Source organism: Eutrema salsugineum, unplaced genomic scaffold (genome assembly GCF_000478725.1).
Source record: "Eutrema salsugineum unplaced genomic scaffold, Eutsalg1_0 scaffold_24, whole genome shotgun sequence".
Classification (NCBI taxonomy): Eukaryota; Viridiplantae; Streptophyta; class Magnoliopsida; order Brassicales; family Brassicaceae; genus Eutrema; species Eutrema salsugineum.
In genome coordinates, this window is record NW_006256797.1 from 1,540,930 (window position 1) to 1,613,018 (window position 72,089).

Sequence of the window (72,089 nt, forward strand, 5' to 3'; positions counted from 1 at the left end):
CAGGACTGTTTGCTGAGGTCAAGGCAGGTCTAACAAAGGCAATACTTGATAAGGACCCAGATGGTATTCAGGAGCTGGTAAACAAAGGCCTCAAGATGGGACATCAAGGACAAGGGTCTAATGGTTATCAAAGGCAGCCAACCTCAGCTTTTATGCTCAAGACCATTGAGATGCTAAAGAGCATCAGTGCTTCTCCTCACCCCAACTATCCACCTGATAAAAGCTTAATGAATGTGAAAGAGTTGAGAGAGAGAAGAACTTGTGGAGATTCCTTGCTGAGTTGACATATATCTGAGTATGGCTTTGCATTGCATAATTGAGCATGAACTTGAATTCTCATTGTGATCACTTCTCTCAAAAAGAAAATGTGAACTCCCATTGCATACAACCTCTTTCTCTCATTTGCTCTTTTTGCTTGAGGACAAGCAAAGGACAAGTGTGGGGGAGTTGATATGTTCATAATTTGCATCATTTAGGTTGCATAAATCATTCCAAATCATGTTCTATTTCATGTATTTTAGGTCCTTAGGGTTTGTTTTAGAACTTAGGAGATGCATTAGGTCCCAATGAGTCTTTGCATGTTTTGAGTGTCTATCAGGTGATTATGGAGCTGAAAAGATGAATCCAGGAGGTGGAATGGTGAGCAGGGCTTGAAAAAGTGGAAAACTTGAGTCTATGGAGGTTATCGGCCATTCTCGCTGGCCAGGAAAGTTTTACCGGCCATTTTCATGTACCGCGGGAAGCTTTACCGGCCATTTTCACGTACCGCGAATTAAGTATATCGGCCAAAATCTCCGGGTGCGAACGAGTCTCAGAAATCACCTGTCCGGGGAGCCTTCCGGTCCGATTCAGATGGCGGGTCCTTCATAGAAGTTGGAGAGCATTGAAGCACGGTCTCATAGCAATTGGAATCGTAGAATTCGGACGCGTGAGCAGAGAGATAAGCTCGTCGGAAGAAACCCCTGTCTCGCAGGTATTCCGGACCGAGCAGATCAGTTCTGAAGGATGCGAAGGACGGTGCACTTCCAGGCCGATTCAGCTTCCGGGTCCTTCATGAGAATCAGAGACATTTGAGTCTTCTTTCCAGAACGTCCAAGATCATTCAATTCGGATCTATGAGCAGGAAGATACGGCCTCCGGAATGGACACATGTCTAGACGCCTCTCTCTGGTCGTATACATGCACTGCAAAGATGTGCCCTCCAGGAAGCCTTCCACCTCCCAAGCACTGAAACTTCCTTCACAAAAGTTGGAGATAAATGAGTCCTCTGTCTTCTGCAACCGAAATCATTCAATTCGGACAAGTATCACAGGAGTTACACTCTCCGGAATGCGAAGTGATCTAAGCTGCTCTGGATGCTGCGAGATGGTCTTGCGACTTGGTTAACCCGCAGGCCTGAAGATGAACGCCTGAATGCTGATGCTGCGAGTTGAAATGTGCGGGTAAACTATCACTGGAAGAGGTCTGGAGCTCCCGAGCAAGAGAAATGCTAAGTCCACAATCGTGCGACTTAGGCATGCGAGTCATCCGCGCCTGGATCTAGGCCGCACGATCACTCGGAATTCACTCCGACTTGAGCCTGCGACCTAAATGCAATAGAGACCAACCCGCACAGTTTCTACATCCCCCAGAAACCGGCTCAGCCCTGCGAGTTGGAGAGGAAGGAGACCATGCCGCAGAAACACTCGCAATTTACTCCTAGATAGGCGTGCGGCTCCGACAAGGCGATTCAAGCCTCACAAGACAAGTCTTCATCTACTGCGACTTAGGTGTGCGGCCTGGGACATACTGAACCGACCCGCAGCTTTTCCCACTTTATCCATTAAAGCCGGGTCAGGACCCGGTTTGTTCCGGGCTGACCCGGTTCGTTTTTAAGAAGGTATAAATACTTTTTAGGGTTTTTTGGGGGAAGAACTAAGTTTTATTCCCTTTGTCTCTTGCCTCTTTGGTGAAAAGACTCCATTAAGAAGAGAAATATCTATTTTTTTTGAGTGTTTAATCAAGAGAGTTTTAAGAGATCTGGGTGTTTAAAGCTGTTTTCTTTTGAATCTATCATCTCCATCTCCATTTCTCATCATTAATCATGCTAATCTTCTCAACTTGCAAAGGTTTAAGAGAGATTAGTATGATTAGTGAGTAAAATCCCATATTAAGGTCTTAGATATGTAGATTAGGGTGCTTAAGTGGTAGATTAGTGAGCTTAGGGGTTAGATCATGCATATTCCATTCTCTACAACTTGTTCTCTATGCTAGATCCATACAAATCATATGTGGTCTAGATTCTGGGCATTTCATGCACCAAAAGTGTTTGATGAAATGTCTGAACCAAAGTTGTTAGAGGTTTAAGTGTTATTCATCATGGGAATGATTGTTTATATGCTTAAATGACAGATTAAACTGATTCTTAATGCTTGTTAACTCATGTTTCACTGATGATGATTGGGTTTGAAACTGATTTAGCATAGGAGTTAATGCCTTCATGAGAGGATTAGCTTAGTTAGAGATGTTTATGTTAAATGGCTTGCTTGATCATATGATTCATTAGCTCATTAGTTTATCACTGAAGGCACCCTAATCCACTATCATGTCTAAGGCCTTTCTTATCATCATTCATACATTCTCATCATTTGTCATTGTTTAGTTCTTGTTTAAGCATTTCATTAATCCTTAATCCTGTTTAAGTTTGTAGTTGTCTCTAGATTAATCAAAACCCACTCTTGTTTGCTTGAATTAAGAACTTGATCATAAAGCTTAGTGTCTAACACCACATCTGGATTGATAAACCTCTTTGTGCTACATTGACAAGGGGATTGATAGCCCTGAGACCATGAAAAGCCTTGTCTATCACAAAGGCTGGAGAGGATGGAGGGGAGGGAGAGCTAGAGAGATAGAGTGTTTGTAGAGAGAGAGAGAGAAGTGCGGAAAGAGCGACAAAAGAGGAAAACTCGTGTCCCTTATATAGATTTTGTGATCGTCGTAAAACTGTCGTAACATTACGACGGTTTTACGACGTTTTGGTTGTAAAACCAACATACCAGTGCATGACACGACACGTGGCCTGCTCACAGCATTTGAGCATTACGACGATTTTAGGACGATTGTTCATCAAACCATCGTAAAACCGTCGTAATACGCTGACATTTATACCCTCGTACCTCGGACCTAGAGCCAATCCGGCGGCTGTCAGATGTATGATCGTCATTAACGTTACGACAGTTTCACGACGGTTTGATAAACAATCATCGTAAAAACGTCGTAAATTTACGACGCTTGTACGACGGTTGTACGATGGTGTTTAAAAAAGTTATCAAACCCTAAATCTTTCAAAAGGCTTATTGCATTAAGGACAACGCAAAGCTGATTTTAAACTAACATATTACAATAGGTTCATCACTTTACATGTATGACTGATTTGGTAAATGAGATAACAAATATTTCAATCATCTTATCTAATATATAACCTTTTACTTAACATTTACAAAAACTTGCATGAACTTGTAAATATGTATGAGCTTTTTCAAATTTCTGATTTTTATCAGAATGAATACTTTTCATATAAAATAAGATAATCTATCAAAAACATTTGTGAAATAGTTAAAAACCAATCAGATATAAAAGATTCAAAATCTTGGATTTGAAATTTATGACGATTTTACGACGGTTTTGGCAGTTCATCGTAAAATCGTCGTAATAATACGATGAATTTACGACTGATGGTCGTAAAGTCGTCGTAATACTCATATACTATTCATTCAGGGTATAAGACCTAAACTTGGAGTTTAGGGTTTACAAAAATCATCGTAAAACCGTCGTAAAACCGTCGTAAGGGTTATAGTTATCATTATAAAAATATTCAAACAAATATAATTACAAATTACATTATAACAAATATTCCCTAAAAACATGCATGAAAATCAATCAGATTCATCTTCTTCTAGTTCTTCGTCACCATCAGCGTCGTCTTCCGCCAAATTGTCATCATCATCCTCGGTTTCATCAAACTCATCACCTTCTTCTTCTGTATCATCAGGGAGATCTTCAACTTGCCTGTTCTGAGGGTCAATTAAGAAAATCTCCTCATCAACATCTGGTTCAGTCAGATCTACGCAAGTGTCCTGTTGAAGTGAAACATCCTCAACCCCTACAATCTTGCCCCTCGGAGCCACTTTAAATACTGTTAACCATGAGATTCCTGTTGCTCGAACTCGGGGGTATGGCAGAAATGTGACATGTTCCGCTTGAGAAGCTAATATAAATGGCTCAAACCTGTTGTACCGTCGTGATTTATTCACGTCAACAACTCCAAACTTGTTTAGTCGTACCCCTCTTCCAACAGTTAGATCAAACCAGTCACATTTGAAGAGAACAATTTTCAGCCTTAACAATCTAGGATACTCCACTTCAATTATTTCTTGCAGAACTCCATAAAAATCTCACCCCTCACACAAAATCCATAGTTAGTTGTCGCCCACTTTGCACCGTGACTGTATGTGTGAAAAACATAGCCCCGAGTGAAATACATGGAGGCTGTCGTTATTTTTGCCATCGGACCTAGGAGTAACTCATGGAACCATGTTGAAAATTCATCCGGATCATTCGGGTCCACCTAATCAGAAAAAATCTTGCTTGAATTTCTTAATTTTGCAAATATGCATGCAACCATGTCGGATATCAAAGTCTTTTAATTTATATTTTATAAGTACTTGCACTTTTAACCACTGGGCATAGTGTTGATTTTTACGATCATTGATTTCAGTTTCAGAAACCCCAAAGATGCATTCTTTAACCTCGTCAACGAATGTGCTGCAAAAACAACTAATAATTAAGACCGACTGATTTATATATATATATATATATATAGTGGAAAAAATATACCTCTCATACGATGATAACTCTTCGCAGTTTAGCAGGATATACGTATGTGCACTGTGATAATCTTTTTCATTGGACCACGAAACTTCCTTCAGTTTTCCACTAAGACGTCCGATCGGTGAGAATATGTCAGGTACACCCTCAACGACGATTTTACGTTGATTGTGCGATAAAAATTTTCATCGACATTAGTTAGGTGAACATGTTTTAAATGTTCTTCACATACCTTCTTTGTCGACGTAAAATCGTTGTAACTGTACATCAGATTTTTTTCGTCGTATATTCGTCGTAAAGTTGCATCCATTTTACGACGATTTTTCATTAAATATCAAATCTCTCTTTATCGATGTATAATCATCGTAAAGCGTCGTAAATTATACGTCGATGTTACAACGATTTTTTTTTACGACGTTTTTTTTTCTTGTAAAATCATCGTAAAATCGTTGCATTTTTGCGACGATTTATAAACCGTCGTAACAGACCGTTAGAAAACGATTGTTTTCTTGTAGTGATTATCTGCTCTTTTCCGATCTCGAATTTCAATATCAAACTCTTGCAGCAAGAGTATCTATCTGATTAGCCTTGGTTTGGCATCTTTCTTAGACATGTGATACTTGATTGCAGCATGGTCGGTATGAACGATGACCTTAGACCCGACGAGATAAGATCAAAACTTTTCAAAAGCAAAACGACAGCTAAAAGCTCCTTCTCCGTAGTCGCATAATGCATTGAGCTTCATCCAGTGTTCTACTTGCATAGTAGATTGTGTGCAGTTTATTTTCTTTCCGCTGACCAAGCACAACTCTGACAACAAAATCGCTTGCATCACACATGATTTCGAATGGTTGTTCCCAATCGGGTGGCTGTACAACTGGAGCAGAAACAAGAGCATTTTTGATCTTATGGAACGCTGCTAGGCATTCATCATTGAACTTGAAGTTCGTTTCTTTGCATAGAAGACGTGTGAGGGGTCTAGTAGTTTCAGAGAAGCCTTTTATGAATCGCCTATAAAACCCGGCATGTCCCAAGAAATTTCGGATACCCTTAAAATTAACTGGGTGTTGTAGGCTAGTCATGACTTCAATTTTCGCTTTATCAGCTTCAACACCTTTCCCAGATATTTTATGTCCAAGTAGAATTCCTTCTCGGACCATGAAGTGACATTTTTCCAGTTCAGGACAAGATGCTTGTCTTCACAACGCTGCAAAACTTTCCCTAAATTTGCCAAGCATTTGTTGAAAAAGGATCCATAGACAGATAAATCAGTGAAAATAAACATCATGCACCGCTGAAAGGTTGCATGTGCATTACACAATCCGAAAGGCATTCACCGGTAGGTAAAAATTTTGTATGGACAAGTGAATGTGGTATTTTCTTTATCTTCTGGCCTAATAGGAATATGGGAAAATCCGGAATAACCGTCCAGAAAGCAGTAGTATTCATGATTTGCTAATCTTTCTAGCATTTGATCAGTGGTAAAGGAAAATGATCTTTCCAAGTTGCTGCATTCAGTTTTCTGTAATCGATGCACATTCAATGTCCTGTTACTTTTCTTGTAGCGATCATTTCATCCTTGTCATATTTTTCATCCTTGTCATTTTTGACAACAGTTACTCCTCCCTTCTTTGAGACAACATGCACATGACTAACCCACATGCTATCCGAGATAGGGAATATGATTTCTGCTTCCAAAAGTTTCATGATTTCTTTCTTTACTACTTCCATCAGGTTTGGGTTTAACCTCCTTTGGCTCTCAATTAAATTTTTGGCATTGTCCTCAAGATTTATCTTGTGCATACAAAGGTCTTGACAGATACGTGGTGTGTCTTCAAGAGAATAACCTATGGCTTTCCTATGCTTCCTTAACTCATTCAACCACATAACAGTTTCAGCTCTACTTAGACCGGAATTTATGATACAAGGTAAGTTGAATTTGGTCCAAGAAAAACATACTTAAGTCAATCGGGAAGAGGTTTAAGCTCGACTTTTGGGGCTTTGAGTTCGCTCCATGGGTCGTTTATAGCTGCCAAGGCATCTTTTGGAGGGGTAGGGATGTGATTTTTCTCATTCAGGTTGAGGTAGTTCACAAGTTTCGCATAATCAACGGCTTTGTCAAGCATTTGCACACGTTCCTTCGAAACTTCTTCGAGCAGGCTACGATCGTCATCTGTGGTTGTGAGGATGATTTTTAAGGGATCGTCAAGGAGGAGTTTTTCATAAACTTCCTCAGTGATCTCAATCTCATTAATCCAGCAAACTCTGCCCTTCTAAAGTGGGTTTTCCAAGACTTTTGCTCATATCAAACTGCATAACCAGGCTCCCTAGATGGAGATCTATCTTTCCTTCTGGAACATTTATTATTGCCCCTACAGTTGATAAGAAAGGTCTGCCAAGTATGAGAGGGTCCTTGGGTTCCCTTTCTAATTCAAGCACTACAAAATCAGTTGGAATACAGTTTTCTCCTATCATGACTGAAACATCAACCAGGATTCCTTCCGGCTGTCTGACTGATCGATCGGCAAGAATCAGTGAGATTTTTGTGGGTTATAAAGTATGATATCCTAGACGTTTTGCAACTGAGAGTGGCATCATGTTGATGTTTGATCCCAAATCACAGTGAAAACGTTCGAAAGTCATACTCCTGATTGTGCAAGAGAGTACAAAATTTCCCGGATCTTCTTTCTTCTGGGGGACATGGTTTTGTAAGATGGAAATACATTCATGAGATATCATCATAACACCTTCTTCTAATGCTAAAGAATTTGTTAGAATGCCCTTCATGTATTTTCTAAGAGCAGGTATCTTTGCACAAGCTTCAATAAAAGGTAATCTCACATTTAACTGCTCAATTAGCTCTTTTAGCCTAGCCCTTTCTTTCTCCTTCTTTGGTCTTTTCATGGCTCGTGGGTATGGTGGTTTGGGCTTGTAAAGGCGAGTAGGAGGAGGTGGTATAGGCTCTTCTTCAGGAATTTCTTGAGGAGTTTCTTCCTTTTCTTTTTCTCCCTCTTTCTTGTGTACTGTATCTCCCTCTTCATTAGCCGAAACTCCTCTTTTTTCTCCTTCCTTGAAATCTTTTGGGTACTCTGGCTCCTTGTAAGCTAGAACACTCTTGAGGGTAATTGCTTTTAAGTGATCAGAGGTCTCTAATTCATTCATTCTTTCAGAAAAAGGTTCATCAAGATCATTAACAGAGGAATCTGTCTCCTTTGATTAATCACTAACCTGAAGAAGAAAAAAGACGGAGAGCTTGTTAATAGCATCCTCATGTCTTTTTGATTGACTATCCATCTCCTTTTTGAGTCTATTAACTTCTTTTTCAAGTTCTTCAACCTTGGAAAAAAAGATAGTAAGGAGGGAATGCTGGATTTGATTGATCGGATTTAGTTTGCTCGACAGAAGTTTTTAAAAGAGGTTGAAAATCAGGCTGGCCGCGGGTGAAGGAGTCGCGGCTGCGGTGGAGTTGTTCTTGCCCGCGTTCAAAAGCTTCCCACCCGTGGTGGATACTAGCTTCGCCGCGGTTGAGAGGCTCCCACCCCTGGTGGAGTTGATTCTGCTCAGCCTCTTCAATCTGGTAAACATCTGCAGTCTGCATCATCTCATGGGTTTGGAAGTTCCTCTTCCATTCAGGGTTGTTCATCTTCTCTATGTGAGGCTCATTATGGTTGCTTCCATCATTAGGGTTATGAATTGAATTTGTCTTTTTAAGGATCATCTAGACACATTCCAAAATCTGGTTTAGACATTCTTTATCAGCAGATGATTCTTCTTCCTTGATCTTAAGACATCTGGATTGGGTTAGAAGCCTTCTATTTCTGATATTTCTAGCTAGATTAGTGATATAGGCGTTAGCCTCATCTACAGATCTAGTGGAAAAATCTCCATTGCTAGAGGTATCAAAAGAAAACTTCAGCTCTTCACTAACACCATGGTAGAAGATGATCATTAAGCGCTCCTCGGAGAAACCATGGTGTAGACAATCTCTCTGGTAGTCTCTGAATCTTTCCCAAGTATCATATAGGTCCTCTATATCCTTTTGCTGAAATTTTTGTTTCTTGTCCCTTAAAAGATTGGAACGATCTCTGGTGTAGTATTGACTTAGAAAAGCCTCTCTACACTCTTTCCACGTTTTTAGGTGGCAAAGTTTTAAGCCATTTACTAGCTCTACTATTTAGAGAGAATGGAAAAAGGACGCACATATGGTAATCAGTATTTCTAATTATGGTTGAACACAGTTCTTCAAAGTTTTCAATGTGATCTATTGGGTGTTATGTGGGAAAACCATTATACTTTTTGAGATAACTGATGTATTGTACGTTAGATTTAGAGTCGCCATCCTTAGGCAGAGGTGGTCGAATTGCTCTCATGTCTGCGAAGAGTTTGTGGGCTGCGTCTCATTCTCCAATCAGCTGTTCTTCCTTCTTGGCGTGTTTTGGTTCTCCAATCACTTCTTTGCCATCATCAATTGGGTCATTAAGCTCTTCATAAGATGGATCACCATCTAGAAAAGAGTGTTCTCCAGCAGAGGATCAGAGATATATTCTCGATCCCTCATCGAGAAATTACCTGAAAATTCAAAGAAAAATAAAAATTAGAAGTAGTCCTATAGAATTAAGCAGAGATTCGCAACGAAAGAGCTCAAAATCCCCGACAACGGTGCCAAAAGCTTAATGCTAAGATAATCAAGGGTTACTTCTACCTTCACGTTTTAAATTTATAACCTTAAATATCTGCAAGTGCACAGATGTACGCTGTAGTACTTATGGGTCGAATCATAGAGATTTTGAGCTTTCAGTGCGAATCAATCAAAATTTAAGTATAGTAGAACAAGCAAAATGGGAGTTTTTGGTTTTGGTATCACTAAATCTAAATGCAAACGAAATAAATAGGTTGTAAAACAATAAGGACTAAACGTTGGGTCTAAAGGGTTTTCGCAGGGGTTCATGAACTGATCTCAAGACAAACAAATCGATGAAGGTAATCAACTAGTGAGGATCCCGAACTCGAATAGGCGCGTGTATGATTAGCCAACTCTCGCCACCATAATCAACAAATCACTCAACTCGGCAATTAACTCTTGCTCTCAAGCCGTGAATAAGATCATGCATTAAAAACAGAATTCATCCACGCTCGCGATTCTCTATAGGTAGCTTTCTTCTCCTATAGCGACTTCGCTCGATCACTTCTAGGTCTGGTAATTCGCTACAACACTCTCGTGGCTCCAATTACTGAGATCAGTTTCTAAGCGGCTAGCAACAAAAACAACATAGGGAACAAGAATGAACGAAGGACTTCTAGAAGATTATGAACCCTAAATCTAACAAAGCATAAAATTAAGACATGAAATTCCCTTTGAAAAAACTCTTAAAAACCCAACTGAGAAATTACTCAGACATAGTTGAGTTTAACATCACAAAAATATTTAGAATTGCAGAAAATTGAAATATACAAAGGTTAGAAACGAAGAACAGAGTGAAGAAGGAGGGCCGATGGTTCCCCTTTCGGTGGCTCCTCTTCACGGCGAGTCTCTCTCTTTAGGGTTCCTGGCAAAATGTGGCACATCCCTTCTAAACGACTTAAAAGAGGTATATATAGTGTCTTGAGTCTTCGGGAACGCCTAGGGTTTGCAGGAATAATGACGGGAATGACTTGGGATTTAAAACGGGCTTCAAAGGCTCGGAAATAAACTCCCCATGGTCTATAATGTCGCACCCCCGGTGAATGATGTTTTGGCCGCGGGTGAGCTTTTGACTCTGTTGATTCGCCTTCAGTGCATCGACCATATCTGGAGAACTAACCGTTGGATTGCTTTGATTCCACTTGCATTGGAAAGCTGGTTGTCTCCTATATCACGTGTCCAATTATCCGACGGTGGAAAGGCCTTCATTTGTGTCCAAACTTCCGACGGTCTGAATTTATCCAAAGTTGTACTTTTTGCTTTCAAGTGCACTCATTTTGTCAAAAAATCCTGAAAACCGTTTTGAAACTCTAAAACATGGAAATCACTTAAAAACCTTAAAACTGAGTGAAAAAACCTGAATAAGACATTAAAAGTGATACAGAAAAGTTGTCAAAATAAGGTGTTATCATCATACAACACCGAGGCATGCTTTGTTGAGAACACTAGTCTCAGAACGACTAAGTATCAAGCTGGGAGCATCAAAGAGGTTTTATCTGAATTTTTCCTCGGCATGGACCACTAGGAACAACTACTTCGAGGCCCTCCTAAATATGACCCTTCTGTATGAACCCCTCGGCATGGAAATACCGAGGCAGCACTTACACGCAACAAATGTTCAATTCCTCGGTCTAACCCCTTGATGCGATTGTAAACGGGGTTGGTCGTTTTTACTAAGCTTCAAGTTTTAAATTTATAACCCCTACATGTCTGCAAGTGCACAGATGTGCGCTATAGTACTTAGGGTATCGATCCACAGAGACTTAGTTGTTTCAGTACGAATTCACGGCAATGCTGAAATCAGATTAGAACTAAACATGTTTGGGTTTTGGTTGTCACGAAATCTAAAATAGAATAACTAAACAAGTAAAAGCAATTAAAAACGAAAGCAGGTAAAGCAAATAAAAAGCGATTAACAAAGGCGAATGGAAGCAAGTAAAAAGCGATTGAAAATCAAGGCTATAAACAATGGAAACAAACGTTGGGCATCAAGGGGAATTCGCAGGGGTTCATGGACTAAGCTATGTCGATTTTAAACAAGTGATAAAGGTAATCAACTACGTATGTTCTAGAACTCGAGGCATGGAAGTATGAATAGCCTACTTTCGCAGCACTAAACAACTATCTCTCGCAACCCTGATCAGTAGGTTTCCACTCTGATCCTGGAAGGGAGAAGATGCAATAGCAGAACAAGACTCATCAACATTCACAACTCAACTACAGGTAGGTTGATACTCCTATAGGAGAATTGCTCCTTTCACCCTAGTTCAGACAATCAATGAAAACTTTCGCAACATATCATATCAGATCGGCTTCTAAGTGGCCAGCAGAGAATCACACAGTAAAATTAAAGGCAAACAAAAAACATCTAGAAATTAATAATCCTAAATCTATCGATCATAAGCAAAGACACACGAAATTCCCTTTGAAAAATCCCTTTAAACCCAACTGGGTAACTACTCAAACATATTGTAACAAAGCATCACAGAGTATTGAAAGTTGCAGGAAATTAAAGAAAAGAATGAAGAAAAACAAAGAACGGAGAAGCAGATGGAGGTGCGATGATATCCTCCAGCGGTGGCTCCTCCTTCAAGGGCGGTGGCCTCCTAGGGTTTGTGAGGCACACGAACTCTCTCTCTCTCTTTGTCTAAATTTTTGGGCTTTATTGGTCTCCTCCCTTTAGAATGACATAAAGAGGGTATTTATAGCTTCTGGAGTGGTCCTGGACACTTAAGGCTTCAAAAATAACAAAAGGAATTGATTTGGGCTTTAATTAAGTCGTCGGGAAAGTGAACGTTTTCTGGCCGCGGTCGCGGTGCTTCTACCTGCAAGAAAATAGGTGTTTGTCGCGGTCCCGGCTAATGCTCTCTTCTGAAACTGCATTTTCTGTCATTCTTGCATCGTGAGTATCTGAAGATCTAACCGTTGGATTGTCTCCAAACCAAGTGCATTAGAAAGTTGGTTGGATTCTCTATGTTGTCTCAAATTTGGGGGTGATCAGACGGTGAGAAGGTCTTATCGCTTGCAATACTTCTGATTGTCTGTATTTATCCAAAATTGCTCATTTGTTCCAAATTGCATATCTTTTGCCCAAGTTTCATGTAAAGCCTTTTGAAACTCTAAAACATTGAAAACACTTTAAAAACATTGAAAACAGAGTTAAAACACCTGCATAAGATACAATTATGATCCATAAAAATGGTCAAAATACGGTGTTATCAACTCCCCCAGACTTACCTTTTTGTTTGTCCTCAAACAAACTTAAGTCAGGAAAATTTTTTTTTTGAAAATCGCAGGAACTAAAAATATCTCAGTGACCGTCCTTCTAAACCATAACTTATCGTGAAACATCTATTTGGATCTAGTCTAGAAAATTCTCACCGAAATACAAGCAAACTAGTCCGTTAATCCGTCATGCGAAAATCTACACACTTAGATCTAACTTCCAGTCAACTAGCTCTCTACATTAATTAAGTGTAGTAGTGAATTCTCATTAAAGACATTATTCTGGGTAGACGGCGTTTGGTATGAAAGGCTATTTAAGTGGTGGAGTTTAAGTGTTTCGGGTTACCTGAAGGTTATGGAGGATGCAAGATATTATGCAAAACCGCAAGAGAGAGAAAGACCTATTGATGTCCACAAATTTTCAGTCACTTCTCCTTTGCTACACGTTGTTGCATAATCTTTCTCTTTTGTTGTAAACAGCTGTTCCCCCAGACTTAGATTTTTTCCGGGAATCATAAAGATAATCTCTAAAACTCTAAATAATCAGATCAAGCTTGCCTCAAGTATAAAATTCGATCCTCCTAGACTCTCTAAGGCTTTAAATTTCTTTTCCCTTGTGTTTTTTTTTTTATTCTCTTTTTCGGATTTTTTTTTGTTTTTTTTTTTGAAAAAGGAAATAACCTTTTATAGAGTGAGAGTCTAAGGGACGAAATTGTACCAAGATTTTGAAGTTTTTCCAAGGCAAACTGAATTATCTCCTTTTGTTGAATCATTCCAATGAAATCGCAGGTCTTTGTCTTCAGTGACTGAAAACCGCGTTGATCCTCTTTCTCTCCGACGTTTTTGCACATATCTGCCATATCTGCATATAGGACAATGAAAAACAAGAATGCATGTGGTTAGAAAGAGGTTAGGTTCGGTGGGGAACTAGCTAGATATAAACTTAATGAAAAACAAGAATGCATGTGGTTAGGAAGAGGTTAGGTTCGGTGGGGAACTAGCTAGATATAAACTAGCCATTCAGGATCAACAAAGAGTGGTAAAAGGATAAAGGAGTCCTGAATGTATGATTCGTTTCCCTGATCTAACCCTTTAATGAGAAAATTAAGTTAAAATTAAGTCCAGATAAAATGAGCTAATATCCGGTTAGAAAGAATCTCCATGAATGGAACTCCTCTGGTGGGATTTCGTAATGCAAGTATTCTAGCTACCGCCTAGTCAAGGCCTAAATCACAAAAGAGCAAAAAACGAGGAAATAGCGTAGAAGCACACTGGTCTAAATCATCATAGTATCGTTTATTGTGTTCCTGGTTTGAAAACTTTTTGAAAAACATTTTGAAAACGATTTTTTTAAAAATTTATTTAAAATATTTTGAAAAACTCGTTTTTTTGTGTCCAAAACAAACTCCAAACAAATCAAATTTCATTAGTAACGGACGAACATCCTCCCCCAGACTTATTTCACACTGTCCTCAGTGTGATAAATCTTGGAAAGAATGGTAAAGAAAATAGAAAAGCTGAAATGTTTAAGAGTACTTATCGTGCTGGAGAGTGCTGCTCGTCTTTTGTGTTCGTTCTTCCTTATTGAAAACCTGAAATTAAATAAACAGAAACAAAGCAATGGAAATATAAAATAAAGGTCAAAGGGAAATAGATAAAATACCAAGTGGGTTGCCTCCTACTAAGCGCTTCTTTCAAATCATTAGCTTGACATTGTTGCTCGATTAGACTTAACCGGGGTCGTGACACTCCTTGATCTCATCATTGGCCGATGATGGATCAATCAAAAACATCACTTCTCTTTCGTCTTCTCTTTCTTCAGGCAGACATGGCTTTACACGCTGTCCATTCACTGTAAATGAGTTTCCGGTTTTGTCCCATAGGACAATGGCTCTGTATGGTTTGACTTCCTTTATCGTGAAGGATCCTAACCATCTTGAACGTAATTTTCCTGGAAAAAGCTTATGACGAGAATCGAAAAGAAGAACTTTATCGTTAGGAGCAAAAGTTCTATGAATAATCTTCTTATAATGATATGCTTTAGTCTTCTCCTTGTAGATCTTCGAGTTTTCGTAAGCATTGTGTCGAATTTCTTCTAACTCGTGAAGTTGAAGTAGTCTTCTTTCTCCAGCTGTTTTCAGATTCATGTTCATCTCTTTGATAGCCCATTGCGCCTTATACTGGAGTTCTATTGGAAGGTGACATGCTTTTCCGTAAACTAGGTTGAATGGTGTTGTTCCTAATGGTGTCTTGAATGCGGTTCGATATGACCAATCTTTGCGATGGACTGCAGTTGTTTTCTGCAAAATCGACTTGATTTCTCTGTTTGAGATCTCTACTTGACCGCTGGTTTGGGGATGGTATGGAGAAGCAACTTTATGTGTAACTCTATTCTTTCTAAGAAGATTCTCGAAAACTCTGTTGATGAAATGTGATCCTCCGTCGCATCGCGAGATATAAGCTTGAGTATTTTTGAACAAAGTAGGCCACCAGAAACCTGCTTGTAAGATCTTTGAAGCAGTTTTGAAGGTTGTGAAATGTCCTGCGTAAGACGAGCTATGACATCCGAATAAAATTCCTTCCATCTCTTCTTCAGCCACAAATCTTCGGAATAACCCATCAGCACATCTCTTATAGAGATAGGGTTCATCCCAATAATAATGTCTTACGTCCTTCAGAAACTTTTTCTTCCTATACCCGAAAAATTGTGGTGGTTCTACATCAGCTGCTAGGTAATTTGCTATGTGCCTAAACCATGGGGTGTTAAAAGCATCTGATCTTCGCATGAGTGGACGTGGTGGTGCGGTATTGGCATTGGTTGGGGTTGTATCTATTGCATAGATGTTTTCTTCTGGCAAACTATCATTTAAAGGCAATATTTCTTCAACTCGAATTCGTGAAAGATGGTCTGCAACTCCATTATCTGCGCCTTTTCGATCTCGAATCTCGATGTCGAATTCTTGCAGTAGGAGGATCCATCTAATCAACCTCATTTTAGCGTCTTTCTTAGACATTAAATACTTGATTGCAGCATGATCAGTATGAACTATGACCTTAGATCCTACGTGATAAGAACAGAATTTCTCAAATGCAAATACGACAGCTAGAAGTTCATTTTCTGTTGTTGCATAATTGCATTGAGTTTCGTCTAGAGTTCTGCTTGCGTAGTAGATTACGTGCAGTTTCTTATTTTTTCGTTGGCCATGCACTGCTCCGACTGCATAGTCACTTGCATCGCACATGATTTTGAATGGGAGTTCCCAATCAGGTGCTTGCCCGACTGGAGCGGAAACTAGGGCTTCTTGATCTTATGAAACGCGGCTAAGCATTCATCATCGAACTCGAAGTTCGTTTCCTTTCAAAGCAAACGCGTAAGAGGTTTAGCTATTTGAGAAAAATCTTTAATGAAACGTTTGTAGAATCCTGCGTGTCCTAAGAAACTACGAATTCCTTTTACGTTTGTGGGAGGTTGTAGGCTTGTCATGACTTCGATTTTAGCTTTGTCAACTTCAATTCCTTTTCTCGAAATTCTGTGCCTAAGCATGATTCCGTCTCGTACCATGAAGTGACATTTTTCCCAATTTAATACTAAGTGCTTATCTTCACATCTTTCCAGAACTTTACCAAGGTTGCCTAGGCATTTTTCGAAAGAAGATCCATAGACCGAGAAATCGTCCATGAATACTTCCATGAAATCCTCAATAAAATCTGTGAAGATCGACATCATGCACCGCTGGAAGGTAGCAGGTGCATTACACAGTCCAAAAGGCATACGTCAGTAAGCAAACGTGCCATATAGACAAGTGAATGTCGTTTTTTCTTGATCCTCTGGGCGAATAGGAATTTGGAAAAATCCGGAGTATCCATCAAGGAAGCAATAGTAGGGGTGATTAGCTAACCTTTCTAGCATTTGATCTATGAAGGAAAGTGGAAAATGATATTTCTTAGTTGTTGCATTCAGTTTCTGGTAATCGATGCACATACGATGTCCAATTACTGTTCTTGTAGCGATCATTTCATCCTTATTGTTTTTAATGACAGTGACTCCTCCTTTCTTCGGGATCTTTAGGAAATTCAGGCTCTTTTTAAGCTAATCCACTCCTAAGTGTGATCGCTTTCACATGATCGGAGGGATCTGCTTCACTTGAGCTCTCGAAAGAATTTTCACTTGGCTCCTCTTCGGAATTTTCTAAGTTTCTAGAATTAGTTTTGATCATCAGGCTGAGGAGGGTGGAAAATTTTTCATTAAAATCCTATTGCATCGTTTTTAGTTCAGATCTAAGATCACTAATTTCTTGAGACCTAGATTTTTCAAGCTCTAGAATTCTTTTGTTTAGGTTTTCAGCTTCAGAAGAGGGAAAACTAGGATAGGGATTGAAATTAGATTGAATAGCCAAGATTTGTTCGGAAGGTGATGTCCAGGCAATTTTGGAAGATATTTCCCCGTGGTCAGAAGGCTCGCGACCGCGGTGAAATAGGTCTTGGCCGCGGTCAGCATCATCACGACCGCGGTGAAAGCATGGTTTGCTGCGGTCCGAATGAATAGACCCGCGATGATCAGAAACGAATGGAAAATCTTGAATTTGATATACTTCTGCAGTGTTCACCATCCCTTGATCATAAGAATCCATTGGGTTGTCCCAACCGTCAAAGTTACACGTATTGTGTGCTTTGTTTGGTTGTTGCAATCCAAGTTGACTCATTATGTGATGGAGACACTTCATAACTTTTGAAATCTCTTCTTTTCTTCTGAGGAAGTGCAGAATTACCAAAGGTTGCTAGATTACGGATGCTGTTTCCAAAATTGTTGATGAAAGCATCTTCTACAGATCTAGTCGAGAAGTCTCCATTACTTGCTGTGTCGAAAGAGTGTCGTAACTCTGGAGTAATACCTCGATAGAAGATACCCAGCAGGTATTCGTCGGTATATCCATGGTGTGGACAATCTCTTTGGTATTCCTTAAATCTTTCCCAAGTATCTAAAAGATCTTCATCTTCTTTTTGTTTAAAACGTTTTGTTTAAAAGTTCTTATCTTGTTCCTTAAGAGATTGGAACGATTTCTAGTATAAAAACGATTTAAGAAAGCTGTTCTACACACTGCCCACGTTTAAGATTTTAGCCATTTGCTGGCGTTGTCTCTCAAAGAGAATGAGAAAAGACTACACTTGTGGTAATCCCCATTTGCTGTAATGGTTGCACATAATTCTTCAAACGTCTTGATATGGTCTATCGGATGTTTGGACATGTAACCATGGAATTGATTTTGTTGAACTAAATGGATATAGGGTACCTTAATTTCGGTTTTGCCATCCTGTGGTAAGGCTGGTTGAATAGCTCTTCGATCTCCCATGAACTTTTTGAGTGAATCGAAACTTCTAATCAGTTCGTCATCATCTTCATGTTTTGTCGATCTGACTAGCTCATCGTCATCATAGATCGGTTCTTCAAACTCATCATCAGTCAGGTCATCGTCGCTTGGATCACCATCCACACGATATGGTGGATCACCAAGACTTCTGATAACACCGTATTTTGACCACTTTTATGGATCATTATTGTATCTTATGCAGGTGTTTTAACTCTGTTTTCAATGTTTTTAAAGTGTTTTCAATGTTTTAGAGTTTCAAAAGACTTTACAGGAAATTTGGGCAAAAGATATGCAATTTGGAACAAATGAGCAATTTTAGATAAATGCAGACCGTCAGAAGTATGACAAGCGATGAAGACCTTCTCACCGTCTGATCACCCCCAAAATTTGAGACAACATATCGTATCCAACCAGATTTCTAATGCACTTGGTTTAGAGACAATCCAACGGTTAGATCTTCAGATACTCCCAATGCAAGAATGACAGAAAATGCAGTTCCGGAAGAGAGCAAGTGCCGGGACCGCGGCCAACACCCATTTTCCCGCGGGTAGAGCCACCGCGACCGCGGAACTTGGTCATTCACTTTCCCGACGACTTAATTAAAGCCCAGATCAATTCCTTTCGTTATTTTTGAAGCCCTAAGTGTCCAGAACCACCTCAGAAGCTATAAATACCCCCTTTAGGTCATTCTAAAGGGCAGACACCGAAACTAATAGACAAAGAGGAGAGAGAGAGATTTTCGTGCAACCCTAAGGAGGAGCCGCCGCCGTCTTCGAAGAGGAGCCGCCACAGGAGTGACCATCGCGCCTCCTTCTGCTTCTCCGTTCTTCGTTCTTCTTCCTTCTTTTCTTTAATTACCTGCAACTTTCAATACTCTGTGATGATTGTTTACAATATGTTTGAGTAGTTACCCAGTTGGGTTTAAAGGGATTTTTCAAAGGGAACTTCATGTGTCTTTGCTTATGAATCGATAGATTTAGGATTTATAATCTTCTAGATGTTCTTCGTTTGCCTTTAATCTTACTGCGTGATTCTTTGCTGGCCACTTAGAAACCGATCTGATATGATATGTTGCGAAAGCTTTCATTGATTGTCTGAACTATGGTGAAACGAGCAATTCTTCTATAGGAGTGGAAACCTACCTGTAGTTGAGTTGTGAATGTTGATGAGTCTTATTCTGCTATTGCATCTTCTCCCTTCCAGAATCAGAGTGGAAACCTACTGATTAGGGTTGCGAGAGATAGTTGTTTAGTGCTGCGAAAGTAGGCTATTCATACTTTCGTGCCTCGAGTTCTAGAACATACGTAGTTGATTACCTTTATCACTTGTTTAAAATCGACCTAGCATAGACTATGAACCCCTGTGAAAACCCCTTGATGCCCAACGTTTGTCTTTAATTGTTTACAACCTTCAATTTAGTTTGTTTTTCATTCGCTTATTACTTGCTTACATTCGCTTTTGTTTAATCGATTTTACTTGCTTTGATTTGCCTTCATTTTCAATCGCTATTTACTTGTTTCCATTTGCCTTAGTTAATCGCTTTTTATTTGCTTTAGTTGCTTTCGTTTTTATTTGCTTTTACTTGCTTAGCTTTCTAGTTTAGATTTAGTGACAACCAAAAACCCAAAACTAAAAACAAAACCTTTTTAGTTCTAATCTGATTTAAGCGTTGCAGTGAATTCGTACTGAAACAACTAAGTCTCTGTGGATCGATACCCTAAGTACTACAGCGCACATCTGTGCACTTGCAGACATTTACGGGTTATAAATTTAAAACCTGAAGCTTAGTAAAACAAAACAACCAACCCCGTTTACAAACCCGCATCAAGTTTTTGGCGCCGTTGCCGGGGACTTAAATTTGTTTCGTTTCGAATCCCAGCTTAAATCCATTAGAACACTTTTTTATTTTTACTTTTTCTTTTGAATTTTTCAGGTTTCTCTGAGATGAGAGACCGGGAACATGTTCCTGGGACTCTTGGTGATCCATCAAATCGTGTGGATGGTGATCCAAGCGATGATGACCTTACTGATGATGAGTTTGAAGAACCGATCTATGATAACAATGAGCTGATCGGATCGGTCAAACACAAAGATGATGATGAACTGATTGGAAGTTTCGATTCACTCGAAAAGTTCATGGGAGATCGAAGAGCTATTCAACCAGCCTTACCAAAGGATGGCAAAAACGAAATTAAGGTACCCCATATCCATTTAGTTCAACAAAAGCAATTCTCTGGTTATTCATTCGAAAACCCGATAGACTATATCGAGACGTTCGAAGAATTATGTGCAACCATTACAGCAAATGGGGATTACCACAAGTGTAGTCTTTTCCCATTCCCTCTTAGAGATAAGGCCAGCAAATGTCTAAAATCTTTGCCACCTGCTTCATTAAAAACGTGGGCAGCGTGTAGAACTGCTTTCCTAAATCGTTTTTACACTAGAAATCGTTCAAATCTCTTAAGAAAGAAGATAAGAACTTTTAAACAAAAAGAAAATGAAGATCTTTTAGATACTTGGGAAAGATTTGGGGAATACCAAAGAGATTGTCCACACCATGGATATGCCGAGGAATACCTGCTAAGTATCTTCTATCGCGGCATAACTCCAGAGTTACGACACTCTTTTGATATAGCAAGTAATGGAGATTTCACAACTAGATCTGTAAAAGATGCTCACGTTTTCATTAAAAATTTAGGAAACAGCATCCGAAATCAAGTAACCTTTGGTAATTCTGCACTTCCTGAGAAGAAAGAAGAAATTTCGGAAGTTATAAAGTGTCTCCGTCACATAATGAGTCATCTTGGATTGCAACAACCAAATAGGGTACACAATACGTGTAACTTTGATAGCTGGGACAACCCAATGGATTCTTATGGTCAAGGGATGGTTAACACTGCAGAAGTCTATCAAATTCAAGATTTTCCATTCGTTTATGATCACCGCGGGTCCATTCGTCCGGACCGCGGCCAAACAAGCTTTCACCGCGGTCGTGCTGGTTCTGACCGCGGCCAAGACGTGTTTCACCGCTGTCGTGAGCCACCTGACCGCGGGAAATTGTCTTCTGAGCTTGCCTGGAAACCACCTTCCAAACCAATCTCAGCTATTCAATCTAATCCTGTTTCCTATCCAAGTTTTCCCTCTTCTGAAGCTGAAAACCTAAACAAAAAGATTCTAGAGCTTGAAAAATCTATGTCTCAAGAGATTAGTGATCTTAGATCTGAAATAAAAGAGATGCAGAAGGATTCCGATACCCTCCTTAACATAATAGTCAAAACTAATTCTAAAAACTTAGAAAATTCTGAAGAGGAGCTACGTGAAAATTCTTTCGAAAGCTCAAGTGAAGCAGATCCCTCCGATCATGTGAAAGCTATCACACTTAGGAGTGGATTAGCTTACAAAGAGCCAGAATTTCCTAAAGATCCCGAAGTTGAGGAAAAGGGTAATGAAAAGGAGAAATAAAAAGAAAGAATCACGAATGAAGATGTTGAAAAGGAAGTGGTAGGAGAAAATGATGGAGAAGAAGTAAGAGAAGATTCATCCCGGGAAATCCTTGGAGAAGACCCAATTCCACCTCCACCAACTCGTGTCTATAAACCTAAACCTCCATATCCTAGAGCCTTAAGAGCCCCTAAAAAGGAAAAAGAAAAAGCTAAGCTGAAGGAGTTAATTGATCAGTTAAATGTGAGATTACCTTTTGTAGAAGCTTGTGCTATGATTCCTGCTTTAAGAAATTACATGAAGAGTATTCTGACAATTTCTTTAACTCTTGAAGAAGGCGTTATGATGATAACCCATGAATGTAGTTCTATCCTGCAAAGCCGAATCCCTGAAAAGAAAAACGATCCTGGAAGCTTTGTACTTTCATGCACCATCAATGATGTAGCTTTTGAACGTGCCCTCTGTGATTTAGGTTCTAGCATAAACATGATGCCTCTTTCAGTAGCAAAACGTTTAGGACATCACACTTTCAAGCCCACTAAAATCTCCTTAGTATTAGCTGATCGTTCCGTTAGACAACCTGTAGGTATCTTAGTAGATGTTCCCGTCGAAATCGAAAAATGTTCTATACCAGCCGATTTCGTAGTTCTAGAACTAGAAAAAGAACCTAAGGATCCGCTTATTCTTGGAAGACCATTTCTATCTACAGCCGGAGCCATAATCAATGTTCCTGAAGGAAAAATTGACCTTCATCTAGCCGGCCTAGTTATGCAGTTTGACATGAACAAAAGTTTCGATAAACCGACTTTGGATGGCAAAATTTGTTGGGTTGATGAGTTAGACGGAATTATTGAGGAAGTCTATGAAGATCTGCTTCTAGATGACCCTTTAAGTGTCACTCTTTCACCCGCAAAAGATGAACGCAATTTCCTTGAAGAAATTTCAAGTGAGTGCACACGTATGCTTGATAAATCCGAAACTTATAGGAAACCTCTACACTAACTAGATCTTAAGGACCAAACAACCATTCCTACACCTCCTAAGGACACTTCTGCAGCAATTAATGATCCTTGGAGCGAGCTTAAAGCCCCTAAAGTCGAGCTTAAACCTCTTCCCGTCGGACTTAAGTACGCCTTCCTTGGACCAAATTCTACTTATCCTGTCAAAATAAACTCTGGTTTGACGGAAGAAGAAACCACAATGTTGTTGACTGAGCTGAGAAAGCATAGAAAAGCCTTAGGATATTCACTTGATGACATACCTGGAATCTCTCCAGATCTTTGTATGCACAAGATTAATCTAGAGGATAATGCTAAAAACTCAATCGAAAGTCAAAGGAGACTGAACCCTAATCTCATGGATGTTGTCAAGAAGGAGATTATGAAGCTTTTAGAAGCTGGAATAATATTTCCTATCTCAGATAGCACTTGGGTTAGCCCAGTTCATGTTGTTCCGAAGAAAGGAGGAGTCACTGTCATTAAAAATGATAAAGATGAAATGATCGCTACAAGAACAGTAACTGGACATCGTATGTGCATCGATTACCGGAAACTGAATGCAGCAACTAGGAAAGATCATTTTCCACTTCCCTTCATAGATCAAATGCTAGAAAGATTAGCTAATCATCCCTACTATTGCTTTCTTGATGGATACTCCGGATTTTTCCAAATTCCTATTCGCCCGGAGGATCAAGAAAAAACGACATTCACTTGTCCATATGGCACGTTTGCTTACCGACGTATGCCTTTTGGATTGTGTAATGCACCTGCTACCTTCCAGCGGTGCATGATGTTGATCTTCACAGATTTTATTGAGGATTTCATGGAAGTATTCATGGACGATTTCTCTGTTTATGGATCTTCTTTTGAAAAATGCTTAGCCAATCTTGGTAAAGTTCTGCAAAGATGTGAAGATAAGCACTTAGTATTAAATTGGGAAAAATGTCACTTCATGGTACAAGACGGAATCGTGCTTGGGCACAGAATTTCCGGAAAAGGTATTGAAGTTGACAAAGCCAAAATCGAAGTCATGACCAGCCTACAACCATCCAGAAACGTAAAAGGAATTCGTAGTTTCTTAGGACACGCAGGATTCTATAGGCGATTCATAAAAGATTTTTCTCAAATAGCTAGACCTCTTACGCGTTTGCTTTGCAAAGAAACGAACTTCGAGTTCAATGATGAGTGCTTAGCCGCGTTTCATAAGATCAAACAAGCCCTTATTTCTGCTCCAGTCGTGCAAGCACCTGATTGGGAACTCCCATTTGAAATCATGTGCGATGCAAGTGACTATGCAGTCGGAGCAGTGCTTGGCCAATGAAAAGATAAGAAACTGCACGTAATCTACTACGCAAGCAGAACTCTAGACGAAGCTCAATGCAATTATGCTACAACAGAAAAAGAATTTCTAGCTGTCGTATTTGCATTTGAGAAATTCCGTTCTTATCTCGTAGGATCTAAGGTCATAGTTCATACTGATCATGCTGCAATCAAGTATTTAATATCTAAGAAAGACGCTAAACCTCGGTTGATAAGATGGATCCTCCTACTGCAAGAATTCGACATCGAAATTCGAGATCGGAAAGGAGCAGATAATGGAGTTGCATACCATCTTTCACGAATTCGAGTTGAAGAAAGATTGCCTTTAAATGACAGTTTGCCTGAAGAAAATATCTATGCTATAGATACAACCCCCACCAATGCTAATACCGCACCACCACGTCCTCTAATGAGACGAGCAGATGCTTTCAACACCCCATGGTTTAGGCACATAGCAAATTACCTAGCAGCTGATGTAGAACCACCACAATTCTTTGGGTATTGGAAGAAAAAGTTCCTGAAAGACATAAGACATTATTTTTGGGATGAACCCTATCTCTATAAGAGATGTGCTGATGAGTTATTCCGAAGATGCGTGGCTGAAGAAGAGATGGAAGGAATTTTATTCGGATGCCATAGCTCGTCTTACGCAGGACATTTTGCAACCTTCAAAACCGCTTCAAAAATATTGCAAGCAGGTTTTTGGTGGCCTACTTTGTTCAAAGATACTCAAGCTTATATATCGCGATGTGATAAATGCCAGAGGATGGGCAACATAAGCAAAAGGAATGAGATGCCTCAATATTTTATTCTCGAAGTCGAAATTTTCGACGTCTGGGGAATAGATTTTATGGGACCCTTTCCTACTTCTTTTGGAAACCAATACATCTTAGTAGCAGTAGACTACGTCTCTAAGTGGGTTGAAGCAGTTGCTAGTCCCACCAATGATGCAAAAGTCGTCATGAAGCTGTTTAAATCTGTTATATTCCCGCGTTTTGGAGTTCCTATAATTGTGATAAGCGACGGAGGATCGCACTTCATCAACAGAGTTTTCGAAAACCTTCTTAGAAAGAATGGAGTTACACATAAAGTTGCTTCTCCATACCATCCCCAAACCAGCGGTCAAGTAGAAATCTCAAACAGAGAAATCAAGTCGATTTTGCAGAAAACGACTGCAGTTCATCGCAAGGATTGGTCTACCAAGCTTGACGATGCATTATGGGCATATCAAACAGCATTCAAGATACCGTTAGGAACAACACCATTCAATCTAGTTTATGGAAAGGCATGCCACCTTCCAGTAGAACTCGAGTATAAGGCGCAATGGGCTATCAAGGAAATGAACATGAACATGAAAACAGCTGGAGAAAGAAGTCTACTTCAACTTCACGAGTTAGAAGAAATCCGACACAATGCTTACGAAAACTCGAAGATCTACAAGGAGAAAACTAAAGCATATCATGATAAGAAGATTATTCATAGAACTTTTGCTCCTAACGATAAGGTACTTCTTTTCAATTCTCGTCTTAAGCTTTTTCCAGGAAAATTACGATCAAGATGGTCAGGACCCTTCACGATAAAGGAAGTCAAGCCATACGGAGCCATTGTCCTGTGGGACAGAACCGGAAACTCATTTACAGTGAATGGACAGCGTGTAAAGCCATATCTGGCTGAAGAAAGTGAAGACGAGAGAGAAGTGATGTTTTTGATTGATCCATCATCGGCCAATGATGAGACCAAGGAGTGTCATGACCCCGGTTGAGTCTAATCGAGCAACAATGTCAAGCTAATGACTTGAAACAAGCCGCTTAGTGGGAGGCAACCCACTTGGTATTTTATCTATTTCCCTTTGACCTTTATTTTCTATTTCCACTGCTTTGTTTCTGTTTCATTAAAATTCAGGTTTTCAATAAGGAAGAACAAACACAAAAGACGAGCAGCACTCTCTAGCACGATAAGTTTACTTAAACATTTCAACTTTTCAATCTTCTTTACCATTCTTTCCAAGATTTATCACACTGAGGACAGTGTGAAATAAGTCTGGGGGAGGATGTTCATCATTTACTAATGAAATTTGATTTGTTTTGAGTTTGTTTTGGACACATAAAATTTTTGAAAAAGTTTTTCAAAATGTTTTTCATAAAAAAACAAAAAAAAAATAAAAATAATCGTTTTCAAAGAGTTTTCAAACCAGGAACACAATAAACATTTCTATGATGATTTAGACCAGTGTGCTTCTACGCTATTTCCTTGTTTTTTGCTCTTTTTGTGATTTAGGCCTAGACTAGGCGGTAGCTAAGTACTTGCATTACGAAATCCCACCAGAGGACTTCTATTCATGGAGATTCTTTCTGACAGGATATACTAGCTCATTTTATTTGACCTTAATATTGACATTTAATTTTCTCATCATTGATTTTAGGCAGGCATCGACATACACATCTAGGACGTCTTTTACCATCACTTTTACCACTCTTTGTCGCCCTAGATGACCAGTTTATCTTTATCTGGTACCATACCCTAAACCCAAAACCCTTGTTTTCAATCCTCGTGCATTTTCTCTTTAGTTTATATCAGCAGATATGTGCAAAAACGTCGGAGAGAAGAGGAGCGACACAGTTTTCAGTCACTCACAAAGGAGACTGAATGGAATTGGGAAGGAAGAGTATCAGAAACATCAAGAAGCTTTACAAGACAAATCTTAACTGGTAATTTCGTGCTCTCTAAGACTCTATACCTAAAGGTGTTCTCTCTCTTTCAAAAAACAAACAAAAAAAAAAAAACAAATGAAAAGAGAGAGGAAAACAAAAAGCCTAATGAGTCCTAGATTGTCGAAATTTGTGGAGCAAGAAGAATCTACTAAGCGTTTATAGAGCTATGTTTTTGAAAGATTTACAAAAATCTAAGTCTGGGGGAGTTAGGAGAGAACCTGAGGAAGAAGGCCAGTAATCTATGGCAAGAAGAAAGTGACTGAAAACTGTGGATACTAACAGCTTCACTCTCTCTTGCGGTTTTGCATAATATCTTGCATTCTCCAGATCTTCAGGTAACCCGTAAACACTTTTAAGCCTTACCCCTAGAATAACCCTTTTTACACCTAGCCTAGATTGCCTTGCCTAGACTTTCTTTGATGAGAACCACCGAGATTTTAATTAATGTTAAGAGCTAGTTGACTGGAAGTCAGATCTAAGTGTGTAGATTTTCGCATGACGGATTAACGGACTAGTTTGCTTGTATTTTGGTGAGAATTTTCTAGACTAGATCCAATAAGATGTTTCACGATAAGTTATGGTTTAGAAGGACGGTCACTGAGATATTGTTTAGTTCTTGTGATTTTCAAAAATTTCTTTCCTGACTCAAGTTTGTTTGAGGACAAACAAAAAGGTAAGTCTGGGGGAGTTGATAACACCGTATTTTGACCACTTTTATGGATCATAATTGTATCTTATGCAGGTGTTTTAACTCTGTTTTCAATGTTTTTAAAGTGTTTTCAATGTTTTAGAGTTTCAAAAGACTTTACAGGAAATTTGGGCAAAAGATATGCAATTTGGAACAAATGAGCAATTTTGGATAAATGCAGACCGTCAGAAGTATGACAAGCGATGAAGACCTTCTCACCGTCCGATCACCCCCAAAATTTGAGAGAACATATAGGATCCAACCAGATTTCTAATGCACTTAGTTTGGAGACAATCCAACGGTTAGATCTTCAGATACTCCCGATGCAAGAATGACAGAAAATGCAGTTTCAGAAGAGAGCAAGTGCCGGGACAGCGGCCAACACCCATTTTCCCGCGGGTAGAGCCACCACGACCGCGGAACTTGGTCGTTCACTTTCCCGACGACTTAATTAAAGCCCAGATAAATTCCTTTTTGTTATTTTTGAAGCCCTAAGTGTCCAGAACCACCTCAGAAGCTATAAATACCCCCTTCAGGTCATTCTAAAGGGCAGACACCGAAAGTAATAGACAAAGAGGAGAGAGAGAGATTTTCGTGCAACCCTAAGGAGGAGCCGCCGCCGTCTTCGAAGAGGAGCCGCCGCAGGAGTGACCATCGCGCCTCCTTCTGCTTCTCCGTTCTTCGTTCTTCTTCCTTCTTTTCTTTAATTTCCTGAAACTTTCAATACTCTGTGATGATTGTTTACAATATGTTTGAGTAGTTACCCAGTTGGGTTTAAAGGGATTTTACAAAGGGAACTTCATGTGTCTTTGCTTATGAATCGATAGATTTAGGATTTATAATCTTCTAGATGTTCTTCGTTTGCCTTTAATCTTACTGCGTGATTCTTTGCTGGCCACTTAGAAACCGATCTGATATGATATGTTGCGAAAGCTTTCATTGATTATCTGAACTAGGGTGAAACGAGCAATTCTTCTATAGGAGTGGAAACCTACCTGTAGTTGAGTTGTGAATGTTGATGAGTCTTATTCTGCTATTGAATCTTCTCCCTTCCAGAATCAGAGTGGAAACCTACTGATTAGGGTTGCGAGAGATAGTTGTTTAGTGATGTGAAAGTAGGCTATTCATACTTCCGTGCCTCGAGTTCTAGAACATACGTAGTTGATTACCTTTATCACTTGTTTAAAATCGACCTAGCATAGACTATGAACCCCTGCGAAAACCCCTTGATGCCCAACGTTTGTCTTTAATTGTTTACAACCTTCAATTTAGTTCATTTTTCATTCGCTTATTACTTGCTTACATTCGCTTTTGTTTAATCGATTTTACTTGCTTTGATTTGCCTTCATTTTCAATCGCTATTTACTTGTTTCCATTTGCCTTAGTTAATCGCTTTTTATTGGCTTTAGTTGCTTTCGTTTTTATTTGCTTTTACTTGCTTAGCTTTCTAGTTTAGATTTAGTGACAACCAAAAACCCAAAACTAAAACCAAAACCTTTTTAGTTCTAATCTGATTTAAGCGTTGCAGTGAATTCGTACTGAAACAACTAAGTCTCTGTGGATCGATACCCTACTACAGCGCACATCTGTGCACTTGCAGACATTTAGGGGTTATAAATTTAAAACCTGAAGCTTAGTAAAACGAAAACAACCAACCCCATTTACAAACCCGCATCAAGTTCCGGGAACATGTTCCCGGTCTCTCATCGTAGAGAAACCTGAAAGATTCAAAAGAAAAAGTAAAAGTAAACAAGTGTTCTAATGAATTTAAGCTGGGAATCGCAACGAAACAAATCAAAGTCCCCGGCTACGGCGCCAAAAACTTGATGAGATTGTAAACGGGGTTGATCGTTTTTACTAAGCTTCAAGTTTTAAATTTATAACCCCTAAATGTCTGCAAGTGCACAGATGTGTGCTGTAGTACTTAGGGTATCGATCCACAGAGACTTAGTTGTTTCAGTACAAATTCACGGCAATGCTTAAATCAGATTAGAACTAAACATGTTTGGGTTTTGGTTTTGGGTTTTGGTTGTCACGAAATCTAAACTAGAATAACTAAACAAGTAAAAGCAATTAAAAACGAAAGCAGGTAAAGCAAATAAAAAGCAATTAACAAAGGCGAATGGAAGCAAGTAAAAAGCGATTGAAAAGCAAGGCTGTAAACAATGGAAACAAACGTTGGGCATCAAGGGGAATTCACAGGGGTTCATGGACTAAGCTATGTCGATTTTAATCAAGTGATAAAGGTAATCAACTACGTATGTTTTAGAACTCGAGGTACGGAAGTATGAATAGCCTACTTTCGCAGCACTAAACAACTATCTCTCGCAACCCTGATCAGTAGGTTTCCACTCTGATCCTGGAAGGGAGAAGATGCAATAGCAGAACAAGACTCATCAACATTCACAACTCACCTACAGGTAGGTTTCCACTACTATAGGAGAATTGCTCTTTTCACCCTAGTTCAGAAAATCAATGAAAACTTTCGCAACATATCATATCAGATCGGCTTCTAAGTGGCCAGCAGAGAATCACGCAGTAAGATTAAAGGCAAACGAAGAACATCTAGAAGATTAATAATCCTAAATCTATCGATTCATAAGAAAAGACACACGAAATTCCCTTTGAAAAATCCCTTTAAACCCAACTGGGTAACTACTCAAACATATTGTAACAAAGCATCACAGAGTATTGAAAGTTGCAGGAAATTAAAGAAAAGAAGGAAGAAAAACGAAGAACGGAGAAGCAGATGGAGGCGCGATGACTTCCTCCAGCGGCGGCTCCTCCTTCAAGGGCGGCGGCCTCCTAGGGTTTGTGAGGCACACGAACTCTCTCTCTCTCTCTCTCTTTGTCTAAGTTTTTGGGCTCTATTGGTCTCCTCCCTTTAGAATGACCTAAAGAGGGTATTTATAGCTTCTGGAGTGGTCCTGGACACTTAAGGCTTCAAAAATAACAAAAGGAATTGATTTGGGCTTTAATTAAAGTCTTCGGGAAAGTGAACACTGTCTGGCCGCAGTCGTGGTGCTTCTACCCGCGGGAAAATAGGTGTTTGCCGCGGTCCTGGGTAATGCTCTCTTCCGGAACTGCATTTCCTGTCATTCTTGCATCAGGAGTATCTGAAGATCTAACCGTTGGATTGTCTCCAAACTAAGTTCATTAGAAATCTGGTTGGATTCTCTATGTTGTCTCAAATTTTGGGGATGACCAGACGGTGAAAAGGTCTTCATCGCTTGCAATACTTCTGACGGTCTGCATTTATCTAAAATTGTTCATTTGTTCCAAATTGCATATCTTTTGCCCAAGTTTCCTGTAAAGCCTTTTGAAACTCTAAAAAATTGAAAACACTTTAAAAAAATTGAAAACAGAGTTAAAACACCTGCATAAGATACAATTATGATCCATAAAAGTGGTCAAAATACGGTGTTATCACCCCTCGACCTGACTACACCGAGGTATCCCTTACACGCAAGACATGTTCATCACCTCGGCCTGACCCCTCGGTGTGCATGATACCGAGGCCTCTTGTCATGAACCCAGATCAAGAACAAAATGCTTCACAGTTTAAGGATTTAGCTGGATCAAAACCAAAGCTCACACATGTTCTTGAAGTATTTTTCGTATTTCAACCCAGATCCAGGACCCCTCGGTTTGTGGCCTCGGCATGGCTTTTCTTCAGGACCCAGAGGCATGGCTCCAGCAACACAAGAAAACTGGGTCAGTACCCAATTTGTCCTGGGCTGACCCGGTCCGAGCACTCTCTCTATAAATAGTTTTTGGGACCAAAAACCCTACTTATCCTTTATCTATTTTTGGAACTTGCCTCTTTATGAAAAGCCCATATTTTGTCAAGAGATATCTTTGAGTTAATCAGATTTAAAGCTGTTTCTTGCAATCTATCATCTTTTCTCATCATCTAAAGCTTCTAATCATTATTAACAACACATCTTGCAAAAGATTAAGCGTGTTGATCATGATTAGTGAGTAGTCTTTTCATAAGGTTCTAGATAGGTAGATTAGGGTGCAAAGATGTTAGATTAGGGAGTTTAGAAGTTAGATCATGCATTTTTCTTTCTCTAATTAGCTGTTCCTAAAGCTAGATCTCTGATCACCACTTTGGTCTAGATCATAGGCATTTCACACCCAAAAGGTGTTTGATGAAATGCCTGAACCAGCTAATTAGAGTTTTATGATCTGTTCATCATGGGAATGATTGTTTAATGCATAAATGACATATTAGAGCTGATTACTAATGCTTACTGATTCATATTTCACAAATGGGAATCTGGTTTGAAAGTGGATTAGTATAGAGATTAATACCTTCATGAGAGGATTAGTATACATTTGAGTTCTAAGTTGATTGGATTTGTTTGATTGTTTGTCATTAGCTCTCTAGTTTAACATTAATGCACCCTAATCAACTATCCTGTCTAGGACCTTTGTTTTTATCATATCCATATCATCATCATCTTGCTATTTACTTGCTTTTGTTTATCATTGATCACATGCTTAATCTTGTTTTAGCCTTGTTTAGCTTTCATTTGGTACTTGTTACACAACAAACCCTCTTTGAATTGCTTGGATTAAGGTATCCATGGGTCGACGACCGACCATAGAACCCTATTCAATAAGTGGAATGTATTGCAGGATTTCCAGAAGAATATGTCATTCATTTGATGAGAAATAGATACAACCTTATAGATCAGTGAACTAAAGCACATTGTTGGATTGACACTCTTTATGCTACAACAGATAAAGGGATTGATACCCTAAGAGCCTTGAAAACTCTTGTTTATCAATTGATAAAGAGATTGCTTTGGCAGCCGAACCCGGTTGCGGCACCCATGCGTTCACCTCTTCCCATTTTTTATTTCGTTCTTCTAGAACGGCGGCTGAACAGATTTGATGGATGTATTTCTCCAGTTTCTGGCTCGATTCTTTGGCTTGGTCCGCATCGTTGCCCCTCACGGTTTCTTGATTATCCCTTTTGTTTCTCCCTTTATTCAGTCGGGGGAACATGCTCGACTCACCTTCTTTAGTCACCGCAGTATTCTTCTGTGATATGTTGTTTCCCTCCCGAATTTCCTCCATGTCTGGTCTTCCTTCAAACTTGTGTTGGCGTCATTGCCCCCGGATCTGGGGTCCTGATGATTTTCCGACTTGAGCGGAGAGATTATACTCGAAGAGTGTTGCCCTCCCTCCTTCTAGTGGCAAACTGTTTAAGGGATTTTTACTCTTGGGGGCAAGTCCCCTACAGAACTCAACAAATGCGTGAAGGTCTCAGAAAACACGATGAAAGGTGTTTTCCGATGACTCTCCGACGCTCAAGTTATAAAAAAGTTAAATAAAATACCACAAAGTGGCAAATCGGAGAGAGAAAAGAAATCGAAATAGGGGTGAAGGAAAGTGGGCCGAAAGCTCTTGAGAAAGGTGCAGTCTACTCGAGCCTTTGAATGGTGATAGGCTTTTTTAAGTGAAAAGAGAAGAAGTATAAGAGTTTGTGGATGGCAATTCTCCACGGTTTAGGAACAGCCATAGAGAGAAAGTTAAGAAATGGTCAGAATTATGACCGGTAATATAAAGTGCTATGGCTTAAGGATCATGAGTATCTAGAGAGATAGTATGAGTCTTAAGATAACAGAAAGATTGAATCCCATTTCTCGTTGGAAGGGACAAAGTATTTATAGAGTTTTACCTGACCCGGGTTAGTATACCGGGTCAGTCCTTGGGTTGCGAGGTGTATGGATCTGCATCTTGCGCTTGCGGCATGCCTCTGACAGTCTCACCAACTTCCCTTGGTATGTTCTGCCTGCTGTGAGACCTCTTCTTGGCACGTCTCTTTCACCCTCAGCTTACGAGTTGGGTTCGGCGGTTTAGATGCTGTATACCCGTTGCTGAGCTTCTGCTTTTTCTCTGCCTTCTGCTAATGATCACTATCACATGAAACATATAAGAATGGTGCATTAAATGTCAATCTTGTGGGTTTGTCAGAGTTTGACAGTCAAATCAGACTAAAACATATCCTAATTATCGAATGAAGGGAAATTTTGAACAGTGTTTTCTGTTTAAAAGATTATTCATACCTGGTCTGGATCCTTAGATAGTAGGATCGGGTTGTCTGAGTTTTTTTTTTTGCTGGCTGACTCCTTTCTCCGGGTATCTGTGTGGATTACACTTCTTTATATCCCGACCATTCCAGATCACTGAGTTTGGGCCTAGGACACAGAGAATATAACCTCTCCTCCTCCTGACCACTCAGTTTTCGATTTCCTTATCTGTGACAGCGTCTTTCGTGCCAGATCTCCCGAATCCAAAGGATTTGAAGCCCGATGCTATATGCATATGTCGTATTGAACCGTAAGCCTAGTACGAATCCTAGTTTGGCCCATGGGACCGTACGTTCAAAAAAGTCATAAACGCTACGTCCAAGCACACGAATCGTCCACGTAGGAAAAAATCAAATTTATCCCCAACATCTATTAATTTTGAATATTTAAAACAAAATTTAAATTAATATCTTCTTTTTAATTTTATAAATATATAGTAATAAATAATTGTTGTTGTTTTAACTAAGAATTTAACATATATTTAAGGAAGTTCAAAGTAATGAAATTAATATCTGTATTTCGAAATTAAATATAAATATAAAATAAAATGCAATTTTAGTTAACTATTACATCAAAATGGATTATTCTTAAAAAAAAAAAGGTTAATGTTTGATGCAGATACTAAAAATGTATCAGTTTTAATAGTTAGATTAATTTATATATATGTATAAAAGAAATAACATAAATTGTTATTTTAATAAAATATATAAAGTAAAAGGTAAATAGTTGGATTGTCATCAATATTAAGTATCATAATTTTAGTTTAAGATAAAATAGTGATAATTTAATAATGAAATATTACTAGACAAATATTATAAACGAATATATGGATATAGGAGAAATAAACCAATCATCTATTTTAGAAATTTGAAAACTATAAATACATAGTTCATGAATACTTAATTTTAAATAATTTTGGTAATTAATAGTCTGATCCGGAGGAGACAACGATCTAAAACCTCGCTTACTCTTTGTTTTTTATGTTTCCACCAATTCAGTTTTAGATTAATGAATTATACGGTATTACTATATTTTTTTTATAAATTATAGGTCCATATTTTTTGGTGTGTGTGGGTCTGGGGTCACCATTTTTGTTGGATCGTGGCTTATTAACCATGTTTAGTTTTAAATCTCTATATTATTGTTTAAGTAGATATTTTTAAAAATAACCTTTATTTTGTAAAATATTACATGATATGCCATTATAAATAACAAAAAATAATTTAAATAGAAAAGGATATAGTTATCTTTCGAATCTATTTAAAAAAATATGGAAAGTCTTTATTTCTCATTTAATAGAGTATATTTATTATTTAATTTTTGTATTCAAAAATATAATAATTTTTTATATTTTTTGTTTCAAATGATATCATAAAATATATTTAATTAAAAAAATTTGAAAATAAAAAAATTTCACAATTAAATAATATAAAAATTAAGATTAAAAGTTATGATATAAAAAATTTTGAAATTTTTTTTATTAATAATTTGTTATATTTACTGGATTATATACAAAAATAATTTTTTAGTTATTTTTATCAAATATTTGACATGAGAAAATTAATTTTTAATTAAAAAAGTTTATGGTGAAATGATAGAGTTATTAAACAGTGCATATTATAATTAGTTTTATATTTTAATTCAATACAAACATGTTAAGTAAATGAGTTAGTTCGATATAAACAGATTATGATTCTAATTTTTTAATTATCCACAAAAAAAATATCACAATTCAACATATTAGTTTTTTTAAAATGTAATATATTTAATCTACTAAATATTATGATTTACAAAAAAAACTAAATATAGTTCGTTGTATTTTAATTAATTTTATATCAAACCTAAATTTAAAAAATATTATATTTATTTACATATATAGTTAAAGAAGATAAAACTGTTTTTTATAGTTTGTGGACAGATTATAAAACTCAGTTATTAAGCAATGCAAATTATATTTGTTGATTATAATATTATAATATTTTGTGTTTTAAACTCAATAATATATTAGTCTAATGCTATCGGGTTAAATAAACAGTTTGTTTTGTTTTAGCCGTTTATAAAATAATTTCATATACGGATTAACTCATTTTTTACAATTCAAACCAAAAAATAAAATTGACTCTATATACAGATCAACTCATTTTATAAAATTCACAAAATAACTATTTTTGCAAAATAACTGTTTTGAAAAATAATTGTTTTTATAAAATAATTTTTTTGTAAAATTATTTAATCTAATTGAAGGACACAAAATATCCTCCGTGCTACAGCGCGGGTTAATTCCTAATCTTCGAAATATTTTGGTAACCATGTTAAGTGTCTTCCGAAATTACTATATTTTCTTTGGCAAGCTCTAACATATTGTTTACTGGTCAATTTACTGGTCAATTTGAATCTTAGAAAGAGATATCAATTGTGATTTTTAACATGTTCAATATAAAATGTACGAAGAACTATTCAATTATATATTTTGTAAAATGTTCCTAGCCCTATAAATATTGAGGAGTATTGTGTAAATATCATAGAATATCAATCTATATTGAGTAATATGTAAACATTCCTTTTGTAGCGTAGGGTTTACTTGCTTTGTAAGGTGTATATAAACTCTTTGATGAGAATAAGAACGGCAGAACATTCTCTTCTCTTTGTGTCATGGTTTCAGAGCGATCCTAAGAAAATTTCGAGTAAACTAAGGCAAAGAGAGATCAGAGATGAATAAGGGAAAAGATGGAGAGAAAGCTGCGGAAGGCGGCGACAACACGACAGCTGCGGATGGTGGGAGCTCGTCGATGGTGATGGCGGACAAGGCGACCTTGTCACCATACTATCTACACCCATCAGATGGACCTGGAAACATGATTACCACGGTTCAGTTGCGAGGAGAGAATTATGAGGATTGGGCGAAGCATGTGCGGAATGCCTTGCGCACCAAGAGGAAACTAGGTTTCGTGGACGAGACTTTGCAGAAGCCAGAAACCGTTGCAGAGATCGAGCAGTGGGTGGTGGTGAATTCGATGCTTGTAGCTTGGATCATGAATACGATCGAGCCAACTTTGCGTGTGAATGTTTCGATGGTGGATGAAGCGTATGAGCTTTGGGAAGATTTGAAGCTGCAGTTCTCCGCAGGGAATGGACCACGTATAAGTGAACTGAGAGGAGAGATTTCGAACTGCAGAAAAAACGGAGATACGGTAACTGTGTACTATGGGAGACTCAAGAAGATGTGGGACGAGTTGGCTGTGTACAAGCCGATTCGAAACTGTAGCTGCGGAGAGCTGGGAAAAGAACTCGAAGCAGATCGGAATGAAGAGAGGACTAACACTTTTCTTAATGGGTTAGATACTGAGAGATTTGGAACGGTACGTTCAACAATCATAAGCATCGAACCGCTTCCTAAACTCAATCAAGTGTATCAGCGCATCATTCGCGAGGAGCGACAACAGTCGATGGCGAGAAACAGAGACACTCCTGAAGCAGTTGGATTTGCCGCGAATGCTGGGAACAAGTCGTCGCGTGAGAAGGATGTGACGTGTTCATATTGTGGAAAGTTCGGACACCCAAAGTCTGATTGTTTTCAGCTAAACGGGTATCCAGAGAACTGGGGTGAAAGAGGTCGTGATTATAGTGAGAGGGGAAGAGGAAGATTCGGTCGTGGTGGAAGGACTGGACGAGGAGGAGGAGCTGCAGGTCGTGGTGGAGGAAGAGGAGTTCCTGCGCGATCGAATGCAGCTCAGGTACCGCAAGTTACTGCAGCAGCAGTTGCTGCGGCTAACACACCGAGGAAAGAAGGAGCATATGATCGAAGCTCCTTGCCGCAACTAAGTGATGATCAGTGGACTGCTCTCATCAGCTTCCTTTCAGCACCGAAACCAGAGCCTAATGATAAGCTGAACGGTAAGACAGAATGTGGTGAATTCATTATTGACACAGGTGCCTCCCATCATATGACATGGAATATCAATTTTTTGTGTAATGTGAGTGCCATTCACCCATGTAAGATTGGGTTACCTGATGGTGATCATGCGATAGCTACAAAACAGGGTGACCTGTGCTTGGGTGGCGATATATGGTTAAGAGGAGTACTGTACTCCGAGGAGTTGACGTGTTCCTTGATTTCGGTTGCGAAGCTTTTAAAAGTGTGTAAAGGTTCTGTTACATTTACTGATGAACTCTGTTTCCTGCAGGACCGTACTACGAGGATGGTGATTGGAGCGGGTGAAGAGTGTGGGGGCGTGTATGTGTTTCGCGGGGTCATAGGTACACAGACGAACAGGGCAGTGTGCTCGAAGTTGTGGGATTTGTGGCACCAGCGTCTAGGTCATCCGTTGAGTCAAGTTATTTCTCTTTTATCAAGTAGTTTAAACATTGGTAAACTGGACAGGTCCAAAACAGTTTGTGATATTTGTTTAAGAGCGAAACAAATGCGTGATTGCTTTCATGAAAGTTTTAATAAAGCTGCTGGTATTTTTGACTTGATTCACTGTGATATTTGGGGTGCTTATAGAACTCTGTCTACATCGGGTGCTGCGTACTTTCTTACAATTGTTGATGATTTTTCTAGAGCGGTTTGGGTTTATTTGTTGATGGAAAAGAAAGAAATGGGTACAACGTTAAAAAATTTTCTAAGCATGGTGGAGCGACAATTTGATAAGAAAGTTAAAGTGGTTAGGAGTGACAATGGAGGAGAATTTATGGCGTTGAAATCGTATTTTCAGGAGCAAGGAGTGTTACATCAGACCTCCTGCGTGTATACCCCTCAACAGAATGGACGGGTGGAACGAAAACACCGTCACATTCTCAACGTTTCTCGTTCACTGATGTTCCAAGCAGGTGTACCGATTCGGTTTTGGGGCGAGTGTGTTCTTACAGCCTGCCACTTGATCAATCGCACACCATCACTTCTCTTACAAGGCAAAACGCCTTATGAGATGCTGTATGGGTCTGTTCCGGATATGAGTTTTTTGCGATTTTTTGGGAGTTTGTGCTTTGCAAGAAAAGTGACGCGAGATAAAGATAAGTTCGGTGAGAGAAGCAGAAAATGTGTCTTCATGGGCTATCCCTTTGGACAAAAGGGGTGGAGAGTGTTTGATCTTCAAAAGGAGGAATTCTTTGTATCTAGAGATGTCGTATTTGAAGAAACTATCTTCCCGTTTCTTCAACTAGATACGTCGACGGCTCCTCCGGCAATAGTGACGGGTTCACATGAGTTCGTTGATACGGATGATGACTTTGCGAATGACTCTAGAGAGGTGGAGCTTGTAGACAGGGGGAGTTCTCATACGAATCCCTACATCGATGTCCAAATGCCACCTCCTGCGATGGTGGATCTTGAGGTTATTGAGGAGATTGTTACTGAGCCAGTAGTCGCAGAAACTCAGATGGGTAGAGGCCACCGGGAACGTAGACCATCCACACGCCTCACTGATTTTGTAGTATACACTACACGTGCACCAGATATCGACCCCTCACACTCACCCCAATCATCTCCATCATCGTCCTCCTCTCAAGGTACGGTCCGATATCCGATAGCTCATTATGTGAACTGTGATAAGTTTTCTACTTCGCATAGGGCATTTCTCGCTGCGATTACTGCTGGTGTTGAACCCAGGTCATTTAAGGAAGCGATGCGAGATGAAAGGTGGCGAAATGCAGTTTCGACAGAGGTTAAAGCACTGGAAGCTAATCGAACATGGGATGCCACAGATCTTCCACCGAATAAAAAGGCCATTGGATGTCGTTGGGTCTTTACCATAAAGTATAAGTCAAATGGTGAGATTGAACGCTATAAGGCCAGATTAGTTGCGTATGGAAATCGACAAGAGGCAGGATTAGATTATGATGAGACTTTTGCTCCGGTGGTAAAGATGACGACGGTTAGAATGTTTTTAAAAGTGGCAGCAGTGAAAGAATGGGAGGTTCACCAGATGGACGTACACAACGCATTCCTGCATGGTGATCTCCATGAAGAGGTTTATATGAAGATGCCTCCAGGGTTTGAGTCAGAGGACAAAACAAAAGTGTGTCGTCTACGCAAATCATTGTATGGACTACGTCAGGCTCCGAGGTGCTGGTTTTCAAAACTCTCTGCAGCTTTGAAAGGGTATGGTTTCATTCAACGAAAACCTGATTACTCATTATTTACATTGGTGCGTGGGTCAATGCGGTTATACGTTCTCATCTATGTCGACGATTTGCTGATTGGAGGGAATGATCCAAGTGCTATAGCGAAGTTCAAAGGTTACTTAAGCCAATGCTTTCATATGAAAGACTTGGGGCTGTTGAAATATTTCCTGGGTATAGAGGTTGCCAGATCTTCGGAAGGGATATACTTATCACAGAGGAAATATGCATTAGATATTGTTAAAGAATGTGGACTGCTAGGATGCAAGCAGGTATCCACACCGATGGAGCAGAATCATACGCTGGCTAAAGATGAAGGTGATTTTTATGATGACCCAGAAAAATATAGGCGACTTGTTGGACGACTTGTATATCTCACGTATACTCGCCCAGAACTAGCTTATGCGGTGCACATGCTGGCCCAGTTTATGCAAAAGCCACGCATGAAGCATTGGGAAGCTGCAATAAGAGTAGTGCGATATCTTAAAGGGTGTCCTGGACAGGGGATTTTACTTAGCTCGAAGACTGATTTACAGATTGTTGCGTTTTGCGATTCTGATTGGGCGGCTTGCCCAATGACTAGACGTTCACTTACTGGGTTCTTGGTGATGTTGGGGGAGTCTCCGGTGGCATGGAAAACGAAAAAGCAGGACACCGTATCGTGTTCGTCTACAGAGGCTGAATATCGGGCAATGAGTTTTACGACAAGAGAGCTTAAGTGGAATCGCGAGTTACTCTCATGTTTTGGGGTACCTCATACGCAAGCTATGCAACTCCATTGCGATAGTAAAGCTGCGTTACAGATTGCGGCCAATCCACTGTTTCACGAGCGAACAAAACACATAGAGTTTGATTGTCATTTTGTTCGAGATGAGATTGTAAATGGCTCCCTCGTTACTTCTCACATTCGTACTCACGAACAGTTGGCTGATATCTTTACAAAGGCATTGGGTTCTAAGCAATTCACGTATCTTCGCAACAAGTTGGGCATTACAGACTTACATGCTCCAACTTGAGGGGGAGTATTGAGGAGTATTGTGTAAATATCATAGAATATCAATCTATATTGAGTAATATGTAAACATTCCTTTTGTAGCGTAGGGTTTACTTGCTTTGTAAGGTGTATATAAACTCTTGGATGAGAATAAGAACGGCAGAACATTCTCTTCTCTTTGTGTCAATAAACATGGACTATCCCGAAAGTACCAACACTGGAACATTTCCCAGTAATTGGTCTACTCGAACTGTGAGTTTGTGATTACCTATTCTAGCAAATACCTACGGCTTATCAGAAACAGAAACTCTTCACGGTTCTTTGGTATATTTGCAAAAACTAGAGCTAATAAGGGTTTTTGAAAAATAATACAAAACTCCACAAGAGGTTCTAAAATTAGCTGAGAACAAAGGTTTAGCATGGGAAATGGGTCAAGTTAGTGACCAAAATTTGGACCAAAGAAATGCAATACCCCTTATTGAACTTGGATTTTACAGAATTTTGATGTTACATAAGTGCTTTTACAAGAAGATTCTGTAAAATCCTAGTTCAAAACGACCAGAAATATGTTTTCTTTTCTTTCATTTTCTTTATTCCCTTGCAAATTAATTTTTAAAGCGTATAGCATCGAGTGCTAGACTTTATCTGTATGACATTTAGCTATATAAGTTACCTCCGATCTGGGTTTTGGGCGTAATCAATATATGTTCACAAGAAAATTCTTGTACACTTCTTTGTTTTGTTTTTACAAAGAGAACTTTAACAACAAATTAAAAAGCTGTACTACTATCTATACTACAGAAAATTCTTGTACACTTCTTTGTTTTATTATGTGTCGTTTTAACTCATTTTAATAAGTATATCATTAATCCTACGTGTACAAACCGTGATATGAATTTTCTTTCGATAATGGGCTACATGCCAACAATTTTAATAACATCATAGCCACAGAAACCTAAACTCCTGTGTATTCTTCCTTTTATATACCCGTTTAGTTATATATATGTATTTTCTTAACTTTATGTATTCTTTAGGTTTTGCTCTGTTTTTTTTTCCTATTTAGATTTTCAGCTTTAATGTTTATGTTAATATAAATTGATTTTGTAATTTTGGTTTCTATTTTTGTTGTTTTCGTCATTTTAATTAATCGTTCCTTTCGGCTATACACATTATGATCATGCTTTTCGTTCTGTCCTATTTATTATAATTATTAACATGTGTTTTTGTTGTTCTATTCTCTTAGACTTCATCCCCCAAAGTTCTCTAAGATCTTACATGTAATAATAAACGTTTGTTTCCTACAAGTCACTGATTCCAGCTTTTGTAATAATATCTTTAAATAGATTCAACAGATAATTGCAAATAAATCATTCAAATTTCCTTTTTGTTTTACATGGTTTTTGGCCTTTTCTATTTACCAAATTTCCTTTTCTTTTTCCTTTTTTCAAACACTCGCAATTTAATCAGTTTTATTTTATATAAAAAAAATTAATTAAATTGTTTTAGCCCATTAACTCTTTTAATTACCTTTTCCTTTTATATGTTTTTTTCTTTTTTTTTTATAAAAAAAATTCATTTTCTTTGTCTTTTTTAACACTCTAAATAGTATATTTCATAGGATTTTGAGACTTTCCAAAGTTATACAGTAATTGTTATTTCTGTTTTTTTTTGTTCATTAAGGAGAAAATGATAATTTTTCTATCTTTTTAGGTTACTCTTGCTTAATATTAAATAAATGATCTATTTTTGTATTTAAAATCCAATTTATTTTTCGTAATTCCTCTATTAACCATCGAACAATAGTAATAATTATAATTTCGTTAAGTTAGGTTTGAATTTTTATATTGGTTATGGGTTGATAAAGTCATTGTCACTTGTGTTCATCATGATGAATACCAATATTAATTTTTTTGTATCTATTAGTTGTGAGGTCAAAAATTTTATATGTCATCACCATAGCGATTGTCCTACATGACATCAATGAAAAAAATATTATGTGTTATTTTAGTTCGTTTTAATAAATCTATTATTAATCCTATGTGTACAAACCCATGACATGGATTTTACTTCGATAATCGGCCATAGGTCAGCAATTTTAATAACCTCATAGCCACAGAAACCTAAACCCTAGCGTATTCTTCCTCTTTTATACCGTTTAGTTCTACATATGTATTTTCTTAACTTCTCGGTGTTCTTTAGGTCTTGCTCTGACTTTTTTTTCCTATTAAGATTTTCAGCTTTAATGCTTATGTTGATATAAATTGATTTTGTACTTTTGGTTTCCATTCTTTTTGTTGTTTTCATCACTTTAATTAATCGTTTCTTTTGCTATACACATTATGATCATGCTTTTCGTTATGTCATATATATTATAATTATTAACATGTGCTTTTTGTTGTTCTGTTGTCTTAAATTTCATTCCCCAATGTTCTTTAAGATCTTACATGTAATAATAAACGTTTGTTTCCTACAAGTCACAGATTCCAGCTTTTGTAATCATATCTTTAAATGGATCCAACAGGCAATTGCAAATAAATTATTCAAATTTTCATTTTGTTTTACATGATTTTTGGCCTTTTCTGTTTAACAAATTTCATTTTCTCTTGTCCTTTTTAAAACACTCGAAATTTAATCAGTTTTAGTTTTTTTAAAAAAACAAATTAAATTGTTTTAGCCGATTAACTCTTTTAATTAACTTTCCTTTTATATGTTTTTCCCTTTTTTAAAAAAAAAAATAATTTCTTTTTTCTTTGTCTTTTTTTTATAACAATCTAAATAGGATTTTGAGACTTTACAAAGTTATATAGTAATTGTTATTTCTGTTTTTTTTGTTCATTAAGGAGAAAATGATATTTTTTTTCTATTTTTTTAGGTTACTCTTGCTTAATATTAAATAAATGATCTACTTTTGTATTTAAAATCCAAGTTTTTCTCGTAATTCCTCTTTTTAACCTTCGAACAATAATAATAATTATAATTTTTATCTTATAATATCTTGAGTATGATATCTCATGAAATGATGGACTTAGGTTTGAATTATTATATTGGTTATGGGTTGAAGTCATTGTCACTTGTCTTCATCATGATGAATAACGATATTGACTTTAATTTTTGTTGTATAATAGTTTTTTACCAATCAAATTAAATTGATTTGAATTGATCAGACTTTGTTACTTGCGTAACATACTTTTAATGCAAAAATATTTCACAGAAAAATATCCAAGTTGATATATATATATATTAACCATTACAAAAACTAAATAATATTAAATAGTTACAATAAGTTTTTTCTAAAAAAAACAAAATAAAATAATCCAGAACAGAGACACATCTATTCATATACGTGACTTTCACAATTTTGAATTTCAAAATATCTGGATCAGAAAAAAGAATAAATTAAAACAAACAAATGATAACAAAATATAAAATTGTAAATGATTTTTTTTAATAAATTATAGATGCTATCATTAAAAAAATGGCAATTTTGGAAACGGGCCCAAAAAAATAAATGGATTTTTTTTTTAAATTATAGATGATATCATAAAAAAGGCAATTTTCAAAACTGGCTCAGAAAACTAAATCTTCTCAAAAAGAGCTTTTTGGGACAAATATATCATTCATTAAAACAAAAAAACACGATATGATTAGTTCTAGTTCTATTTCCTCTTCTATGAAAATCACAAATCTCACAAAAACCTTCATTGATCGCCTCACGACTTCCACCGTTGTCAGAATTTCATCTAGAATTTGACGGAATCGTCGTCGAATTTAGAAAATCTTCACTCTAGATATCAAGCCAATTGATGGGCTTGTTGGCCTAGGGTTTGTTTTTAACAAGCCCGTTGGTCCTCCCAAAGTTTTAAATTTATAAAATCCTAGTGTCTGCAAGTGCACAGATGTACGTTTTAGGACTTAGGGTGTCGATCCATAGGGAGGATGTCTAATCTGCGAGAAACAACAAACTCGGAAAGTAAGCAAAGTCCTAAACTCATGGGGTTTTGGAGTTTTTGGTTAAGAATCCCAAACTAAACCTAATATAATATTCACAAGAAATAAGATGCAATGCATATGAATTGTTAAAAAGAATATCTCAAGCATATCGACTCAAATTATGGACTCTAAAACTCATAGGTGGCGATTTAGACTTCTCCGATTTACTCTAATCGATGTATGATGGCATTTCCAATTAGCTTCCGGGCGATTTATCTTCATCTGTTTCTGGGATCTGCATGGAACTAGAATAGACATATGTATGATTAACCAACTCTCGCCATCTTAATCAACTAATCACTTAGATCTGACAATTAACTCTCGGTCTCATGCCAGAAATAAGATCATGCATTAGATATTGAATTAGTCTGCTCACATCTTCTCTATAGGTAGCTCTCGACTCCTATAACGACTATGTTCTTCTGAAGCTAGGTATGGATGATCTGATACAACACTCTCGTGGCTCTGATCGATCCTAAGCTCAGAGAATAGGTCATGAATCTACTCTCATGCAATATGAACAACTTAGAAGAGATGAGATCCAGAATATGGTCTAGAAACTTAGAAATCCTAGTCGATATGTATGCCTATCGAAATCTTCAAACAACTTGACTCTCTGGGACAAATCTACATGATGCAAGGAATGATAAAAGACATAAAAGAATGCAAAAGAATGAAAAAGAAAAGTTAGTAAGATAAAAAGGAGAAAGAACAATGGATCTGGGGAAGAATCCCCATCTCCATCGCCTAACCCCAGAAAAAAAAAGTTTGGTGGCTCAAAATCTCATTACAGGAGCACACACTGGTTTAGGGCTGCTAAGAAATATATTTATAGGTCCTAGGGTCTTTCCAGGTCTCATTTACGGCTTCTCTGAAGAGGAATTGTGAAATGGGCTTTGATGTTGGGCCTTGTGGCTCGCCCTAAGGTTCACCGGGGGTGAGAGTCTTCCAGGGCAGGTAAAACATGGTTTTCCTGCAGGTGAGAGTCTTCCGGTACTGGTGAATTAGGTCATTTTGTTCTCAATGTATCGTTTGATTGCACCGCTGGATCTTCGTGATGTAAAGTGCTATGGAAAGCAGGTTGTCTCCTCTTGATTGTCTCCAAATTTGAGCTGGATTAGACGGTGAGAAAGTCTTCATTTGAGGCTGAACTTCTGACGGTCTGACTCTGAGCTGAAAAAGTGGATTTCTTCCATTTTTCCATCATTTTGCCATCATTTTCCCTAAGTTTCCTGAAAAGAGCTTTGAAACTACAAATACATGGAAATCATAATAAAAGTTTCTAAAAAAGATTAAAACCTTTGAAAAAACATTTGAAATCAATGGTGAAAATGGATACAAATACGGTGTTATCAACTCCCCAAGACTTAAGACATTGTTTGTCCTAAAACAAAACAATATCCAATCTGGAAAAATATCATTCAACAGAAATAAGAGGGAACTCAAAAATATCAGAAACCATACTTCTAGACCTTAATTATGGACAATGCATCAATCAGATCAAGTCTAGAAAATTCTCACCAAAATACAATCATACTTGGTCCGTTAATCCGTCATACGAAAATCCACACACTTAGAACTAACTCCTAACATTCATTTAAGGTTTCAGTGATTCTCATCAAAGGGATATTAAACAAGGCATTCAAGATTAGGTATCAAAAGGCTTTTTAATGGTAAGGCTTGATGCGTTTAGGGTTACCTTTTTGTGGAGAGACATGACATTATGAAAAACTGCAAGAGAGATTGGAACTGTCTATGCCCCCACAGTTTTCAGTCACATTCTCCTTGCTTTAAGATTTCTGATCTCCTTTCTTCAGGTTCTCCTTATAATTCCCCAAGACTTGGATTTTTGTCCAGGTTGTGAATCCATAACACATTAGGTGAATACCTATTGCCTTGGCTAAAATGATTTCGGCTTCTAAGACTCTTTAGGCTCTTGGTTTCCTCCCTTTCTTTCTTTTTCTCTTTTTCATTATTTTTTTAAAGGGAAAACCGCCTTTTGACTTAGAGATTTAGGGAGCACGAAAATTATCTTTAAGAATGAGCTTTTAAAGACATCATGAGGCTTGCTGAGATTGCATGGTACACTTCCTTCCCGGTTTCATTAATTCAGTCCTTCTCTTGAGTGACTAAAAACTATGTTGTTCCTCCCTCTCCAGCGTTTTTGCACATATCTGTCAACATAGACTTAAAAGAGAGAGTATGAGGTTTGAAATGATGGTTTGGGTTAAGGGTGTGGTACCAGCTAAAGATGAACTGGCCATCTAGGACAACAAAGAGTGGTAACAATAAGGTAAAGATGTCCTAGATGTATATCATGATGCCTTTTTAAAACCATTGATGAGAAAATTTGATGTCAAGTAAAATGAGCTAGTATATCCTGTCAGAAAATATCTCCATGATAAAAGTCCTCTGGTGGGATTTCATAGTGTAAGTACTCTAGCTACCACCTAGTCTAGTACTAAACCTTGAAAGAGCTTTTTATGAATGATTGGTGTAGAAGCAAACAGGTTGATTATCATCATCGATTTTGTCATTATTCCCTCAAAATGTATTTCACCTTTGAAAACTCTTTTTGAAACTCAAAATACTTTTGAAAAGTTTTTAGAAAAACCAAAAAAATTGAAAACTTTTAAAGAAAAATGCAGAATGCAAAGGCTCATGCAAGAAAAGATGGTTGGTAAGGTGTTGAATGGTGGATGGTGGATGATGTGGAGTGGTGCTTGATCCAACTTGGATGGATTTGAATCAAGGTAGATGTGGAAGTGGCCAAGGATGGCCGACTTGTGCTGGCCGTGGATCAAGGTGTCCCGGCCGCGGTAGGACGTGTGTTGGCCGCGGTGGAAGGCTTCATGGCCGCAGCAAAATGCTTGCTGGCCGCGGCTGAACCTCCTTTGGCCGCGGTCAGCTCCTTTTCTCTTTTTTTTTAGATTCATATTAAGGCCTGTATAAAATAAGAAAAACAAAACTTTAATAGAAAAAGAAAGCTAAAAAAAATAAATAAGTAGCTAAATGGGTTGCCTCCCATCAAGCGTTTTGGTTTATAGTCTTTAGCTAGACTTTGCAAAGAAAAAGACTTAGTTCAGATAGGATCATGTCCTAAGACAAGTCCTTTTTGAAGTCCTCCTATTCTGTCTTGCAGGTTCTTCATCACTCCAGAGTTCTACTGGTTCAAATGCCTGGGCTTTATGCTCTCTTCTTCTGCTCTTAAGTGGTGTAGCTTTATAAAAGATGTCCTTGTCGATATTTGCAAAAAAACTCTCCGGTTGGGCCAATCCATGATGGCTCCAGCAGTTGCTAAGAAAGGCCATCCAAGGATACTGGATATGAGTCATCTTTGGTCTTCACTATGTATAGATCGACAGGTGCTATGCAATCTCCAATCCTTAAAGGAATATATCCGACTATCCTTCTTGGTGTTGCACTGATAAGCTAATCTTTGTCCTGGTACTTGAAATGTGCTTAATGCCAAGTCTCAAAGCAGTTGCTTTGGACATCATGTTAATGCAAGCTCCAGAATCACAAAGAAATTGAGAAATCTTTCACCTCTAATGTCACAAGAGATAAGAAATTGAACTTTGTGCAGACTTTGAACTGGTATACCTTCTTGGGCGTGTATGAACAAGTCTTTCATATCTTGGATAGATTCTTTGCTGTCACAAAAGAAGTGGCCTATCATATGGTCTCTACATGCTTTGGCAAACAAAATTTCCTTGGGCAAAGTTTGAACTACTTGATAGAACTCTTCAAGTGCTTCCTTGCTGATCTTGTTTGTGTAGTCACTGGCTTCTTGGGGATCTTTGAGATGGATCCTGTAAATAGCTGCATCAGGTGATGATTTAGGAAAAGATAGATACCTGGATCTTCTGAAATAGGTTGATGAGGCCATTAAAGCTGAGCCAGACTTAACCGAGCCACAACTACAAGATGTCGAAGTACCGGTCATTCATGAAGGCCCAATAACAAGACAAAGAGCTAAGATCTTTCAACACAAGTACAACTAGAGCATGTTGCAAGCAATGTCTCAAGTCGATCAAAAGAGGCCAAGAGAAGACCATGAGCAAGTGGAGCCGCAAAATGAAGCCCATAAACAACAAGCTTGGACCGGATTACTTAAAGAATGCCAAGAGTTAGCAAACAGCTCAGCTTCAAGGAATCAAGATGTCTGGCCCCTTTTACCAAATCAAGCCATGTCTTCATCTTGATCATCTCACCAATGCACCAAGACACTTAAGAGGGAAGATTCAAAGCTTAGTCAAAGACACACTAGTCTCGGCCACCAAATAAGGTAAGTGTTCAATCAGTTTTTAATTCTTTGGCTAACAAGTTTCTTGTCTTTGATTCCTTGCAGAGACAATTAGTTTAGTAGTCTTTTTTTCCTTTTAATGTAGCATTTTAATTTACAAGTCCTGTTGTTTTGAGTTTTTACTTTTAAAAGTCCTGTTGTTTTGAGTCTTTTAATTTCTTTGAGTCTAAGCTGCTAGGACCATTCTATAAGGTCCCATTACAGCCTTGTAATTTTCACCTTTCATATCAATAAAAATCAAACTTTCTTCAAACCAGTTTTCTTTGAGAGAAACTTGTTTAACCCTTTGCTCTAGTTGAGACCAGTACCTCCTAGATCAAAGTTCTCGTTTTTATCACAAGTCTTACACAACTTGTGTGGTACACATCGATCCAGCTTATCACTTAGCTGCTACATCGATTTACTTGTCTAGAGTTGCTCATTCAGTTGAATCAACCCTTGGCCATCGACCTAAAGCTTTGCTTCCGATTCTATACAAGTCATTGACAGCTTGGTGCTTGTATCATAGGTAGAGATGTTCTCCTTAGTCTCCTTGCTGTATCTGAAGAAAACTTGAAGGTAGCCTTGCTTCCAGATGTCATCGAATCCATGGAAGAGAGGAATAGACTTCACAAACTTGTTGAATTCAATTAGTCTCTCCCTATATATGCTCTTGGTTATTGGTTCTGAGTTGTCATCAGATGAATTGTCTCCAGGGTTTGGATCTTCAACAAACAAACCATACTCTTCATCTTCTGAAAATTGCTCTTGAAGATCATTTTCACAAGTGTAAACCATGTTGCAAGATGCATAAGTGTTGGATTCCTACTTTTCCTTTGATGCTTGTGCAGTGATTGAGAAGACAACTTGATCAAACAACCTAGATCTGGTCACATGAGGTCGGCCTTCAGTTGAACAGGTTTCAGAAAGAGGCTGGAAGCTCTCACAGTTTGAAAAATCATGCTCTACGGCGGGTGAGGAGCTCGGAGCCGTGGTGGAAGCGACTCTGGCCGCGGGTGAAACGCTCGCAGCCGCGGTTAGCTTCCTCTGGCTCTCTATGCTTGCTTCTTCAATCTCTTCTTCTCCATTGTTGTTCTCTTGCTCTAAGTTGTTGTCAGGCATTTCTTGGGTATCCAAATCATCGATTCCAGTGTTCAGATCACACTCCTTATGATATTTTGAAAGTTTTTCAAATTTCTCTTCTACTTCATCTAAAGCATAGACAACTTTATTTAAAGTAGCATCAAGCTCCTCTGTCTTGTTTTCAACCTTAGCTACGCCTTGCCATAGCTCCAATGAGTAGTCGTAGGTATGGTTTTTGCTTTCATTCAGCTCCTTATCCAAGTCATTGATCTTAAAAGTTAGGGTTTGCAGCTCCCTTTCATTTTGTCGAATGTTGAAATTGTTTTTATCCTGCTCTTCTCTGACAGACTCCATTCTCTGATCCAACACTTTATTGTCTTTGGTTCTCTGATCCTCCAATGTCTTCACATGCTCAGAGAGGTCATCAAACCTTTTGTTAAGGTCGATGGTTATGTCATCTATCCTTGTTCGCAGGGCGGCATCGATGAGGGCTTGGGAGGCAAGAAACTGATTCAGCTTGGCTTCCAATCGATTAAGCACAATGTTAAGTCGATTGTTCTCATAGTTCTGGTGCAGAATCTGATCAGGTGAAGGATGAGATGGTCGACGGTTCACCAGGTGTGGCGAATAGGGCTCATCTTGGTGGTGTGGAGTTCGCAAGTCTCCATGGTGGTTGTTCGGATAGGGTTCCAAAGATGATGATCAAAATCACTCCTGGATGGTGATTCACATGCGCAGGGAGCTTCTCACAGGTTGCAAAACCTTTGCTCGGGATTAGGGTTCCTTCTCGAATGATCCATGCTTCAAATATTCTGAAACTATGGCAAACAGAAGAAAGAATAAACAGAAAAAGAAAAAGTTAGGGTGTTTAAGAGTTTGGTTTACTTCCTATGTTGTTTTGGCAGAAACACAACATATATATATAGTCTTCTGCGGCTTCAGCGTCCCAGGTTTAGACCTCCAGAGACTTAAAACCTCCCCGGCAACAGCGCCAAAAACTTGATGGGCTTGCAGGCCTAGGATTTGTTTTTAACCAGCCCGTTGGTCCTCCAAAAGTTTTAAATTTATAAAACCCTAGTGTCTGCAAGTGCACAGATGTACATTGTAGGACTTAGGGTGTCAATCCACAGGGAGGATGTCTAATCTGCGAGAAACAATAAATTGGGAAAGTAAGTAAAGTCATTAACTCATGGGATTTTGGCGTTTTTGGTTAAGAATCCTAAACTAAATCTAGTCTAATATTCAAAAGAAATAAGATGCAATGCATATGAATTGTTAAAAAGAATATCTCAAGCATATCAACTCACACTATAGCCTCTAAAACTCATAGGTGGCGATTTAGACTTCTCCGGTCTGCTCTAATCCATGTATGATGGCATTTTCAATAAGCTTCCGGGCGATTTATCTTCATCTGTTTCTAGGATCTGCATGTGATAACACAAGATTTTGACCATTTTTATGGATCACTTTAATGTCTTTTACAGGTGTTTTTACTCCATTTTCAAAGGTTTTCAAAGGATTTCTATGTTTTCGGATTTTAAAAGACTTTTCAGGTAATTTGGGATAAAGAGGCACAAATTGGAACAAAAAGACTCTTTTGGATAAATGCAGACCGTCAGAACTCTCATGGAGAGACGAAGACCTTCTCACCGTCTGATCACCCTCAAAATTGGATAACTTATAGAAGAATCAACCAGCTTTTAAATGCACTTGGTTTGGAGACATTCCAACGGTTGAATCTCAAGATATTCCATTAGCCTCGGAGCCACTCGAAGACGGCCAGCAAGTCACGCGACCGCGGCCAACAGCCCATTGCCCGCGGTCACAAGCCTCCCGACCGCGGCCAACCACCTATTCCCCGTGGTCACGTCACTCCCGACCGCGGCCAGCTAACTCCGTACTAAAGCCCATATTTCTGAAGCCCAAAGTCATTCTCAGCCTCAATTCCGAAACCCTAGAGACCATGGAGTATTAAAAACTATAAATACTTGTCATTTAGGTCGTGTTTAGAGAGACCCCTTCATACTTTACAGAAACCCTTTTTCCTTTAGCCGTTTTTATGCGATTTTTGTAGAAGATTGTTCAAGTCCGAGTTCTTCAATAGTGAAGCTTTCTTCATCTCTTTTCTTTACTGTTTTTGATTACTTTTAGTAAAACCAATGATGATGTCGACCTCAGCCATGTCTGAGTAGGTCCCGAGTTGGGCTTAGGGTTCCCGAAAAGGGTTTTCATAATCGATTAAGACATCTAGGTTTATAGATCTGGGATTTCAACTTTGTTTTCTGTTTATTCTTGTTCTTATTGCATGTATGCTTGATTGATCACCTAGTATCTGATCTAGATAGTTAGTGTTGCGAAAGTTTTCATTAAGTATCAGCCCTATAATGAAACAGACGATTTTTCCGTAGGAGTGGAAACCTACCTGCCGCGAGATCGTGAGTATTGACGAGTCTTGTGCAGCTCTTGCGTTCTCTCCCTTCCAGGGCCAGAGTGGAAACCTACTGGTCAGGGTTGCGAGAAACAGTTGGTTATGATCATGACAATGACGTAGTCATACCGCCGTACTCTAGCTCTAGAAACCTATATATTGATATCCGTCAATCCTAATCTATCTACCCTAGTGTCAAAACCGATTATGATCCCTTAGAGTTCCCAAAAACTCAGCGTTTTTAGCCATAGTTTACAAACCAATCGATTTTTACTTGCTTATTTAGATCTGCATTTCAATTGCCTTAGTTCGATATTTTACTTACTTTACTTGCTTTCCATTCGATTTTTCTACTTGCTTTCTAGGATAGATTTATTTGCTTTCTTTAAGTTTTAGTTTAATTCGCGATAAACAACCAACCTTTAAAACCAATCTAGTCTAGACATAAAGTTAAAAACCGTAGAAGAATACCAGACACACAAATCTCTGTGGATTCGATCCCTAAATACTACAACTGATTAGCTGTGCACTTGCGGCTTTCATTCGTTTTTGTTAAGGGTAAAACTTGTTCCCTCACACAGTTGACACGCATCAAGTTTTTGGCGCCGTTGCCGGGGATTTGTTTCGCTCCCTTTTGCTATTTTTCTTGTTTTAACTTCTGTTCTAGACACCTGATCTCTAGTTCTTTCTTAAAGTTTTGCTGAATTATCTTTCCCTTCTTTTGTTTTTCTCTGAATTGCATGAATACCAGGCGCAGACCTGTAAAAAACATTCCAATTCTAGACGAGATAGACAGACACGAAAGAGAACTTTGAAGACTTAGACGAATGCAAGGAATGGCCAACGACGACCAGCCTGGAGATCCTATTAACCGAGCTTTAAATATGGACCAAGATGGGTCCGAACATGGAGAAAATGAAGAGAATGGTCACAGAGGAGGTGATCATGCTTGACAAGATGGAGAGGAGGATGAGGTTCCTCCGAGAAACCACCAGAACCGCGAGAGAGAAGAGTGTGAAGACCTTGATGCACCTATCAATGCAGCCAATGGTGACCACCATGGAATGCAGCCGAATGGACGCGTTAACCGTCCTGTTCCAAAAGCAAATCAACACCGAAGACAAGCCAGAAACTACAGCATAGCTGATTTTGATGCACCTACTCAAAATTTTCAGATCCGATCTGCAATTCAAGTTCCATTTCCGAACCGGAATGAGTTTGAAGTCAAGCCTCAAATCATCTCATTGGTGAAGCAAAACCAATTCCATGGAGTTCCTTCTGAACACCCAATGTACCATATCGAGCTCTTTGAAGAAATCTGCAGCATGATGAGAACAAACCAAGTTCCAGCAGACTATTTAAAGTGTAAGTTGTTCCCTTTTTCATTAGCAGACAAAGCTCACCGTTGGTTGAAATCTTTGCCTGCAGGATCGATTACTAATTGGGAAGAGTGTAAAACTGCTTTCCTGAATCACTTCTATACTAAGTCAAGGTCGAATTTGTTGAGAACGAAGATCTCAAGCTTTCAACAAGGACCTACTGAATCTTTCTATGAAGCCTGGGAACGTTTTAAGGAGTATGAACGTGATTGCCCTCACCATGGATTTCCTGGATTAAGCCTGCTGAGCACATTTTACTGAGGTTTGCAACCAAAATACAAACTTTCGCTTGATACAGCTAGCAATGGAGATTTTGGACAAAAGACGATAGCCCAAGGAAGAGCTCTCATCGAGAATTTGGCTCAAGCCAATAGCAATGATTGTCTTGAATACGATCGCTCGACGAAGCAAACCGGAACAGACAACAAGGAGATAACTGAGTTGAAGAACATGATGAGCCAGCTTTTGAAGAGCAACAATCGCCCAATCTATGCTTGTGAGACCAACAATGGCGCAGAAGATGAAGGACCCAGTGATATCGATCACATTAATCTAGCCTTTCAAGAAGAAGAGGTGAACTATGTAGGATCACTAGTACCATATCAAAATCGCTTCAACAATGGTTTCAACAACAACTTCCGGAATGCAAATTACAACAATTTCTCTTACCGCAATCCAAATGTGGAGAATCCTCAAGATCAGTACTACCCACCTCAGCAAAAATCCTTCCAAAACAAGTTCCAAGGTGGAAACTTTGGAGGGACAGGAGCTTATCAACCGCGACAGCCATATAACTACCAAGGTACGGGGTTTAACAATCAATTTGTACAACAGCAAGGAGTCACGACGAACCAGCTAGCTTCACAAATCGGTAGACTTGAACAGTCCATCCAACAGCTCGTTATGACGAACGAAAAAGCATTTAAAGACGTGAACGTGAAAGTTGACTGCATGTACAATGACCTGAACGGGAAGTTTGAAGCTTTATCTTCGCACGTCAAAAAGCTAGACGTGCAAGTTGCCCAAACAACCGACTCTATGAAGAGGCAAAGTGGAGTTCTTCCAGGAAGAGTTGAAGATAACCCTAAGAGGTTTTGCAACGCCATAACAACATTGCCCGAAGAAGAGGCCAGAACCGATGGAGAGAAAGAAGAAACCCCAATCTTTGTACCACTTTACAAGGATGTCGATGCCAAGCAGCCACCATTTAAGGTACCTCAACGATCACCGTTTCAAAGGCTTACAAAAGCCGACGATCCGGGACGTTTTGTTTTCCAATGTTTCATTTCAGGAATCAAGTTCACAGACGGCCTGTGCGATTCCGGAGCCAATGTCAACATCATGTCAAAGACTTTTGCCGAAAAATTGGGCATAAAAACCTTAAGGACATCGACGGTTAAGGTTATCTTTGGAGATTCATCTCAAAAAGATACTGAAGGGGTGATTCATGATCTACAAGTTCTAGTGGGAGACAAGATTGTTCCAGCAGATTTCCAAGTCCTGGAGATGGATAAAGACGAGGAGAGGCCACTCATTTTGGGAGACCATTCCTAGCTACCGTAGGAGCAGTAATCGATCACGCAAACCGGCATGCTGTTTTCCTCAATGTGGATCACAGAAGGTACTACCCAACTATCCTAGACGATTTTCCAAGCAAAGGAAACGGGCCAAAAAAGAAAGAAAAAGAGAAGCCGAAAGCTTTTGCAAAGATCAAGATCATCATTCCACCGGATGCAACAGAAACTAGTGAGGACCAAATCCAGGAGCTGATCGAAAACACAAAAAAGGTTTTAAACAATATTAAAGTCCGAAAGAAGAGTAAAGGAAAGAAGACGGCTCCTCAAGGAGAAGAAGTAAAACCTCCAGCGATCGTAAGCGATAAAGGCACATCAAGTGGAGTGCCATTCAAATCAGGCTGATTCTTCATGCCTACGTCGAGCTAAACGACTTAAAACAAAAGCGCTTAATGGGAGGCAACCCATTTAGGTACTTTTTCTTTTAGTTTTCTTTTCCTTTTTAAAATTTATGTTTTCTTTTCCTTTTAAGTTTCAGATATTTTATAAAACAAAAACACAAAAAAAAATCAGAAAATTAGAAAAACTAAGAAGAAAATGGTAGGTTTTTAGCTGCTCGGCCCGGCAAAGACCAGAAAGTTGGACAAAGGCCGCAGGAGAAAGAGCCGCGGTCGCGACCAACCGACCCGCGACCAAGGGAACATCGACCGCGGCACCGTGAATGTGACCGCGGCCGAGCCCTCAATCGCCGCGGTCGCGCGTCTCCTGACCGCGGTCGTTGGTCGTTGAGACGGGAATGCGGATTTCCACCGCTTTTCAAAAGTTCCCGGAGTTTCCCGGTGATTTCTGTAGTATTCCTGGTAAAGCCCGTTAAGATTTTCCGTAAGTTTTAAACCTTCCTTGCGTGCAAGACAAGAAATGTAAGTTCCCGTAAACTTAAAAATTCCCGGAAATTTTCCGTTTTTTCTAGAAAAACGCTTTTTAAAGAAAGGAAATACACTTGTTGGATCAAAACTTCTTTTTCTCTTCTCTTCCAAAGATTTGGAGATTTAGGAGATAGAACACATTTTTCAATCCTTAAGCTTTTTAAGAGATTCTTGGTCCAAACCTCACTCTTTTTCAAAGCTGATTTCAATTCTGTCATCAATTCTCTCATTCCAGCAAGGTATGAAGCTCAAACTCGCCATTTTTTACTTGATTTTAGAACTTAGGTTTTTCTTAAAAAGCCCAAATCTTGGTTTATTGATGGTGAAAATAGCTTAAGAACAAAAGATTTTCCTTTTAGGTTATCTAGAAATCGATTTTAACACTTAGATTAAGAGGAATTGAGATTTTTGAAATTTGGATTCTACATGCTTTATAAAAATCGAATTTGGAACAGCAAAAATTGATGAATCTGATTAAGTCTTGTGTGATTAGTGATTAGTATTGGGTAACCTATAGATTTGACATTGAAATTGCTCATTAAAACCGATTTTTAGAAGATTTCTATGTTGAGAACATAAAAAATCCGAATCTAGTCATGACCTACTCGATTTCTTTGATTTAATGTCAATTCTGCTTGCTCATGGTTTTAATTAATCTCTTTATACTAGTATTAGTATAACTGATCTTAATGTGTTAAAATCAGCATCCATATTCACTTTTTTTCCAAGAATCATTTTGTTTTGCAGAAAAATGGAACAAACCAGATCCCGAAGAAGCCGTCGCACTGGTGACAGCTCTGAGGACATTCCCGATGATGCTACTCTAGGAGAGTACATGCCGAACCAAGCCAGACCAAGAAGAAGAAACTATGTGAGATTCCTCCAGCACTCAAGAGAAACACGAGCAGCTCCTGAGCCACCACAGATTCGATACATTGGCAAGGAGATAAACCCGAGAGTGGACTATGCAATACGTTTCAAGAAGCTTAACATCAAACCCACGCCTTGCATTGATTATCATACACTTGAGATGCTTGGGATCAGAGAAGATGTAATCTGGTACATCGATGCACTTAAGTTGAGACCCTACATGGAGCTGAACCTTCCAACTTATCCTGAGCTAGTCCGCGAGTTCTTAGCAACTATTACACTCCACCACACGAAGAGGAGGAACCCCAGAGCATCAGATGTCATCTTGTCATTCTCTATCCGCGGACAGCCTTACTCGCTCACCATTTCTGAACTTTGTGAGGCTCTTAAGCTTCCATACACCGATGACATTTACCTTGAAGATGAACCCGATTTTAACTTGTGGAGAGAGATGGGTCATGGAGTCTATGATAGCGGGAGATCCAAGTCAGCCCTTCTTACTCATTCTGCAGTGAGAGTTGTGCACAAACTCTTAGCACACACTATTTTCTCTAGAGCCAACATGGGATGTGTTTTGAAGACCGAGCTCATTACACTTCAGATGCCATTTATGGACAACCCACGACTTGCTAGCTTTTCCTGGATAATAGCACAAAACATGGTAAAGGTGAAGCATGATTTACATCGTTGCGAGGACGCTACTCCAGCTTACAGGAGTGCTATTACAGCGATACTACAGGCTGTAGGATTCGATTTCTCATCTGATGATCCACTTCTCGATGTCTGGTATGACTTACTTTATCTCTCTCGCGATCACACTATCTCTCGTGCCGCTTTCGATCCAGACAGGTTTGGTTACAAGTATTGCACTGGCACTGAGGAACACCGAGTTTGCTTGCCTTCGGCATCAGTCCCGAGAATGTGTAACGGAGGACGTCCGCGATGGACTCCAGAACCCGATGATTTTCTGCCACCTGTACCTTGTCTACCATTCACCATTGGCCAATACATAGTGGCCAAGGCAAAACGCGATGCAGCTGCGGCCCGTGCTCACTTTCGACCATCTGTTTCGACCGGCCACACCTCATCATCTACATCATCGCACACACATTCTGATCTGGAGCGCAGAGTTGAGAGACAGGGACGACGCTTTGAGCGCGTTGTCACCTTCCTACAGGAGCAGCACCAGTTTGCAGCAGACACATCGGAGGATGAGTGATTGATCAGCACTTCACTGCCATCACGGTTCTATCATCATTTTCTTTTCTTTTATCTTATTTTATTTCGCTTTTATTCACCATCTTCTCACCAACTTTTTCACACTAGGGACAGTGTGATTTAAGTCTGGGGGAGGATGTCTATCCGTACTAATCATTTTCTTGCTTTCGCTTTCAAATTTCAAGCACTTTTTAAATTTTAATATGTAACCTATTCGACATTGAGTATTTTTCAGGAATGTTTGACACAAAACTATGATGATTTAGACCTGCACGCTTCTACACTATGCATGATAGCTCATTTGTGGTTAGCACTAGACTAGGCGGTAGCTAGAGTACTTGCACTACGAACTCCCACCAGAGGACTTCTATTCATGGAAATTCTTTCTGACAGGATATACTAGCTCATTTTATTTGACCTTAATATTGGCATCTAATTTTTTCATCATTGATTTTAGGCAGGCATCGACATACACATCTAGGACGTCTTTTACCCTCACTTTTACCACTCTTTTTCATCTTAGATGACCAGTTTATCTTTATCTGGTACCATACCCTAAACCCAAAACCCCTGTTTTCAATCCTCATGCATTCTCTCTTTAGTTTATATCAGCATATATGTGCAAAAACGTCGGAGAGAAGAGGAGCGACGCAGTTTTCAGTCACTCACAAAGGAGACTGAAAGGAATTGGGAAGGAAGAGTATCAGAAACCTCATGAAGCTTTACCAGACAGATTTTAACTGGTAATTTCGTGCTCTCTAAGACTCTATATCAAAAGGTGTTCCCTCTCTTCTAAAAAAAAAAAAAAAAAAACGAATGAAAAGAGAGAGGGAAACAAAAAGCCTAATGAGTCCTAGATTGTCGAAATTTGTGGAGCAATAAGCAACCACTATTCGTTTAAGGAACTATGGTTTTGATAGATTTATAAAAATCTAAGTCTGGGGGAGTTAGGAGAGAACCTAAGGAAGAAGACCAGTAACCTATGGCAAGAAGAAAGTGACTGAAAACTGTGGATACCAACAGCTTCACTCTCTCTTGCGGTTTTGCATAATATCCTGCATCCTCCATATCTTCAGGTAACCCGTAAACACTTTAAGCCTTACCCCTAAAATAACCCTTTTTGACACCTAGCCTAGATTGCCATGCCTAGACTTTCTTTGATGAGAACCACCGAGATTTTTAATGAATGTTAAGAGCTAGTTGACCGGAAGTTAGATCTTAGTGCATAGATTTCCGCATGACGGATTAACGGACTAGTTATGCCTATATTGCTAGTGAGAATTTTCAGGCTATTCCCGATTGATGCATACTGATTGATATTGGTCTAGAAGTTTGGTCTCTGAGATTTTGTTTAGTTCCTGCGTTTTCAAACCTCTCGCCGAGATTTAGCCTTTGTTTTGTTTGAGAACAAACAAAAGACTAAGCTGGGGGAGTTGATAACACCGGATTTTGACCATTTTTATGGATCACTTTAATGTCTTTTACAGGTGTTTTTACTCCATTTTTAAAGGTTTTCAAAGGATTTCTATGTTTTCGAATTTTAAAAGACTTTTCAGGTAATTTGGGATAAAGAGGCACAAATTGGAACAAAAAGACTCTTTTGGATAAATGCAGACCGTCAGAACTCTCATGGAGAGACGAAGACCTTCTCACCGTCTGATCACCCTCAAAATTGGACAACTTATAGACGAATCAACCAGCTTTCAAATGCACTTGGTTTGGAGACATTCCAACGGTTGGATCTCAAGATATTCCATTAGCCCCGGAGCCACTCGAAGACGGCCAGCAAGTCATGCGACTGCGGCCAACAGCCCATTCCCCGCGGTCACAAGCCTCCCGATTGTAGCCAACCATCTATTCCCCGCGGTCACGTCATTCCCAACCGTGGCCGGCTAACTCCGAACTAAAGCCCATATTTCTGAAGCCCAAAGTCATTCTCAGCCTCAATTCCGGAACCCTAGAGACCATGGAGTATTGAAGACTATAAATACTTGTCATTTAGGTCGTTTTTAGAGAGACCCCTTCATACTTTACAGAAACCCTTTTTCCTTTAGCCGTTTTTATGCGATTTTTGTAGAAGATTGTTCAAGTCCGAGTTCTTCAATAGAGAAGCTTTCTTCATCTCTTTTCTTTACTGTTTTTGATTACTTTTATTAAAACCAATGATGATGTCGAACTCAGCCATGTCTGAGTAGATCCCGAGTTGGTCTTAAGGTTCCCAAAAGGGGCTCTTATAATCGATTAAGACATCTAGGTTTATAGATATGGGATTTCAACTTTGTTCTCTGTTTATTCTTGTTCTTATTGCATGTATGCTTGATTGATCACCTAGTATCTGATCTAGATAGTTAGTGTTGCGAAAGTTTTCATTAAGTATCAGCCCTAGAATGAAACAGGAGATTTTTCCGTAGGAGTGGAAACCTACCTGCGGCGATCGTGAGTATTGACGAGTCTTGTGCACCTCTTGCGTTCTCTCCCTTCCAGGGCCAGAGTGGAAACCTACTGGTCAGGGTTGCGAGAAACAGTTGGTTATGATCACGACAGTGACATAGTCATACCGCCGTACTCTAGCTCTAGAACCCTATATATCGATATCCGTCAATCTCAATCTATCTACCCTAGTGTCAAAACCGATTATGATCCCTTAGAGTTCCCAAAAGCTCAGCGTTTTTAACCATAGTTTACAAAGCAATCGATTTTTACTTGCTTATTTAGATCTGCATTTCAATTGCCTTAGTTCGATATTTTACTTGCTCTACTTGCTTTCCATTCGATTTTTCTACTTGCTTTCTAGGATAGATTTATTTGCTTTCTTTAAGTTTTAGTTTAATTCGCGATAAACAACCAACCTTTAAAACCAATCTAGTCTAGACATAAAGTTAAAAACCGTAGAAGAATACCAGGCACACAAATCTCTGTGGATTCGATCCCTAAATACTACAACTGATTAGTTGTGCACTTGCGGCTTTCATTTGTTTTTGTTAAGGGTAAAACTTGTTCCCTCACGCAGTTGACACGCATTCAGCATGGAATTAGAATAGACATATGTATGATTAACCAATTCTGACCATCTTAATCAACTAATCACTTAGATCTGATAATTAACTCTCGGTCTCATGCCAGAAAAAATATCATGCATTAGACATTGAATTCGTGTGCTCACATCTTCTCTATTGGTAGCTCTCGACTCCTATAGCGAATATGTTCTTCTGAAGCTAGGTATGGATGATCTGATAAAAACACTCTCGTGGCTCTGATCGATCCTAGGCTCAGAGAATAGGTCATGAATCTACTCTCATGCAATATGAACAACTTAGAAGAGATGAGATCCAGAATATGGTCTAGAAACTTAGAAATCCTAGTCGATATGTATGTCTATCGAAATCTTCAAACAACTTGACTCTCTAGGACAAATCTACATGATGCAAAGAATGATAAAAGACATAGAAGAATGCAAAAGAATGAAACAGAAAAGTTAATAAGACAAAAAGGAGAAAGAAAAATGGATCTGGAGAATAATTCCCATCTCCATCGCCTAACCTTAGAAAAACAAAGTTTGGTGGCTCAAAATCTCATTACAGGAGCACACCCGTTAGGGCTGCTAAGAAATGTATTTATAGATCCTAGGGTCTTTCAGGTATTATTTATGGCTTCTCTGAAAAAGGAATGGTGAAGTGGGCTTTGATGTTGGGCCTTGTGGCTTGTCCTAAGGTCCACCCGGGGTGAGAGTCTTCCAGGACAGGTACAACATGGGTTTCATGCGGGTGAGAGTCTTCCAGGACTGGTGAATTGGGTCAACTTGTTCTCCATGTATCTTTTGATTTCACCGTTGGATCTTCGTGATGTAAAGTGATATGGAAAGCAGTTGTCTCCTCTTGATTGTCTCCAAATTTGAGCTGGATCAGACGGTGAGAAAGTCTTCTTTTGAGGCTGAACTTCTGACGGTCTGACTCTGAGCTGAAAAAGTTGATTTCTTCCATTTTGCCATCATTTTCTCTAAGTTTCCTGAAAAGAGCCTTGAAACTACAAATACATGGAAATCATAATAAAAGTTCCTAAAACTGATTAAAACCTTCGAAAAAGCATTTGAAATCAATGGTGAAAATGGGTACAAATACGGTGTTATCACCAATCCCAACTTGGTCTCCTTCAAACAATTTTCTAACTTCTTCAAAACCTTAATTGAAGTCTTAAATTTTAAGGAAAAAATTGGGGGTTTTGAAAACATTTGTGCTCAAGCTATAGGTTTTCGGCAAAAATCTGTTTTTCTTGAATCAATAATCATTTTGGAACCGTTTCCAAACAGTAGATCGTCAGAAAATATAAATCCAGGTCTGAATTTTCAATTCAGAAAGGCCTCCCTATATTAAAGAATGATTCGTAATGGTTTAATAATGTCTTCCTGAATCATTAAACCTTCAGGAATACCTTTAAAATGTTTATGTATTTGTTGTTTTATATACCTACAAGTCTCAATAGTTTGTTTAAATCTTTGTTTTATTCAGGAATAATTTCAGGAAGGAATTCGTAGTAGTTTAGGAAGGTCTTCCTGAATAATAAACCTTCAATGATCATGTTTTAAATATCTCTTAGATTTCAAATGTATGAATGATAACTTGAGTTTTTGAAGATCTTAGGGTATCAATCCCTTTGTCTGTTGTAGGACAAAGGTTATCAATCCAAGGTGTGGAGTTTGGTACACTAGACTATGTGATCAGCTCTTAATCAAAGCAAAATAAGATGGTTTGTTTCAAACAAGTGACAGAATTGCAATTAAACTAGATTAAGCTAATGAACTAAGCAAACAAACAAACAAAGACAAGATGATGATGATATGAATATGATGGAATCATGGAGCTCTAGACATGATAGTTGGCTAAGGTGCATTATTGATCAATTAAGTTGCTTATGACAAGAGAAATATTATACAAACAACTTAGAATTCAAAACAAGTCTACTCTTTCCCAAACAATAAAACACTAAACCAAACATTGCTCATACCTAATCATCATTAGAGACAAAATGAAAGGAATGCATTATGAATCAATTCTAATATGTCATTTATGCATTTAACAAAACAAACATTCACATGACATTAATGCATAAACCTCTATAATAGCTGGTTCATGCATTTCATCAAACACCTTTTGGGTGGATGAAATGCCAAAGATCTGGGTTAGAGAGATCATCTAAAACCCAGCATTAAGATCAGCTATTTAGAGAAATGAAAACATAAATCTAGTCCTAAGCACCCTAATCTAATACTTTTGCACCTTAACCTACATATCTAGAACTCCGTTAAAAGAAAACTACTCACTAATCATAATTAGCACACATAATCCTTTGCAAGATGTGTTGTTAATAATGATTAGAAGCTTTGAATGATGAAAAGAAATGATAAGATGTAAAGAAAACATTTAAATTTGATTAAACTCAAAGAAGATTCTTCACAAATTATGGGTTTGTCACAAAAGAGGCAAGTTCTAAAAGAGGATAAAAGGTAAGTAGGGTTTTGCACCCCAAAATGTATTTATAGCCTAAGGTTCGGACCGGGTCAGCTCAGGACAAACTGGGTACAGAATCAGTTTTCTTGGGTAAAAGTAGGTGTGCCACGAGGTCAAGTCCCAGTTCCATGTCGAGGCATGCATGTCGAGGCAGTGAAATCTGGGTTTTGGTTCAAGAACACGTGCATGCCTCGGGTTGATCTTCACGAGGTATATAAGTCGAGGCAGGTATGTTCTTGCTCAGGAAGGGTGAAAAGAAGAGTCCTAGAGGTAAAGTGTGCTGTGGCTTGACGTCGAGATTTTTCACCATTCGGTTAGGCTTTGGCCTTGGGTTGAAAACATGTCGAGGGGTGCACCCGAGGTTTTGCATGTTTTCATTCGGTCTTTGCCTCGGTTTCCCTGATGAGCCGAGGCTTCCAAGTCGTGGCCTGTTGTGTAGAGGTGTCTCGGGTCAGGTGAGTCGAGGCATTAAATTCAAGGCCTTGTTTGACACTTAGAAGAATTCAAACCCAAACAGATAATTAAGTCCATTGCTTGATACTTAGTCCTTTGGAGAAAGATTTGCTGAACGAGGTTGCCTCGAGTTCATTAGGTAGAGGCCTTGGTGTCGGAGCTTCCCTGAGGGGAGTTGAGAAACCATGCCACAAGATGAATTGAGTCGAGGCATTGTTGTCGAGGCATACCCTTCACTTGTACACTGACAGCTTCAATACTACTCAGGATTCAGGAAAGACATGTGAATGCTTGAACTGGTGTAACTCCCAAACCAATGATCAAAAAGACTCAGAACCAGATCTAGAAGGAAGTAAACTAAATGACCTAGAACTTTGATGAAGATCTTGAGTGCATCTGGGGAGAGCAAGGCTTCCCGGACGGCTGTTCTTTGAGGCGCACCAGAATAATCCAGAAATGGTTCTGAGACATGTTCTTCTCCTGCTTGCGATAACTTATAGCTCAACACTCCAAATGAAATTATTTCAAGCGTTATGGAAAGGTGAATCAGAGATCTCAAATCTTGATGAAGGCTCCGAAAACTGTGTCGGAAGGTAAGGGCTTCGTTTTGGGTGATCTTTGAGGCGCATCAGATCGGTCTGGAATGGATGCGAGACAGGTTCATCTTCTGTTGCCCATACCATTCAGCTCACTGCTCCAAATCCATTGATGACAAGTGTTTTAGAACAGTGATTCAATCCTCTTGATTTTTGATGAAGACCATGGAAGTTGAATCGGATGGGAATGCTTTCTCGTATTGCAATCTTTGAATCCCCTTGTCAAAGTAGCACAAAAGAGGTTGTCAATCCAAGAATGTGGTGATAGACACTAAGCTATGTGATCAGTTTCTCAATTCAAGTAAACAGGTGAGGTTTTGATTGATTAATAACAACTAAAAACTTAAAACAATATTTGTGTTCAAAGTCTTGAGAAGAAAGATCAGGTTCTATGCTCTTATCTTTTGATGCTGAGCCATCAATCTTTGTGTTCATCATCTTTAGATCATCAAGTGTAGGAGACCATGAGAGCAAGATGTCTTCTTCCCTGATCAATGGCAGTTCAGTCCCATCCTTGTAAACAGAGTTGGTGTGAGGTTGTTTTTCCATTTCCACAGCTGAGAGAGATTGGGATCCACCCAGAATTCCAGCACTGCCCACATATTTCATCTCAAGTACCTTAGGCGGTTCTATCTCTTGGACAACTGATCCACAGAACTCAGCTAAAGGAGGTGTAACAGGGTAAAAGACATCCTTATCCACTTTTGAAAGCACCACTCTTTGAGTATCAAAGTCAATCATTGCACCAGTGGTGTTTAGAAATGAAGTTCCAAGCAATAGGGGGAGTTCTTTGGTCTTCTTCATCTTCATGATCACAAAATCAGTGGGAATTATGCATTCACCAACCTGTAGTGGATAATTTTCCAAAAACCCATATGGTTTCTTGGAGTAGGAATCTCCAAAGGTAATAGAAGAAGGGTAGGAAGTTATAGACTTGACCTTTAGCTTCTCCATCATGTCCTTGGACATTATGCTAACACTTGATCCTGAGTCACACAAAGCATTCTCCACTTTAAAGTTGCCAAGAGTGCAAGAGATGGTGAACTTCCCTGGGTTGCCTAGCTTTAGGAGGGAGGTGGGTTTCATCTGAGTTGATTCAGAGGTGGAGGCACTATCTGTTGGCTTTGCTTGACCAGTTGGCAGCTCCTTTGTTTTAATAGATACTGAATCATTCCCTTGCTGAACAGAAAAAACTGAACCGGCTGCCCCCACACTTTCATTCTCAATGTCCTCATTGAGTTCATGTAAGAAGCCCATGAAATCCTCTATAATGGCATTTTCATCCACATGGGTGTGTGCATTCTCATTACAAACTTGACCATAAAGGAGGTCTTCAATTTCTTGCACAGCAGCTGAATGGTCATCATTGGAGTATATGGCATTGCAATAATCTTTTGAGTTTTGAAGAGCTTTACCAGGAAGAGAGACTTGTGGTTCAGAAGTGCAGATGCCATTATTTCAGCTCCTAGTGTCTCCAGGTCGGATACCATCTTTTGTTGTCCTATTAAGAGCTGTTGGAGAACAACATTGAAGTCAGGACTTTGTTGAACAGGTGGTGGGGCAAAACCAGGAGGTGGTGGCCTTTGTTCTAGGCTGACTTGATTTGTGAAGCTATTCCCTTGATTCTGAACCGCTGGTTGCTGAAAACCCTGTTGACCTTGGGAGTTACCTTGGTACTGATTCTGTTGAACAAAGCTTTGAGGAGGGTATATTTGGTGTTGGGGGTTGGCCACATTGTTGCTCCTATAGGACACGTTCTGGTGGTTATTGAAGTTGTTGTAACCATTGAACTTGTTTTGATTCCCAATGAAGTGCAACTCCTCTTCAGTGAGACCCTCTTCATTTGTATTTGTGAAGCATCTCTTTTCCTCACTCACATAGTTTATAGGCTTTTGAGTGGCAGCTAGGGCTTTGTCAAGCTTGATATTCAGCACTTTGATCTTCTCTTCCAGTCCTTGGTGTTTACCAGAATCTTCTCCTCTATAGCTTCTATCATAATCTTCCCCATAAGTGTCTTGGCTCATGGCTAAGTTCTCAACAAGTTCCATAGCTGCATTGATTTCTTTTGTCAAGAAATTTCCATTTGATGCTGGGTCCAACTGAATCGTGATCTTAGGAACAGCTCCTCTATACAAAGTGCTAAGGAGAGAGGCTTCTGAAAAGCCATGATGTGGACACTTATTTGTGTAGCTTCTAAACCTGTCCAAAGCTTCTCCAAAGGTCTCATTAGAATGTTGAGTGAAGCTGGAAATCTGGTTCCTTAGCTTTGCAGTCCTTGAGCTTGAGAAGAACTTGGATAGAAAGGCAATCTTGCATTGCTCCCATGTGTGGATGGATCCTCTTGGGAGGTTCTTTTCCCACTGATGTGCCTTATCTCCAAGGCTGAATGGGAACAATCTCAGTTTGAAGCTCTCTTCAGATACCCCATTGATCTTAGTGAGATCACAAACTCTGTCAAACTGATCCAGATGCTCCAAGGGATCCTCCATAGGTAAGCCATGGAACTTCTGATTCTGAACCATATTGATCAAAGAGGCCTTCACCTCAAAGTTGTTGTTTTGGATAGGAGGTGGCCTGATTCCTGCTCCATACTGGTGTGCATAAGCTCGGTCATTCTCACCAACAAAGACTGGTGGAGGCTGATGATGTCTGTGTGGGTTTGGGTGGGGCTGTGGTTGATTAACCTGAGGTCGGTCTTGGTTCTGGTTATCCTGAGCGTGTCCCTGATGGACCTGAGCCTGTTGAACTTGAATTCCAATCCCATTACCAGCTCTTTGACCGTGATCAGCTTCTTGAGCCTTATGTTCATTCCCAACTTGCTGATTCATTCCTAACCTCTCCAAGTGAACAGCTCTTTCTCTTTGTCTTCTGGATTGGCTTCTTGTGATCATAAACCTGAAAACAAAGACAGATCTTGAAAGGTGATCAGTAAAACAAAAGAAACTTGATCTCAAAAACTATATCAGAAACTAATGCTAACAATCCCCACACAATATGGCTACGGCGCCAATTGATAAGTAAGGTTTTTAAGGCCTTAAGAAGGGTTATCAATCCCCTTGTCAAATTAGTATAAAGGGTGTCAATCCATATGTGTGGTAGTTAGGCACTAGTTTATGTGATAAGTTCTTAAGTCAAGTGATCAAAGATGAGTTTTGGTGTGAACAAAGTAACAAGAAAGCATAAAACAAGAAACAAACAAGCTATAATTAATGAACTAAGCAAGCAAACAAAACAAGATGATGGTGATTAAGCAAATGATAAAAGCTAAACCTCTAGATGTGATCATTGATTAGGGTGCTTTAGCTATTGAATCATGATGCTAAGAACATAATGCAACACTTGCTACTCTTTAGTCTAGACTTCTTAATCAGATTAATTCATTCCCATGACAATAATCCCTTTGCAAATCACTTAATCAAGTCTAAAAACCATTAGATATAATCAAGCAATCAGCAAGCATAATGCATCAAGCCTAATAAGTGACCAAACAATCTCTCAACCAAGAAGACTGAATCTTATACAGAAAGACATAACAAGCAATCACATGATCTCAAACATTTCAACTTAGAACTCTAATCTAGACTAATCCTCTCATGAAGGCATTAATCTCTACACTAATCCACTTTTAAACCAAATCATCATTTGTGAAATATGAATCAATGAGCATTAAGAAACAGTTCTAATATGTCATTCATGCATTTAACAAATCATTCCGATGATGAAAAAGGCATAAACCCTTAAGTTAGCTCATTCAGGCATTTCATCAAACACCTTGTGGGTGGAGAAATGCCTAAGTTCTAGATCAAGCTTATAATGAGAGATCTAGCATTAAGAGCAGCTAACTAAGGAAATGAAATGATAATCTAGACCCTAAACATGACAAATCAAACATCTAAGCACCCTAATCTACACACCTAGAAGTTTAAAAGATGACTACTCACTAATCATGAAGAACAGATCTAATCTTTTGCAAGAGATGATGTTAATCATGATTAGAAGCAGAAATGAGATGATGAGATGATAAGAAACAGCTTTGGAATGATCAAATCCCTTAGATATCTCTTAATCAAACTCGTTTTTACACTAAAAAGGAAAGAGAAACAAGAGAAAAACAAAGCTTAAGTCTTGGAAAAAACCCTAAAAAGCATATATAGTGTCTCTTCCGGACCGGGTCAGCCCAGGACAAACTGGGTCCTGACCCGGCTTTGATGGATAGTGGTGTGGTTTGCCACGGTCAGATGATGCTTGGACAGACCATGGCAAACTGACTGTGGCAAACAGATAGTGTCAAAGTTCTTGGACAGATTCTTCATGATCAAGGTTGCCATGGCTTGATTTACACCATGTCTAGTGGCCGTGTCTCTTCTTTTCTGGGTTTGGGTGATGAACTTCTTGGATTGCCACGGTATAGTAGCTCTTGGTCAAGCCCCGTGGCAAGTGGTCGTGTCAAAAGCCGAAGGTGTGTAAGTTGCCATGGTCAAGTCCTAGACTGTGGCATTCAAACCGTGTCAAAACCCAAATGCTTGGAAAGTTCCTCCCAGCCAAGTGTTTGTTTGCCACGACCGTGGCATGAAGATCGTGTCAATCGCCGAAGGTGTGTAAAAGTTGCCACGGTCAAGTCCCAGACCGTGGCATTCAAACCGTGTCATGTTTCACTTAGCTCGCATCATTCAGGGCTGTCTGGACCACTTCGCATTCCGGAGAGTGTAACTCATAAGATACTTGTCCGAATTGAGTGATTCCGGTTGCAGAGGCGAGAGGACTCATATATCTACAACTTTGGTGAAGGAAGCGTCGGTGCTTGGGAAGTGGAAGGCTTCCTGAAGGGCTCATCTTCGCAGTGAATTTACACGATCAGAGAGAGGCGTCTAGACATGTGTCCATTCCGGAGACCGTATATTTCTGATCATAGATCTGAATTGAATGATCTTGGACTTTCTGGAAAGAGGACTCAAATATCTCTGATTCTCGTGAAGGCCCCGGAAACCGAATCGGTCTGGAAGTGCACCGTCCTTCGCATTCTTCCGAGATCATCGGCTTGGTCCAAAACGGCAGCGATACAGGAGTTTCTTCCGACGAGCTTAACTTTCTAATCTACTCCAACTTTGATGAAGCCCCGACAACTGAATCGGACCGGAAGGTTCCTCGGACAGGCGATCATTCAGGAGTATCGGATTGCTCTGGAATGGATGCGAGAGAGGTCTGTCTTCCGGTGACCGTATCTTTCAGCTCAGTGCTCCAAATGCCCTGATTCAACCTGTCCTGGGTTCTTGACTCAGTTATCTCCAATTTTGCTGATTCAACCTGTCCGGTGACACGATTTCGGAAATGTATCTGTATCCGGGATTTTTGGCCGAGAGACTTGACCGCGGTACGTGTTTTTGGCCGAGAAAGCTACCCGCGGGAAGGATTTTGGCCGAGAATCTTCGGCCATCAGTACATCATTTTGCCTAGAAACCCAAAACTGCTCATTTTCACCATTTTTGATCATTTCAACTCCATTTCTTCATCTGAATCACATCCTCCACTCCATATAAGCTCCAAAAGCACCTGTTTAACACTCCAAACCATGCAAAACTCTCTTGGACCTAATGCAATCTCCTAAGTCCTAAAACAATACCTAAAGACCTAAAATGTATGCAAATGAGACATAATTTGGACTAGAATATGTACATTAAATGATGCAATTTATGAATATATCAATTACTCACTAATCATGACCAACACACTAGATCCTTTGCAAGATGTGTTGTTAATCATGATTAGAAGTGTGATTTGATGATGAGAAATGATAAGACAAGATGGAAACCACTCTTTAATCGATATTAAACTCAAAAACAAAAGTCTTGACCAATGGTTCTTTCACCAAAAAGGAAAGGAGACAAGGATAAGATAAGGTTCTCTCCAAATTAGGTCTAAAAAGTATTTATAGTGGTCTTGGACGAACCGGGTCAGCCCGGAACAAACCAGGTACGGTCAAGCCGTGGTCTAAAAGATGAGGTTTTGCCACGGTCTATCAGTTCTTGGTCAAGCCGTGGCAGTGACTGTGTCAAGTCCTGAAGCTTCTGTTCTTGGATGAATCTTGGTGCCACGGGTTCCCTCTGGTCGTGATGCATGGCCGTGTCAAAGTTTTCTGGACCCGGATGAAGAACTGGTTGGAGGTGGCACGGTCTGGCTTGGTCCATGTTTCCAGGGCATGGCGAAGGAGTTGAACATTCGGTGATTGCCTCGGCCAGATGAATGGCCGTGTCTACTGAGCGTGTCAAATCCCGAATGTCTGCATAAAGTTGCCACGGCCAAGTCCAAAGCCGTGGTGTGGAGACCGTGTAAAGTGCCGAAGGATTGCATCTAGTGCCACGGTCAGATGTGGACAGTGGCATTCCACCGCGTCAACCTTACACTTAGCATAATTTCCATGCTCTTGATGCTCGAAGGATATGTGTGTCTCTATTTCTCCGGAACTCACAACTCCAAATGGAACGATCTCAGCTGTCCTGGAAAGAGGACTCAGTTATCTCAAATATTATGAAGGCCCTGTAGACTGAATCGGTCTGGAAATGCATCGTCCTTCGCAATCTTCGGAGCTCATCGGGTCGGTCTAAAATGGCAGCGAGACGGGCGTGCATTCCGACGAGCTTAACTTTCTGCTCACATCTCCAAATGGGACGATCTCAAGTGTTCCGGAAACTAGACGTAATCCTCTTGATTCTTGATGAAGACACCGGAGGTTGAATCGCATTGAAAGTCCTTCGTCCCACGCGATCAAAGTGAGGGTTTTGTCTGCACCAAACCATCTGTTCGAGTTGCTGTACACAGGTGAGGGTTCCTCCATGATCCCAGCTCCAAGTTGCTCCAAAAAGTCTTCAAATGACCTGAGAACACTCCAAAAATGCAGGAAACTCTAGGACATAATGCAAATCCTAGACAAAGCTAGAACCAAGGACAAACTCTAACAAAACTAGCTAAATGTATGCATGAGACTCAATCTTTGGACAAAAATGCAATCCTAAATATGACAAATTATGAATACATCAGTATCAGATCAGGAACTTTTTGGCCGAGAAATCACGTACCGCGGTATGTGTTTTAGCCGATAAACATATTTTTCCGAGACATAGAATGTTGGCCGATAAAAACTTGGTCCAGTACATGTTTTGGCCGATCCCTGCTTTCTGGGAAGGATTTTTGGCCGATCCCTGCTTCCTGGGAAGGATTTTTGGCCGATAAAAATCTTCCTGCGGTAAGCAATTTTTCCGATAACCTCCACAACCTCATTTTCACCATTTCTTGACGTTCTTTCACCATTTCTTCATCTGGTTCCATCTT

The 72,089-nt window shown here is 39.1% G+C and overlaps 4 non-coding genes across 4 annotated transcripts; 2 read left to right on the plus strand and 2 right to left on the minus strand.

Annotated features, from left to right (window-relative positions):
* The first annotated feature begins 17,699 nt into the window (after nucleotides 1–17,699).
* Nucleotides 17,700–17,801, plus strand: LOC112086043. Its single transcript, XR_002899268.1, has one exon. It is a non-coding gene; the product is annotated as a small nucleolar RNA R71 (small nucleolar RNA).
* Nucleotides 17,802–20,597: 2,796 nt separating this feature from the next.
* Nucleotides 20,598–20,705, minus strand: LOC112086093. Its single transcript, XR_002899315.1, has one exon. It is a non-coding gene; the product is annotated as a small nucleolar RNA R71 (small nucleolar RNA).
* A 33,095-nt stretch (nucleotides 20,706–53,800) lies between these two features.
* On the minus strand, nucleotides 53,801–53,909 carry LOC112086074. Its single transcript, XR_002899298.1, has one exon. It is a non-coding gene; the product is annotated as a small nucleolar RNA R71 (small nucleolar RNA).
* A 13,014-nt stretch (nucleotides 53,910–66,923) lies between these two features.
* Nucleotides 66,924–67,030, plus strand: LOC112086072. The gene has a single exon (XR_002899296.1). It is a non-coding gene; the product is annotated as a small nucleolar RNA R71 (small nucleolar RNA).
* The last annotated feature ends 5,059 nt before the right edge of the window (nucleotides 67,031–72,089 follow it).